At 35.7% G+C, this 72,089-nt stretch overlaps 2 protein-coding genes across 2 annotated transcripts in view; both read right to left on the bottom strand.

Annotated features, from left to right (window-relative positions):
* Positions 1–1,791: 1,791 nt before the first annotated feature.
* On the bottom strand, positions 1,792–19,508 carry LOC121429590 (E3 ubiquitin-protein ligase RNF169-like). The gene is made up of 7 exons (XM_041626696.1): positions 19,035–19,508; positions 16,046–16,131; positions 12,234–12,413; positions 10,931–11,029; positions 8,992–9,184; positions 5,422–5,644; positions 1,792–4,770 (listed from the first exon to the last, which is right to left on the bottom strand). The coding sequence occupies exons 1-7, from the start codon at positions 19,321–19,323 to the stop codon at positions 3,120–3,122; spliced, it is 2,721 nt and encodes a 906-aa protein (XP_041482630.1). The 5' UTR covers positions 19,324–19,508; the 3' UTR covers positions 1,792–3,119.
* A 48,804-nt stretch (positions 19,509–68,312) lies between these two features.
* LOC121430169 overlaps positions 68,313–72,089 on the bottom strand; it is a 48,889-nt gene continuing 45,112 nt past the window's right edge. The window contains exon 7 of the mRNA XM_041627447.1: positions 68,313–68,375. Within this exon, the coding sequence (XP_041483381.1) occupies positions 68,313–68,375 (63 nt within the window). The remainder of the gene's footprint in view (positions 68,376–72,089) is intronic.

Consider the following 72,089-nt stretch of genomic DNA (forward strand, 5'->3'; position numbering starts at 1 on the left):
TAAAATATGTAGTAGTATATTCATTTGTTTCAATTTGGTGACTTACTTCATATAGTTCATAATGATCCCCAAATTGTTTTACAATATCTGCGAGTTTAAGCTAGTGAAATAAAGGTTTGATAATCAATTCAGAGAAAGTGAGACATATCCAAAAATAAAGAGAACTTCAATCTTGTTAAGATGTGGTACGACAAATCTTAGTCGCTTATTCGCATTTTCAATACTGTTCAGTTATGGCGAGATAAATCACCCAACTTATACTGATGAAACCTGCAGAATGAGCTGTAAGTCTAAAAATTTGACAAAAATTGTGCAAAATTGTATTGTAATGTAAGATTCACCTTATTTGTAACCCAGAGCCAAGGGGCTTACCGTGTATTTGGCCATAGACATGGGACTAGGGTAATTCATGGTCAAAATATTTATCAAACTGAATTGTGAAAACAGAAATTATGCACTTTCCACGATTATATGGATGAAGGTCTGACGTGTGGCAGTATCCTGACATTGAGGCACAGACTGGAACCTCAAAAAACCGAAAAGTTCTCTCCTACCCCAGTCTCAATCGGCCATTTCGTTACCAATTTTGAAAGAATTAGGAGAGATATCGCGACAGAACTTTTCGGGGTTTTTTTAGTTTCTAGTCTGTTTCTCTGGAAACTCAAACTTACCCTAGTCCCATGTCTATGGCCAAATACACAGTAAGCCCCTGGGCTCCCGCCTGAGAGCTCCCTGGGTTACCTTATATGATGCTAATATTACTTATGACATCACAAGTTATTAAAAGCTTTTTCAACCATGCAACTCCAGACATATTAATTTCCATTGTGCTAACTTTTCAAGGGAATATATATTGGTATGCAAATTCATGTTGCCTCTGCAATATATTTTTTTTCAAAGCCTCATATCCCATTCACATTGAACACAAAAATGTTGCGGAGCTTTCTGGCTGTGCCATTTCTCAATGAACATTACATTTTCATTAAAAACTTGTTTTACAATATTTACTTAAATACCATAATAACCAGAGATACAATCTACTGATACCTGATTCTCATAATTTCACAAAACTTCTTATGGAAATTTGCGGTACACACTGTATACATGTATATAGTCCTGAAAAGGACCGTCTATTTCTCTTGCCTGGCTGTTTGATGATAGCTCCTAAAAGGACTTTGAGAGTTCCCACAGAAATTTGAAAACAGAATTCCATGACTTTTTCATGACTTGTCCTTGACTAAATTGCTGCTTTTTATGACTTCCCGTGACATTCAGGGAGTTATGTAGAATTTGGGATGTCACAAAACTGGAAAAAATGGAAATCATGAACACCAATTATAATAGCAGAGTATGATTACATAGTATGAGAGTTGCGAGACATTACAAACTGGAAAGCTGCCATACCAAAGAGGTAAATGTAATTCCATGACTTTTCCATGACATTTCACACATTTTCCAAATTCCCTGACTTTCCATGACCACAAATTTTTCCAGGATTTTCCATAACTGTGGGAACCCTGACCTTTTTTTAAGAATCCTCAAACAGCCCAAGAAAGATAAACAATCCTTTTCAGGATTATGGCCTTTAGCTCAAACTTCCTTATTTCTTTCCACAGTGAAAACCTTCAAAGATCATCATCGTAAAACTTCAAGTCAACTATACTTGTATTTCTTTTGAACAGTATCCTGAGAGAGGAAGTTAACCATGGGGAGCGTTTCATGAAAGGACTTGTCAGACGTTTCATCCGACATGTCCCATTTTATCCGACAGTTACCATAGGAACAGTGCCTCTCAGCCAATCAAAATCATGGAAAGATGTCATATCTGACAACTTGTCGGATGAAAATATTGATGAAACGCTCCCCTGATGTCAAGATGGGTTCAATACAAGCAGACAAATGGGAAAAACATTAACAAAGGTTTGAACAAAAATTAAATCAGAGAACTTCTGTTTTGCAGATTTACTCAGTTTTAATTTTGTGATATCACATGCAAGCAGCACAGCTTCCCAATATGGTATATGTTATGAATTCCATAAGATGCCATTTTCTCGTAGAATAGAAAATGATTTTCCTGTGCATTCAATACATTCCTAGTTGATTCCAGGAGGAAAACACTTTCAGGCATCCTAAACGACTACAAAATTGTAATTCACATCAGTGGTGTAATGAGCCAAAAATTTTGAAGGAGCTCCATAGGGCATTCAAATCGCGTAAAAACTATAAAAAGTTGCGGGCGAGCAGAGTGAATGAGCCAAAATTTCAACGTTTTTATTTTAAAAATCCAAGTTTGTGATAGATTTTGAAACATTCAGAAAACTATACATGTATATTTCACCCTTATCCCTTTATATTATTTTCTTAGTCGTGAAAAATTTTGGGGGGCTCTTGCCCCCTGCCCCCATTTGTATGCAATTGATTCACATTATATGACAAATGGGACACTTGCTTGCATCTAATATCACAAAATCAAGGCTTTAAAACTTATTTAATCTATGATCTTTGTGTCAAACTTTCAATGGCATGTTTCTCTCATATTTCTGCTTATATCAAAACCAACTTGATGTCAAGGCAGATTTTCTACTTCAAACCAAAAAAAACTTCACTCTGCTTATCTTGAGATAGGTTCAGCAGCCAAAATCAGTGACCTGTACCTTGCAATGTCATCAAGCCCTTCATGAATATTCATTTAGCATCTTATTAAGTAAATAGTATGTGCTGAACCTTTTGATCCAGCACAATTATTTACTTCATATAGTTGCAATAGTTTGCCATGCAATACAAAAATTTGAATCAATTTGGAGTTCAGGAGAGCATTTTACCAACATTGGTTGTTTGACAAGTTGTTTGAACATTTAACCAAGAAGCACAATTCTTGTGGTAACTATCGGATTAAACCTTTGACAAGTCCTGTTTTATCCACAGATACCAAGGAACCCTGCTTCTCAGCCAATCAAAAATCAAGAACAGTCGTCCGATCTGATAATTTGTCAGACGGAAATGCTGATGAAACACTCCCATAATTATTCTTTCAAGTACAAGACGGGTAAAACAAAAACTGAGTAGGGAATAAGACAAACCCACAATCACAATGATACATTAATGAAATGGATATGAATTCATTCCATGTAGCGGTAAAGTGTCCTTTGTTGTTGCCTAAGCTCATAAGCATCATCAGTACCTTTAGACCTATCTACAGCCTCCCTCTGTCTCATCTCCTTGTCAAACTCTCTCTGGAGCCTCTCTGCCAGGAGACGATCCTCATCCTCCTGCGTAAGTCTCTTCTGCTCCTGGTCCAGGAGCTCCATGTATCGCAGGATTGTCTCCTCAGACTTCCTTGGAGATTTCCGAGAAGATCCTCTACCCTTGCTGGGTTTGACCTTTCCGCGATTTTTCTCCTTTCTATTGCCATTGCTTTTGTTTCTCAAATGTCCCGATTCGTCATCAACACTTGCCATGCTCACATCAGAATCTTGGCTTGCCATCTTCAAGACTGGATCATCTGAGGTGGTTAAGCTTTCATCACATATTGTCAATTGCGCTGTACTATTCTCAGCAATAATGCCTGAGTCAAGTTTGGAGACTGAATTAAAGTTCTGAGATATGTTACATGTGGATGAATCACTGACACTATCATTACCCGTACCCTTGGACTTTGCTTGCATAGAATCTGTTTCACACTCATTGCTCTTCAGCCATTCCTCGTAAGACACTTCAACCTTTGATGAACTGCTCCTTGACCCATCTCCTGAATTACATCTTTGGTTACTAGAGGCAGAGTCTCTGCCATTGGCACTCTTGGCTTTGTTCTGTCGACTAGATACTGTTTTTGTCTGCTGCAATGAGTCAGCTTTTGATCTACTACAGTCCGTATCTCCTGAATTTCCATTTGGCAAACTTTTTTCTAATCTTGTGTTCAAGCCATCTTCAGGTTTAGGCAATGAAGGAAGAAGAGGCTCTGAACCATTTTTGACACAATCTCCATTGGATGCCTTTGACTTTGAACGTCTTGCACTGAACAAGTCTTTGATACTGTTTGTAACCCTGGTCTGCAACTTTGTATGTTCCCTCATTGCATATTCTTTGATGGGAGTGTGCACTTTCTTTTTATAAGTCTTTGGACTCCCACCGACTTCATCCTCACCTTTCCCTGAAATTCCCTGGACCCTTACATTGGCATTAGCATTGTCACTACCATCCCAACTGGACAACCTGTCACCAGAATGGTCACATTTCCCATAAGGTGACGACTTAAGTTTTGTATCCAGTATCCTGCTATTGTTGCAGTTATGATTATAATCAGTTGCATCGCCGCTGTCATCAATGTCAGCTATCAAGTCTGTGTCTGTTTTCCCAGTTTCCTCAACTCTCATCTGAAGCAGGGTATGGCTACTGTTGCTGAGGTTGTTTGCTGAAGGATCTTTGGTTCTCAAGGATGCATCCCCTGCCCCTGACATCTCAACTTTGGCCTTCTTCTGAGGGGGCTCTCCCTGTCGATTCCCTTGATCCCCTTGTCTCGCTTGCTTGCTGCTCTGCTGCCTTGACATCTGTTTCTTCAGTTGCCTTGCCAGACTAGTCATCGTAGCCTTAGAAGTTTCATTCACCTGGTTTGTCCGTTCTGCTTCCATGTCCTTCCAGCGGGCTTTCAGCAAGGATGACATCTTGATTGAGGTCTCCTTTGCAGTGTCTGCACCATCTTCTATCCTTTGAAGATTCCTTGGGGTTGTGAAGACTATGGGTGGTGACTCCGCTCTGCCGTCTGGTAGTTTCCTGGGTAGAAAACACAGAAATTGGAGGCTTTGGGCAAAATATGACTAGCAAGTACCAGGCAACTGGGAATTGTGAATTTTGTTTCAAATGTTATGAGATAAAGAAAACAAAGTGACAGATTCGCATTATCACCTTTATTACGACAGATTTCTCATTTATGATGTTTTAATTTTTTTGGGGGGGATCAGCCTTTATCAGAGCTGCCAACCTGAACAAGAACATTTCAGTATTTTCAAGGCTGAAAATCAGTATTTTGGTGAGGAAATTAGTATTTTCACAGGAATACCATAGGACAACACATAAACTGAAACTTAAGAAATCAGTATTTTGCATGAAACCATCAGTATTCCTCTCTATTTTCAGTACTAAATACGGAAAATCAGTACTACTTGGCAGCTCTGCTTTATGCACATGAATAAGGGGTTTGAAGCAAAGAGATTCTAAGTCACCCATAACATCGGGATATTTAAAGCTTCCTAATTTTTGTATTGGTGAGGGAAAATAAACAATAGGCTAAAAAATTTGAACTCTGATTGTCAAAGTAGAGATTTCAAAATCATGTTTTTGTTTTTTTAGAAACAGAATGACTTCATGCAAACCTATGCAATATTGAAGATATCCCAAAATTGATTTCAGAGCGATCTTTCTTACCTGCGAGCCGTCCTTGGTGAGACATGAATAGGTTTGAAATGATTCATCTCCTCTGAGATACTATCATTGCTATCTGTACTGTGAGCCCTGAGGTGGATGTCATCAAGTTCCTTCAACCGCGGTGCCTTCAGGACAACAGGAGAGAAGGCCCCGCGTCGCTTGGTGGACGCTCCATTACCAGAAGGAGAAGGGGAGTTTTCTTCTTTCCTGGGACTTGCATTTACTGTAATAATTAATAACAAAAACAAAATAATCATAATGACAATGAATATGAAGCAAAGCATCTATCCTTAGAAACACTCGAGGTTTTGTATGCAAAAAAAAAATTATTCATCATGGATGTGACAGTTCACTGTCATCTTTCCTTCCAAAGCCACAAAGCAGCACATATTCCTGAGTATAAGGTCAAGTCCACCTCAAAAAAATGTTGATTTGAATTAATAAAGAAAAAAAAATCAGACAAGCACAATGCTGAAAATTTAATCAAAATCGGGTGTAAAATTAAGTTATGACATTTCAAAGTTTTGCTTATTTTCACAAAATAGTTATATGAACGAATTAGTTACATCCAAATGAGAGAGTCGATGATGTCACTCTCTCATCATTCTTTTGACTTTTATTGTTTGATTTATACAATATTTCAATTTTTGCGAATTTGACAATTAGGACCTCCTTGCCTGAACCACAAAATGTTAAAATAATGGAATTCTACATGTTCAGGGAGGAATGAAACTTCAATTCACATGACAATGACGAGAAATTCAAAATATTTCATATAATAAAATACAAAAGAAATAGTGATGTCATCAGTTCCCTCATTTGCATACTGACCAAGATGTGCATATAACTGTTTTGTGAAATGAAGCGAAATTTTAAAATGTCATAACTTTCTTATTTTACATCCGATTTTGATGAAATTTTCAGCATTATGATTGTTGGATTTTTCTCTTTTTATTGAAATCAAGTTTTTGTTGGGGTGGACTTGTCCTTTAGTATATAAATTTCATAAAACTACTCATAAATATACCAGGTTCATATCACCAAATATGGTACTTACATGTATGTGGGTTGTCGACAATTATTATGTTTCTACAAATTTTCTTTTTTATTTATTTCTTTATTCTTTTTATTTCTTTTTCTTTTTCCACCCTTTTTTTGTTCCACCAAAGTCATCAAAACTATTCAATCAATTTTTAATTTTTATCAAAATATTATCAAATATGGACAGTTATCATACAATGTGTACGAAACAAGTTCAACGTCTAATGGTCATCGTGACGTCATCTACGCGCCATTTTGTAAAATCACATTATCAATCATCAAAAGTTAACAATATTAACAAGAAATCAACTTCAGATCAAGGGTCAACTGTCCATGTCATCAGAGGTCATGTACAGGTCATGACGCGCATGTACGCGCGCGTAAAAATATTAAAATGCTCAAAATCACTTTTTGATCAAAGTAGAGTACGTTTCAGGTCATTTAAAGCATTTCAAGAATTTGCCCGCTCACACGTTTTCGCGCGCGTTCACGCGCGTAATGTCGTTATGCAATGTAGAATCACCGTTTCTTTTACGTCAATGCATTCATTATTAAATTTCTGATTAATTTGATACCTTAATCAACGTCCTACGACAAGTAGTAAAGGAATTAGCCTCCATCAAAGTTTGAATAATCCTGCAAGCGCGCGTTCACAATAGGCCAAATATGTGCAAAAACATGCCTTTACAAAATTCAGTATAACTCTTCAGATAGTCCGTTGACCCCTAAATTTCCTTTTGTATTCGGATAGGGTATGAATTGTAGATGTGATTTCATGTCACATTTGACCCTTAATTTTATCATGTCATTAAAGTGGCGTTGGAACTAAAATTTTCCATTTTTGTTATATGACGTTTTAATAATTTTGCAAATATGACTATAACTCTGTATTTGTTGGTCATTTTTCGCCCAGATTTCGACATATTGTAGCTGAGTTTGTACTCTTACTAAATATCTTCAAAAATTTTCATTTTTATTAATTTTTTATTCTCAAAATTGAGAATTTATCTAGGCATATCACAATCCCAATTTTCACACTGCCATAAGTCAACTTGAGATAGTAGTCATTCTTTGAATGATGAAAGTATGAGAAGCTTTGTGGTCTAATGGATAGCGTACCTGCCTTAAAACTCAAGGGTCCTTGGTTCGAAACTCGCTAGACAATTTTTTTTTGCTCATATATTTGTGTGTAGCCTCTATTAGTACTGGTTTTTCTCAAAACTTGATTCTACATTTATGGATTCCGGCAACATTATTTTCATTATTTCGTGTAGTTACTTGCGAAATTGCATTTGCCATTTTCTAATAAAACAAGATCTTTTACACAACCTCATTTTTTGTCTTTCAGCTGTATTTAACATGTCTTCTGTTAATAAAAGTCCGTTTATTATCATGATCATGTTGATCTGCGTTGACATGGTCATAATGATTGAAAATTAGATCGTGATCAGGAGATTCACAGACAGATCACCTAAATTGTCCGTAAGACGAATTAAAATTCTAGTTTAATTTTTATTTTCTATAAGTTTTGCGATATTTAGGTAGAATTGACAGAGTAACAAAAGATTATATACAGTCATGGACAGAGGTCTTGTTGAAGGTACTTCTGATGAAGTAAACCCTTTCTGACTTTACCAAAATTCATCCCTCCCAAGACGTATGGCAGACTGTTATCAAGGCCAAAGGAAGTCACAGCAGATACTAAAGTGTTAATTGTCAGTGTTGCAGTCTGTTTAATTTTTGAAATGATGTCAGAAACAAAGTTTGTTGATTCAGTCTGAATGATGTGTAAATTGCATCATGACTTTTGTCCAGCTGAAAAAGGCCTATTTGACATTATGTCACTGCTATCATCAGGTCAGATTAAATGTTATATCACTGCTACCTGATATATTTGAGTCATTAGAATTAATTTGAAACATATTTACCAAAGATAAGAGGATTTACAGTAAAGTTAGAAAGGGTTTATTCATCACAAGTACCTGCAACAAGACTTCTGTCAATGACTGTAGACCATTCACACAAGTTATTGTAAATTGATTTAAGGCTCTATACAAATTATCAAAAAACACACTTTTCTAAAAATTTTGCGTACAACCATGGACCTATTACAACTGGTTGTTCAACGAATCCCCTCCTTAGGGCCTAAGACCGTTAGCGCTAATCCTTTCATAAACAGAGCGCTGGCAGCTGTCGCCCATCCTGATCGCTGTGATCAAGTTTACATGACCGCATCTGGTCAGAAGAGGGCTAGAGATCGAGCTGTGACTGTCATGGCCCAAGAAGGGATTGAGTAAACATTTGCCCTGGGTGCTTGTCGTAAAAAAAAGAGAAAATTAACTGTGTGACAGCAATTTTGACAGCTGGGAACAGGTGGTGGCCATAAAATGCTCTCATTGAATGTCCATTTGTAATAGGTCCATGGTACAACAATTTGCATAAGTTGCCATATTAGAAGTGACATCAGGCCATTGTGTTAACATAGCCAAAGATTTTTAGCAAAACTCCTGTTTTCAAAGACCCACTCACCTGGGGAATGTGCTGAAGTAGATGGCTGATCCTCAATGGCTGCTCCCTCAGGAGATTTACTCTTCCTACTCATTGGGGACAGGAACTTCTCTATGCTAAGGCATTTGATGGTCGATGATGAAGCGCTGTTCTTGCGAGACGAGCCTCCGGATGAGGGCAGGATGATGATGTCAGGGGATTTAGGTGTAGGAGTCTGTGATTAATAATGATAATAATACTACTGATTTATATAGCGTCTTTTCCATTTTTATTAAATTCTCAAGGCGCTTATAAGAGAGCAAAACATAAAAGTAAGGAGAAGAGAAGTACAAGAAAGGGTAATTTACAATGAAGGAAAAATGTCTGTCTTCAAACTTAGTACCTGCTGGTGAATAAATGCAATTTTAGGTTGCCCTTACACATGTAAAGGATGTTGCAGAGTTTGAATTCTTCGGTCCGGCATGAGCAAAGGCTCGATTGCCCCAGGATTTTTTAGATAGTGGGATATGTAAGACACTAGATTGGGATGATCGTTGAGTCGTGCAGGTTGATAGTGGTGTATGAGAGACTTGTTGGAATCAAGTGCGGATCGAATGATGATATGATAAACCAAAAGTAGACATTTGAAAACTATGCGATCCTTTATGGGCAACCAATGGAAGTTTTCAAGAACAAGAGTGATGTGATCATGTTTATTTGACAGAGAAACAATGCGAGATGCTGAATTCTGAAGTTGGTTAATTTTAGAGTTAGGTATATTAAAGAGAAGACTATTACCTATTAAAATCAAGACGTGAGGAAATGAGTGAGTGCACAAGTTTCTCTGTTGCAGAACGAGTTAAATATTTTCAAATGAAACCAATGTTACGCAATTGATAGCGGATAGATTTACAAATACTTCTGACCTGATTCAGGCACGTGATGTTATCACAGTGATATGCGCAATATACGCAATTTTTGCAATATCATTTACTCATAGTGTACCTTATACAGGTTTTACACAATTCATTCCCTCAAACTATTACTTGAATGAGTGACAAAAAAGCCACTGCCCAAATTCTCATTTCAACTTCATATTTTCACAAGATGCATCCGACTCATTATATTGTTCAGGAAAGTTGAGCCATATCCATCCAGATCCATATGAGCTATAGTCCTTGGGATGCACTCTACAATCAGCATATGGGCAATTCTACAAAATATGTACGTCCGTAACGTCCGACCCTATATATGTGGGACCTTCACGAAATTTTCTGTCTCTGAGTTTTTGTTCTTTTGACAGTCTCTAATGCTCTCAAATGACCATGACTTGGACAGTTTACGAAGTGAAGTAAAAATGGTGGTCAGCAGACGTACAAAAAGGTGATTTTTTTATGGAATTGCCCATGTTTATTATCGCTGATAATAAACATGGGCAAGAACTATCGCTGATGTGGTTTATGGTACACCATGTGGAGTGTTATAGAAACAGTGGATAGAAGAAGAAAAGGAATGGATAGGCGAGAAAGTGGAGATTTGAGAGTAGAGTATTCTTTCTTGGAAGTAGTCCTTAAAAGGACTGTAAACCAGAAGAGATTGGTGAGTTGAAAAAACAGATTCAGTAGTAGGACAGATGAGGACTCCTGAAGATGGACAGTCAACCTGCACGAAACGTCGAGTCTCTCTACTGCTACTACTCATCATCTCTACTTGCTGACTCAAGCCAGCATCTCCTCATCTGTCCTACTACTCAAGCTGTTTTTTTCAACTCACCAATCTCTTCTGGTTAACAGTCCTTTTCAGGACTACTTCCAAGAAAGAATACTCTACTCTAAAATATCCGCTTTCTCGCCTTTCCATTCCTTTTCTTCTATCCACTGTTTCTATAACACTCCACATGGTGTACCATAAACCACATCAGCAATTGTACATGCCACCATGCAAACCTTCAAACAACATCAAAGAAGAGCTAGATACCTACATTAGACAAAGACTGTTCAGTCATCTGAATTCTCCTGGCAAGCTCCTCGTCTTTTAAGACTTGTTCTCTCATCACATGAACCCTCTCACCTCGATAAATCTAGAAAGAAAAAAAAACATAACAAACATAAGAACTAGCGTTGTGGCCCAGTGGATAAGTCTCCGGACTTTGAAACAGAGGGTCGTGGGTTCGAATCCCAACCATGGCGTAATTTCATTCAGCAAGAAATTGATCCACAATTTGCTGCACTCAACCCAGGTGAGGTAAATGGGTACCTGGCAGGAATTTATTTCTTGAAAGGCAGCATGTACATGTAACAGCTGCACTGCTAAAGCCAGGGTAATTATGCTGCATATACTGTTGAGCGCTTTATAGAGACTTCTTACAAAGTATTAAGCGCTATATAAGCAAGTATAATTAAAATGTGAGTAATGACAGGTGTTATGGTATATCATTAACATAAGTATTGGGCCAGGGAACATCGGGTGAGAGTTCAAACCCTGCTCATATCCTAATACAACATTTGCTTTAGTTTGATACATCACACAAACCAATGAACAAGAAATCATAAATAATCAAAACAATTTTGATTATTTAGTAGAGAGTCATGTTCTACTCAAAATCCCCTGAATTATCTTTTCCATTTCTTTCAAATGAACTTTCTACTTTAAGAAGATTCATTTTTATTTTGTATACTGACATGTAACGTGATATTTGTGTCATATTCAAGAATATCAGTCAATGCATACAATACATACAGTAAAATTCAGATTTACTTATTCCAATTTATTCCATAGCTTTGACCTGAAATCAATCCATCTTACATGTAGTATGGAGTTGTGACTTTATTGTACAAGTCACCTAAAGGCCACCGCACGGTGCACCTTACGACCCGACTGGCTTACGACTGAGTGAGGGGAGATGTGACGCCATAGCTCTTGGCAGCTTGAGCGCCGCAGACCGGTCAGAGACAAGTCGCAAGGAAAATTGGAAGGATTTGACCTGTCGAATCCTTATGACTGGATCGCAAGCTCAATCCAACTTCCAGCCAATCAGACAGCAGAGTTGCACGACGCATATATGATAAATGCGCATACGCAGGAGTAAGCGCACTTTCTCAGCTGCTATGCCAAAAAGCGCATGTGTGAGTCGCAGATTGGATCGCAAGGTGTGCGTTGTCGAGGCTTTTGACTACCTTGTGATTCATCTCCCCTCACTCAGTCGCAAGCCAGTCGCCAACCAGTCGGGTCGTAAGGTGTTTGGTGGCCTTAAGAAAGCAAATAATACATTTTTCTCTACTCACCATTTCATCAGGTTCCTCCTTGGCCAGTTGTCTAGCAAGCTCTGCATCCTGCTTCTCCTGACTAAGCAACTCTTCCTGTCTCTCTTCAAATCTCTTCACCTCCTCTTTCTGAAGTTCCTTGATGTATTCTTCACTACGCTTCACTGCATCTTCCAACTCTCGTCGATATTCCTCTCTTACCTAGGCGATGAATTATAAAAAGAAAACCTCGATCAACTTGGCTGATCTGATTTTGCTTATTCTTGCTGGAATCGTTACAAAATAATTATCAATTAAAGAAATCGGCAATGAATGTTTACTTTATATAAAGACTTAGTTTACATGTACATATCAATCTAAATGCATGATGTTTGATGTAAATAGGGCCAAGAAAAAAATATGTTTTCTCTATTTTCTCATCCAAAATTTTTTGATAAAACAAGTGGAATGCCTCTGGCCGTCTCACCTGCATCACGCGGTTCAATATAGCAGCAGTGCTCACTTTGAATACTACTCTAACTCGCACAAGATGTTCAGTGATACATGGTTACTCTTATGTCCACTTTTTATGAACTAGACCAATAAACTTACAGAGATATGATGGTTATTCAACAAAAAAACCCAACATGGCCAAAGTTCATTGACCTTACATGACCTTTTACCTTGATCATGTGACCTGAAACTCGAACAGGATGTTCAGTGATACTTGATTACTCTTATGTACAAGTTTCATGAATCAGATCCATAAACTTTCAAAGTTATGATGGTAATTCAACAGATACACCCAATTCGGCCAAAGTTCATTGACCTTTGACCTTGGTCATGTGACCTGAAACGTGCACAGGATGTTCAGTGATACTTGATTACTCTAATGTCCAAGTTTAATGAACTAGACAAATAAACTTTCAAAGTTATGATGGTAATTCAAGATACCCCCGATTCGGCCAAAGTTCATTGACCCTAAATGACCTTTGACCTTAATCATGAGACCTGAAACTTGCACAAAATGTTTAGTGATGCTTGATTACTATTATGTCCAAGTTTCATGAATCAGATCCATAAACATTCAAAGTTATGATGGGAATTCAACAGATATCCCCAATTCGGCCAAAGTTCATTGACCCTAAATGACCTTTGACCTTGGTCATGTGACGTGAAACTCATGCAGGATGTTCAGTGATACTTGATCAACCTTATGTCCAAGTTTCATGAACTAGGTCCATATATTTTCTAAGTTATGATGACATTTCAAAAACTTAACCTCAGGTTAAGATTTCGATGTTGATCCCTCCAACATGGTCTTAGTTCATTGACCCTAAATGACCTTTGACCTTGGTCATGTGACATGAAACTCTAATAGGATGTTCAGTAATACTTGATTAACCTTATGGCCAAGTTTTATTAACTAGGTCCATATACTTTCTAAGTTATGACGTCATTTCAAAAACTTAACCTCAGGTTAAGATTTGATGTTGACGCCGCCGCCGCCGCCGCCGCCGTCGGAAAAGCGGCGCCTATAGTCTCACTTTGCTTCGCAGGTGAGACAAAAAGGGGGGGGTATACTGTAGGCCTACTCAGCCATTCCATTGTGACTCACATGACATTCACCCAAAATTTTGAATTTTTTAAGGCTAATTACTTGAAAATTTTATATTACACACCTGTTTTCCCTATTTATTTCAATCACAGCAATGACAATACACGTTGCCAAACAAAAAATTTGAATTTTCAGTCATTTTTGTAAGAGGTATTCCAATTTGAAGATTCCTGACTTTTAGTATTTAACTGGAATTTCCTCAGATATTCTTCAGATTTAGATCAAATTTTCTGGACATAATTTTAAAACATCTTGGAAATACTCATAACTTTTTATTTTCAATTAGTTGCCATTTGAAAATGTGACTCCCAGGACACAAGAGTGTGACTCGCGAGAAATGTGTCATTTTGGACTAAAATTCAACCAATTATCATGATTGATACAGGGCCAAATTTTATTCAAACAGGATATTAATGCTCAGTTGCATCCCATACAACTGAAAAACAAAGGAATTTTAAAAGTTAAGATTTGATGGATGATACTGGAATATTTAATACAAAATAATGTTTTTCTCACTGACTTGTGTATTGTAGCAACACAATTTACAAAACCAGATAATTTGCAAACCTACAGTAAGAATCCGTAGAGGTTAAAGGTACGTGTACATGTATTTGCTAACATTGATTTGACTTTTAAAAATCTGAGCTGCGAGGTCCCACTTTTCACCTGCACCTGGGATATGTTACAAAAATGAAGCCCAGAAAAAAATTGCAACCGAAAATCATTATTAAGTGCTTCAAAAAAGTGAAATATAAAGTGACCGGAAATATTTCATCCATACACTTATGTGTTCTATTACTATCGGCACGATAGAAATTACACAAAACCATCAATTATAATGTATATCAAAAAGATTTCTTTTGCTTTTTTGGGGGGTTGTTTCAGAGTTTTTAGGTTGACAGAAAGGCATTCATGTACATATTTCATCTCTCCTTTGATATCTTTTAAATTACATGTCTACAACTTTAGCATATATGCCTTTATTATCTCAAAAAGTAGTAGAGATATGGTCGCATTTCATAAGTTGGGTATGCAAAAAGGGTGGCGTATGAACAATTTTCCACACGGTGCCATGGATAAATTGCTGCTACATCACAGCATCTTAACAAAATTTATTGAGTAATATCTCATTTTGAAGCTAGAACTATAGGCTAAATATATTACTATGAATTAGATCAATACAATATCAGGAACAAAAACTATAGCACATTAAGTTTGAAGTAACAGGGGTGGCGGAGCCGGTGGATATGGAGCCGGTGGATGCGGTAAATGATAAAATGTTAATTAAACCTAATTAACAACTTACTATAATATGTAATATGACTGATATCCTCATATTTCTGGGCGTTTTAAAGTGCTCAGGGAACAACTAAATGTCATAAAAATTTGACAATTTTGAAAATATGCAGCAATGGAATACATGTGTATGTCAGCTCTGATCTGCAACCTTATCAATTAGTAAACCGGAGAGATTTGGTTAATTATCTAATTTGTAATCTTAATTTTTAGTACAAATGTTGTGTATCATTGCAACAAACATTTCAACCCATGATGTTGTCATTTTGCCAAGCATACAAATACAATGACAGGTATTTTGGGGGCAGAAATGTGAAATTATTAGTATAATTAACATGCATAAAATAAAATATTATTTTATTTTTGGTACAGATTTAATCATTGATGTTTCAAGATTATAACTGCAAAATACTAGGGTGATCCAATGTTGCATTAACTTTTGACACCATTTTATGTGCAGCAGGTCCAATTTGAGAAAAACGCATTTCAAAATTCACATTTACATTGACATCTATGTAATAATTAGCTGTTAATTAGTCATTTTAAGGAAAAATAACGGTATTCAAAACTTAAAACTTTTTCATTATGTAGAGAATGGTATAGCTACATGTATAACATATCAAATAATAAAATTTTTGACCATTTTTACCCTGTTCACGAAATTGGACCACCTTATGACATGCGACCATATATGTGTAGGTAAAATATGCAGTTCTTAAATGCACATAATCTCAATACAAGCAAAAATGTGACAAAATTTATGACAGGGTAGCAGTCATAAATTTGATCATATCTTTAAATATCAAATACCCCAATACCCTGCAAACTAAATGTCAAGCATACATGTACAAAAATATTACTTAGATTGAATTGTGGTGTTAGTTTCGCGAATCATGAACATTTTGAATCTTACAAAAACAAGCTATGTTTTTAAACTTACCTTTTCTGATTCCTTCTTGAATTCTTCACCAATCTCACCTGGTTGAGCGACGTGTATGACAGGGGGAGGGGGCTGTGTCATTAAATCTGAAATTCAAAAGAAAAGTATAGCTAGCAGTCATCTGATGAAGCAATCATGTATTCAATGTCATTGCATCTACCTCATGAAATAAAAACCATGCACCAAATCCAACAAGTAAAAACATTTTCAGTACAAAAACTTATAAATCAAATAGTGTTTTTTTTTATTTATATCAGTACATTTATATTCATTGATAATATTCAACACCTATTTACCATAAATTTCAATAAAGGTATGCGTGCGATGATTCTTACAATGTTTACCGGTATCTATTTTGTGTTGTCAATTTGGCCTTGCATTTCATCAGAGAAGGATATTCTCATAAATTAAGATAAATCACATTGAGATAGACCTTGTTCTTCAAACCCCAAATAACCTTGAAGGCTTTGATATAAAAAACAGCAATACATGCATGAATAATTCTTGATCAAAATGCATTGAAGGACGGACTTTAGTAGAGCAGAAGCTGTGGTTATTCGAAATTTAACCATGTTTTAACAAGACATTTTTCAATGTTTTGATAAATTCAAACCCACTTTCTTTTAGTTTACGGGCAGGTCAAAGCTGTTGTCCCCTCTGAAGCCAAAATTAAATCTTTTCCTAAATTTAACATATTGTATGTCATTATAAAACTTTTTTCCCTCTATATTTTTCCTTCTGAATGCCAAGGTCATGATTCAAAGAAATCATTAATTGGCGCGACGTACAGGACAACATATTTTTTTATCTGCAGATAATGCACAATATATATTTTTGTGGGGACATGTAGTGTTAAGTATGCAAACATTCAAGAAAAAAAAATTATTTTGAAAATTACTCATGTTAATTTAATACCTGGTGTACAAAACCTACAGTAGTCCCGTATGTCACAATTTAGCCTATGTTTCTATAGATTCTAATTTAAAGGAAAGTTGAACAGTTTTCTACACACTTTAGAGAGATATAATTTATATTTTAACACATATCCAAAAATGGAAGTGAATTTACTTACCGGGTGATTAATTTCATGTTTATTTACACCAGCTAATTAAAGGACAAGTCCACCCCAACAAAACGTTGATTTGAGTAAAAGAGAAAAATCCAACAAGCATAACACTGACAGTTTCATCAAAATCGGTTGTAAAATAAGAAAGATATGACATTTTACAGTTTCGCTTAAAAAGTTAAATTCACAAAACAATTATGCACTGCTAGGTCAGTATGCAAATGAGGCAAATGATGTACGTCATCCACCCACTATTTCTTCTGTATTTTATTATAGAAAATATTCTAAGTTTCTTCTCATTGTTAAGTTAAACAATGATTAATTCCTCCCTGAACATGTGGAATAAAATGTTGTTTAATACTACATGGTTCAGTCATATATGTAAAAAAATGAAATTTTGTTACAAAGAACAAAAGAAATAGTGAGTGATGGATATCATCAACTGACTCATTTGTATGTCATTTGTATGAGTTGTGCATATCACCGTTTTGTGAAAATTCAAAATGCCAAGTTATGGCATTTTTAATTTTCACAAAACAGTGATATGCACAAGGCATAACTTTATTTTACATGTATTTTGAAGAAATTTTCATCATTACGCTAGTTTGATTTTTCTCTATTCAAATCAACATTTTTCTGGGGTGGACTTGACCCTTATGTATGCTTTGTGACTAACAGGAATGTGTGACATACAGGACACACCACACTTATACATAGGATTTCTATGTAATTCTAGGGTAATTCTTCAATTAGAAGCTAAGATACATGTACATTAAATTTACGGTAGATATTATAATATCATATCGGTGGTTGAATATTGATCAAAAGCTGACAATAAAGTTATGATTCGTATTTTGGAATTAATAACAAGGGACCTGGGGGCCGTTTCATAAAGCTGTTCGTAAGTTAAGAGTGACTTTAAGAATGATTGGTGATCCTTTCTTACGCGCTAAACCATCGCCTATAGTGTATACCATTTACCAAAAGAAAGGATCACCAGTCGTTCTGAAAGTGGTTCTTATCTTACGAACAGCTTTATGAAACACCCACCAGGGTGCATACATGTACATGTATATCAGAATACTTTTTATTTTATGTTATCAATTAAATATTTTATACATGTACATAATCATTAGTCATAAAGTGTTTGTTGTTTTGTTTCATCATATACCGGTACTATAATTTAATTATCAATCATAATAATGCATGTCAAACTTACTGACAGCATACTTTTGCTTCCATCCAGTTAATTATAAATTTTGACCAAATTTCACGTTCCACATTCGTTTTACACATGGACATATGTCCTGTACATCACAATATGGACGTTTACAATTTGTTCAGCTATTGCATTACACAACGAGTTCTATCATTTCATTTAAATGGCTAATAAAACTTGACAAGATGAAAGCATAATATAATAATGAGAGTCCAGCGTATTCCAATTCACAGAGATTCAATGACAGACTTTACAAACAAAAATCAGTTTTTGTCTGGTTTCATACATCACAGAGCATCAGAAGCACACCCGGTACATGGATAAATGAAAATATAACATTATTAATGGAATTGTAGTGGGCGGGAGTTCCCTGGGTTACCTGATGATAGCGAGCAGTCAGTCTGTGTACGACTACGTCTACGAGTCGAGTACGAGAATTTTTTTAATAAATGTTTAAAAACTCCTCGAAACAGACGGCTGCCAGCTGTCTACTTAGAAAGACCGGCATTATCGTGATATAGGGAACCACCGTTCACTTCATACAGCAACGCTTTATTCAGTCACACGCACGGTTCCCTATTTCCACCTCCATTCAAGTGCGCGTACACAAATCTACGAGTGGTTCCCAAAACCACGATTTGGCCGAAAGACCCTTTCGTGCAATCGGCCCCAGGGATTTAACTGAAAACTGATTGGACACTAACCTAAAACATCATCATCGCCTTCATCTCCAGTCTCCATTCGTCTCTGGCAGAGCACGGGGAAGGCTTCCTGGATACTCCTCCACCGCTCCTCGTTGATCAATCGCCCCGAATGTTTGCGGGCCCAGTTGCTGATACGCAGGCGGCACATCGGGCAAGTCAAGTTGGCCTGTTCCACATTCTTCCGAAAACATGGCATACAAAGCTCATGGTTACACGGCATCGTGACTGGCTCGATCAAAATGCACAAGCAGATGGGGCAAACGCATTCTGACAACTTCAAAGACGCCATTTTGATCCGATTTCCTAGAAAATCCCCATGAAACTCGATTGATCACGGTCTTTCGCAACAAGTCGCCATTTCTACGAAGCGCGCGTACAAATTACAGGCACTAACATGTTAATTTGCAAGCACTTGTGGTAAAATCGAAGACTATAATTACGTATGCATCAACTTTGTAAACATGGATCAGCGAATTCTTTCCAGGGTCTGCCAAAAAGTAGTCTAGATTATCCAGTCTTCATGGAATTCACTTCTCTTGTCCTTTTTTTTTTGGGGGGGGGCCGGGTAGGGGGCATTGGTTTTGAAGATCGAAAGAACTGATAATCGGAAACTCCAATTTCTCGTCAAAATGGGATGACTTTTTTTTTTTGGGGGGGGGGGTTATTGGAAGGAATTTTTTCCTGTAGAATATTGAAGAAGATCATAGGAAAAGCATATATTATGATCTGTTGTATTTCAACGACATATATTATATGTTGTCGAAATACAACAGATCATTGCCAAAGTAAGTAGGCCTATATGCCCCTATATACCAATAGTTTTTGTCAAGCCATGGACCTAATGTTTGGGTCCATGGTCAAAATGTCACGAATCCCCCCCCCCCCACTCTCTATACCTGGCTTCTTTGACCCCCCCACATTCTCTATCTTTTTTAATTCTTTATTTCTATATTAATCCCAGCCATGGCGTAATTATTCCTATTTAGCAAGAAATTTATCCACATTGTGCTGCACTCAGCCCAGGTGATGTGAATGGGTACCCGGCAGGAGCGCTGAAAGGCAGCTCGAGCTAAAGCTGAGGTGGTAATGGTAGGAACAACGCGCCTCAATAGAATATTTCTAGACAGATGGCGTTATATAATTTCCTATTATTATCATCTCTTTATCTCTCTACCCCTGTCTCTCTCATTCTTATATTGATAAAGTCCATTACCCTGGCACCGAGTGGATATGAATAAAAAGAGAAAACTTGAATGAGCATAATGCTGAAAATTTCATTTGGGTGTAAAATGAAAAGCAATGTCATTTTACAGTTATATGCACAAGGGTACGGTATGCACATGAAAGAACTGATCAACATCCATCAATGCCGACTTACTTTTTCTTTGAAGTCTATTTTCTTTAAAGGTCAAGTTCATCCCCAAAAAATGTTTGAAAAAATAGAGAAAAACCAAACAAGCATAATGCTGAAAATTTGTTCAAAATTAAATGTAAAATAAGAAAGTTATGGCGTTGTAAATTTCCGCTTATTTTTCACAAAACAGTTATATGCACAAATGAGAGAGTTAATGTCCACCGTGACCACTATTTCCTTTGTTTTTTATATCACAATATTTCATTTTTGTCAATTTGACATTAAGGACCAACTTAACTGAACCATAAAATGTCAGTTATAACAGTGGTAAAGCCATGTTTAATAAGGAGGAATGAAAATTTGTTTCACAGGACAATTAGAAAATTGGAATATTTCATATTCTCATATAAATAAAATACAAAAGAAATAGTGACATTTGCATACCAACCAGAAGGTGCCTATATAACTAAGTGAAACTGAAAAATGTCATAACTTTCTTAATTCACATTCAATTTTGATGAAATTTTCAGTTATGCTAGTTGGATTTTTCTCTTTTTATTCAAATCAACTTTTTGTTGGGTGGGTGTTGCACTTGTCCTTTAAATATACATTTCTTCTGGGAATATGTAGTATATGTAAAATTCTTTTGAAACAACTAATTGTGATTTAATAAAGACCTACCTTACTGTCCAATTTACAAAACTGAAAGTATGCTATCCATTTTAATAAGATATTGCAAAAATAAATCAGTCCTTGCATTTCCATATAACTCACACATATCTGTTATTTGTGAAAATAGGCCAAATTCTATGTCAAATCATTACTTCAAATCAGATATCTATTTCAAGTTCAGTGAAATTTTGATTAATTTTTCAGGCTTGTTTTCTTTATTCATTCAAACCAACTCGTTGCTATTGGGACCGACCTTTAACTTTATCACGGCCACTTAAAATAAAGCTTGCCAATTGATCCTCAGGGGTTGGTGACAGATTCTGCATCCAGCTTATCTGCTACATCATCCTACTCCTCTACCTCACTGTCCATAGCATCTCCATCTAAATCTCTGGGGGAACAAGAGGCAACCCCCCCCCTCATTGTATTTGGGGCGCACCCATTCCCCCAGCATCTGGTACTCTTGGGCCCATCGATGATGTACCCCATCCCTCTTTACTAGGGGCCTTAACAATTCACCCATAACCATCCCCCTTAAATATGTCACTGATATTGCCATTTTTGTTTTTGAAATAGAATATTTAAGGCAATAGATTCCTCTTGTACATTTTACTCTACCTTTCACGCACTCTCTCTCTTGATTCCATTTTTCATCAAGAAATTAAGAAAACAATGCAACTATACTCTACTCTGCAGGGTGGAGACTTTCCACAAGGCTCTACATCAAAATCATTTCCTGCTTTTAAGCCTTATCTTAAAACCTTGCTTTCATTCACAAAACGTACCGAGATTGTACTGTAAAGTGATATTTTCTATAGTAATATATTTCAGTTTATATTGAGTGGAAAATCTTTTGATGTAGGCAAACCCCGGGGGGCCAGTTCCATTCATGAGTGGATACCATGCGCGACCATTGGGTCTCGAAAAGCACCCTAAACACGTAATTTCCATATTCTGAAAATGCACCCCTTAATAAGTACTGACGTGTGAAACCCTACTCTTAACACGTATTGGAAACAAAACGATACTCTTGGCAAATATTCCCCGAAATGAACCCCTAAACAAGTATAGGAATGTTTTATTGTTACGGGTCCTTCGGTCGTCGGCTTTACCTTATTTGATTAAGTTCGACCCCACCTTCTACACTTCGCGCAAATCGGACTCTAAACACGTCGTGTTGGGGCAAAAAGGACATCCTTTATAAAACATTTTATTTTTGTTTCATCATCCCCGCAAAATCGACCCTAAACACGTAATTTTCCTAGTGAGATACCCTTTTTTCATTATTTTTGTGTTTTTGACACCCTTATCACGTTACGTACGTAACGTGCCCTATCGTGAAAAAGACATCCTTTTTACGTGTTTTTTTGGTCGCGCATGGTATCCACTCGTCAATGTAAGTGGCCCCCCCGGGAGGCAAACATTAGTAACACTCTGCCTTGTGAGCCCTCCCACTGCAAATTGCAAAGTATTACATTGTTTTCATCCTGGCTACAATCCTGACAATTTCCAAGAACAAATGTTCCTGCCATTCTTTCTCTGTATTTGTAAGTTATTACTATCACTACGCAAATGCTCTCTGGAACGTTGAGAATCTATTGAGCCTAAAGGCCATTGTTGAAAAGGTTACACTTCGTAATTCGGAAGGTTCTTTATTCCGAAGGTTCGTAATTCCGAAACACGTAAATAGCCTATACTTAGATGTTCGCTAATCCGAAAACGTAAAAGGGTTCATTAATCCGAACATTTGTGGCGTTATTCCGAAGGTTCGATAATACGAAAACGAAATAAGGTTCGTTATTCCGATAACGAAATATGGTTCGTTTTTCCTAAGGTTCGTTAGTCCGAAAACGAAATAATTAACGAGCCTTATTTCGTTTTCGAAATTACGAACTTCACTTCGTTTTTGGATTAACGAACCTTTGGAATTACGACCCTCATTTCGTTTTCGGATTAACGAACCTTTGGAATTAACGAACTTCATTTCATTTCGGACTAACGAACCTTCGGAATTACAAACCTCCGGAAATACGAACCTTCGGAATAACGAACCTTCGGAATATCTGAACCTTCGGAATAACGAAGCTTCGGAATTACGAATGTGTGCGTGTTGAAAATGGGTGAACGGGGACAGCAAATCTTCCTCTGATTCAGAGTTGACAACAAAATTATGTCTTTAGTCAAGAGTCTAGGACCACAATGCTGTTTTGATTCACATGATTTTTTTTACAAAGGCTGCTTTGTCATTAGGACTTCTGACAATCCAGTCTTAATGTTCATGAAAGCATCTGTGTAGCGGTTGCAAAAACTTCCCTTTGTCTCAAAAGGTATATTTTAAGATTGGCCAACTTGACATCTTTCGGTAATTTTTCTTCATAAGCCTAAAAAGTATAACCATCTTGTTCATTGGCTTACAAATGGGGTGGGGTGCCTCTTTTCCCAAAAAATTTTTTTCCTTGCTTGCTTCGATCGCTTCTTGCAATTTTTTTCAATATAAATTTTATGTGATATGCCATATTAAGCCCCCTTAAAAAAATAGGCTAATTGCACCACTCATCTTATGGCACATGTAGTCAGTTCCTAAAGCCTGGAAAGATAAATCATACAATTTTCCTAAGGATTTCGATTACAATTCATTCATGAACTAGTAAAAACTGAACTCTATTTTAAGGATTTATAATTTTGTGAAATTATTTTATGCAAGCATCAATACCATAATTATGTAAAATACCCATTTTTTTTCCTTGAACAACAATAGAAGTTTACTGGCAGCTGTGTGAAGGGCGAGGTATGTGCTAGGTAATGCCAGTGGTGCCATATCTGATCAAAATGAGTAATATGTAAGATTCCACTATCATTGTTTTAAGCATGCCTACTGACCTCAATTATTTAATATGAAGTTTTACTTCAGTCCATATCAATTCACACAAATGCAGCAAAAAGAGATATTTCAAAATTGATTTTTGAACTGGTTGATTTCCCTTTCGCCCATGCAGATATAATTCTAAAAACTCATGATCTTTCATGATCCTCTTGTGATTTGAAAATCCTTTATTTCTATTCCATGATGCAAAGCCCATAATCATAAATAATATATACCAAGGCTCCACATTAACTTTTTTTGTGGTGGCCCGTTCGGGCCACCAAAACCTTCAAATAATTTTTTTTGGTGGCCCACTAATAAAGTTTGGTGGCCCGAAAAATATAAAGAAAAACATTAATTAAAAATGAATAAAACAAACTGAAATATTCTGCAATCACTAACACGTACCACTATTCTTTGTACATCTTGTATATAAATTGTGCTTGCTGTTATTTTACTTTGCATAAAACAAAAGAAAAAAATGAAGAAAAAAACAAAGAACAGGTCATAAAAAAAATTTGAGAAAAACAAAAGAAAATTTAAGAAAAATAAATAAAACAAATTATCAAAAAATGGGGAAAATTATTATTATTCAGTAGAAACATGTTCTTTAATCAGGTATTTTCAATGGGAAGGGGTATAAATGGTTTAATCACTGAAAAAAATGAAAGAAAAAAATAAAATGGCAAAAGTTATCTGGAAAAAACAGTGAGATAATTCCTTCCCTATATTTGACAAAATGATGGAAAAAAAAATCACATGTCATATCAATGAAATGCCTTCCCAAAGTATTTACTTCCTTAAGAGTGGTTTAAGAAGTCATTTGTAAACAAGAAAGAAAGAGCGGCCTATTTATTTTTGGCTCAAAGAGACACAGCTTCGAAATAAACCAAACATCAACATACATACAAATGCACATATGGGACTGTGATGTACTCACCTATGTGTATTAATGCATTTGGAAATCGGTCTTTTTGAGTCAAAAGAGAGGTCATAATTCCTCCTTTTAATGCTTGCAATTAATCAGGTTTCAGTAATATGGACTGTAGAAGGGTATTTCATTGGTGTAAAATGTGACTTTGACGTAGATTTCCAAAGTTCTGGGGAAGATTTCTTAGCAGTAACATTTCGTATCGCAGCTCCCTGGGTCTGAATAGTCTGCTCGTGCACAGCTAGCTAGCTGCATTGGTTTCATGCATGCAAAGCTCAGCCAGACAGCCGGCGCGGCCGGCTGAATAATAGGTACTGTATGCTAGCGGTAGGCCTACATACTGTCATGACTATGCACTCTTCGTGTGTGTGTATTTGTGTGTAGATTAACAAAAAAGGCGCATGACGAATTGGCTTGCAATTTTAACTGTAGAAGGTTGATAAATGCATGCAAAATCGGGAGAAAAATTGCGCTACTTTGAAAATTATTGGTTGCCCGATTCGGGCCACCAAAACTTAACATTTTTTCAATAATGGTTGCCCGAGATGAATTTTTGGTGGCCCCGGGCCACCGGGCCACCGCTAATGTCGAGCCTTGTATATACCATCAATGTAAAATATTGTCATGTAAGTAGGATTCAAGCATCTCGCAACTCATATCACATCTTGCTAATAAAATCAAACCCCAATGACCAAACTTCCAAACTCCTCACGCAAACTTAATTCTCACTTACCATTTTTTGTTCAGATGCCTTTCACAAGTTTGTCACTTTCATCTCCCAAGTCTCTTTTTTTATTTTCATCAGCTTCATTACACATCTTTTGAAAATAAAGACACGAGACAAAGTTTTTGAGAGGCATAATAAATTTTTTTTATATATGTCAATAATCCTTTCATTGCCCCTATATAAGAAATAAACAAAAAAATAACATAATATAATAAGAATGAATAATAAAGTAATGTCAAATAATAAATAAGAAATAATACAATAATATTAACAATATTGAAATAATAGCAATAATAGCAATAAGAAAACAAAGTAATAATAGTGGATAAACAATAATCATGGTAATGTAAAAAAACGTTCATAATAACAACAATAATGTGTAATAAAGAGTCAATTCATTTTATTGTTACCACTCCTACCTAATTGCTTGTGTATAGACAAGTCATGGTGTGATTATATCTCCAAGCAAAAGATGACGCAGGAACGCCTGGTCCGAGTCGCTATCAACCCCTGTCACTTGCCAGTAAACTGACCAATGACAGGGGCTGAAAGTTTCCCAAACCAGGCGCCTCCCATGTACCCTGCGTCATCGATTGCTTAGGGATAAATCGCACCATTACTGCTCTACACACAGGCAATCAGACAGGAGTGGTAACAATACCACAAAATGACAGGGGCTTTTAATAATAATAAAGTAATAATAAGGAATTAATTGTTTTATTGTTACCACTCCTACCTGATTGCTTGTGTATAGACAAGTCATTGCGTGATTATATCCCCAAGCAAAAGATGACGCAAGAACGCCCGGTCTGAGTTGCAATCAACCCCTGTCACTTGTCAGTAAACTGACCAATGACAGGGGCTGAAAGTTTCCCAAACCAGGCGCCTCCCATGTACCCTGCGTCATCGATTGCTTAGGGATAAATCGCACTATGACTGCTCTACACACAGGCAATCAGATAGGAGTAGTGACAATGCCACAAAAAATGCCAATAATAAACCATAATAATATTGCAACAAAACTAATAAACAGTAATAAAGATCATAATATAAAAATAATATCAATAAATGCCTCCATAACGTAACAAAGCACTGATACAGTGTATAAAATATATATCATGTCAGTAACAAAAGTTACTTACAGACTTAAACCTACATACCCAGACTTAAACCTACATACCCAGACTTATACCTACATACCCAGACTTACTTACATACCCAGACTTACTACTATACTCGGACTAAGTGGTAAAAATGCCACAAAATCATCCAATTTATGCAGAAATAATGAAAATAATATCTCAATAACATTGCAAAAAATGATAAGGCCATAATATAAAAATAATTGAAATAACAATAATAAAACTAAAAGGATTTAATTGTTTTATTGTTACCACTCCTACCTGATTGCTTGTGTGTAGACAAGTCATGGAGTGATTTTATCCCCAAGCAAAAGATGACGCAAGAACGCCCGGTCTGAGTTGCAATTAGCCCCTGTCACTCGCCAGTAAACTGAAAAATGACAGGGGCTGAAAAGCTTCCCAAACCGGGCGCCTCCCACGTTCCCTGCATCATCGATTGCTTAGGGATAAATCACACCATGACTGCTCTACACACAGGCAATCAGACAGGAGTGGCAACAATATCACAAAATCATCCTCTTACTGCAAAAATAATACAAATAATATCTGAATAATATTGCAAAAAATGATAAGGCCATAACATGAAAATAATTGAAATAACAATAACAAAGTAATAATAAGGAATTAATTGTTTTATTGTTACCACTCCTACCTGACTGCTTGTGTATAGACAAGTCATGGAGTGATTATATCCCCAAGCAAAAGATGACGCAAGAACGCCCGGTCTGAGTTGCAATCAACCCCTGTCACTTGTCAGTAAACTGACCAATGACAGGGGCTGAAAGTTTCCCAAACCAGGCGCCTCCCATGTACCCTGCGTCATCGATTGCTTAGGGATAAATCACTCTATGACTGCTCTACACACAGGCAATCAGATAGGAGTGGTGACAATGCTACAAAAAATGCCAATAATATTAATAAACCATAATAATATTGCAACAAAACTAATAAACAGTAATAAAGATCATAATATAAAAATAATATCAATAAATAATCATAATGAAACAAAGCACTGATACAGTGTACAAAATATATATCATATCAGTAACAAAACTGACTTACAGACTTACGTACATACCCAGACTTATACCTACATACCCAGACTTACTTACATACAGAGACCTACTTACATACCTAGACTTACTAACATATTAAGACTTAAACTACAATGAAATATAAATAAATAATAATAACAATACAATAATATAATACCCATGTGAGCAACTGTTTCTGGAGTAAAAATACATTAGAGATAAAAGATTACTTCATCACATAATTACCACTCCTACCTGATTGCTTGTGTATAGACAAGTCATGGCGTGATTATATCTCCAAGCAAACGATGACGCAAGAACGCCCGGTCTGAGTTGCAATCAGCCCCTGTCACTTGCCAGTAAACTGACAAATGACAGGGTCTGAAAGTTTCCCAAACCGGGCGCCTCCCATGTACCCTGCGTCATCGATTGCTTAGGGATAAATCGCACCATGACTGTTCTACACACAGGCAATCAAACAGGAGTGGTAACAATGTAACGAGATCATCTTTTACTCATCAGAAAAAAAATGTAATAACAGTGGCAATATTAATAATAATGAAAATAGTTACAATAGTGAAAAAAATAATAATACCAAATAAAAACCCAAACAATAATAATAAAACCAAATAAAAACCCAAACAATAATAATAAAACCAAATAAAAAAACCCAACAATAATAATAATAGCAAATAAAAACCCAAACAATAATAATAAAACCAAATAAAAACCCAAACAATAATAATAATAAAACCAAATAAAAACCCAAACAATAATAATAAAACCAAATAAAAACCCCAACAATAATAATAAAACACAATAAAGTAATAACAGTAGATAAACAATAATAATGAAACCAATAATACCAAATAGCTGCAGCGCTGCAGTGTAAGGAAGGAAATAATCCTGCTATGCAGATACTCATTCACCTAACCTGGGTGAAGTGCAGCACAGTGTGCTTGCTAAAAGAAAACATGCCATGGCTAGGATTCTAACCCACGACCCTCTGGTTGAAAGACGAGAGTCAGAAACACCACACCACGGCGCACCCATCATGGGAAAATCAAAAATCCTCCTTTTCAGATACTCATTCACCTAACCTGGGTGAAGTGCAGCACAGTGTGCTTGCTAAAAGGAAACATTCCTTGGATAGGATTCTAACCCACGACCCTCTGGTTGAAAGATGAGAGTCAGAAACCTTACACCACAACGCACCCATCATGGGAAATTTGAAAATATTGATAATAATAGTACCATGAAAATAAAATTCCCGACAATAATAAGAAACCATAATAAAGTAATAAAGTAATAACCACTACATCAGGCAATCTGACATGCCAACAATACCCTCCAAAAAATAATCCACTTTTTGCAAAAATAACACTAATAATATATGAGTAATAATGCCACAAATAAATGTAAAAATAACAATGCCACTATAAAAAAATAATAATGCCACTATTGCAAATATAATGCAAATAATATCAGTCAGAGTAATAATGCAAAATATAAAATGTGAAAATAACAATGCCACTATAACAAAAAAATGCCACTATTGCAAAAATAATGTAAATAATATCTGAGTAATAATTTCACATATAAAAAGTGAAAATAACAATGCCACTATAACAAAATAATAATGCCACAATAAACAATATCTGGAATAACAAAATCATCCTCCATTCTCAATAATAATGTAATAATAGCAACGTTCAGCAAAATTTAAGTCAGTATTTAAATAACACAATAAAAAAGCCACAAAAAATTGAAAATAAATTTTGATGGACAACATACACACAATAAATAAATAAGAGACAATAATTATAATAGATTCAATAATAATAACATATTGGAAATAACAATTCAAACAAATAACATAATATGTGACTAATAATAAGTCACATAATAATGTCAAAAAAATGACAGAAGCAATATAATAATAATAACAGCAATAAGAACAATAAAAGGAAAACCCAAATGATAAAAGTTTCATCCAACTAGGTTAAAGGTAATGCACAGTGTCGATCTCCACCACTTTGGTGGGAAAAATAATTAAAGAATTTACCTGTTTGGTAATACATAGAGACCTGATACAGTGATATATGATCACCAGAAACTGCTTTAACAAAAGCATTAAAAAACACATGCATGCACTTTACATGTATATATAATGTGCTAATATCACATTTTTCTCAATATTTGCTATTTGCTGTATTACGATAACATAATAAGCCTGCAAATATTAACATATCCACTGTGTGAAAGATGGACTAAACACGCCATACTGTCTTGGGGGAAAAAGACTATTACAAATGGATTTTTGGTATAGTTCTCATAGCATAATAGTGCATGTTGACATGATTGCTGGCTAACATAAATTTTAGCCGGAAAATACACGTATCAGGTCTTTGTTGTCTGAGATGGATAATATCCATCTTTTTAAAAAAAATGACAGTATATGGATTTGGGGCATAACCCTTATATAAATGCTTATCTTATCTTAAATATGCATAATTGCATATTGTTGACAAACTTGTAGGCTATTCAACATTATAAGCCTAGAATATCAAGGTCTACATTGTGTGAGGGATGGACTAAATATACATTATATCCATCATGTAAAAAGACATTACTCCATATGGATTCTGGGTATAACCATGGAGATGTCACTCTTCATAACAATAACATATTATCTTATCTTATGCATAATAACAATTGCATATTGTTGACAAGATTGTAGGCTACCGAAATAAGCCTAACTGTATGAACATTTCCATTATGTGAGAGATGGACTAAACATTCCTTATATCCATCATATGAAAGGGCTTTTAACATCAAGGATGGATTCACAGATAACCATCAAGCCCAGATTTTAAATCCTTTATGATCAAGGATTACTATGTACTCTGTCTGATCACTGTGTGATCCAAATGACACTGTGCATTACCTCATCTCGATTAAGAATGGTCAGTCAGAATTATATATGAGGGTTGCTTTTGAGATTTAGGTTTATATACAAACTCTGCCATTATGTCTCACAAAATGCCTGCTCTGCACCCTGGGGTGGTAATGGTGTTAGAGTCAATATTCAAAAACTCAAACCTTAGCATTTTGAGCTTAGCTGTACACCGGGGGGGGGGGGGGGGGGCAACTCAGTATATAATGCATAGTGGGTATGTGCCGCGGAGTGGGTATTTTTACACTCAAAATTTCCGTTCCAAGGCATAGCATTTTTGTCTTATTGAGGAAAGAACAAAGAAAGCCGCTCCAAAGCATAGCATTTTCTTTGCACATATTCCGGTACGCCGTTCCGGCCGTATTGATCTGCTACAATGAGCAGCAATTTTGGTGGAAAAACGGCTGCAGAGCAACGTCCGACCTCTGCGGTAGTGCTCCCGGTGCCCGTGCCACCGAGCTAGCTGCATGCACGTTTCATAGGGATGCACACGCACTCACCCGCAGGCGACCTGTTCCAAGGACCCTCCTTTTTACTATAAGCCTGCTCCAAGGCCCCGTTTTTTGGCTCGCCCGTGGCACATACCTACTACTTTTTTGGTCGAGTGCCCCCCCCCCGGGCTGTACATTGCCTAAATCCCGGGAGGGGGGGACTTCCATTGAAGAGTGGAATACAATGCTTGACCAAAAACATGTAAAAAGATCAAACAATACACGAAGGTTATGTAATAAGGGTGTCAAAAACACTACAATAATGAAAACAGGGTATAATTTTCACTTGAAAAACTATGCGTTTAGTCTATAGTCCAATTTGTGAGAGCAGAATAAGACTAAAGAATCTGTTTGCCCCAACACTACATGTTTAGGGTGCTTTCCGAAAACCTTTGGTCACGCATGTGTGTCCACTTGTCAATGGAAGTGCCCCCCCTCCCCGGTTTAGACCAAGACAATTTTCATGTCTTACCAATGAGCTTATTTTCGCCTAAATATTTCCTTGGTAGAACCTGTTTTTTTCAGAACATGAATATGATAAAAAGGTGAAGTGAATCTAAGAAAATAAAAATAGGTAAAATTTTCAAAAATATATGAAAATAAAAAAGGATAAAAGACATTAAAAATTATCTAAAACATTAACAAGTGGATCTTATAATATTCATTAACCCTAAATGACATTTGACCTCGATCGAGTGACCCAAGTCTTGTCCAAGACAAGCAATGATATTTGAATACCCCTATGTCCACATTTCATTAACTTTATCCATAACCTTTCAAAGTTTAGATGGCGATTCTACAATTACCTCTCATTAGACCAAACTTTATTGACTTTAAATGACCTTTGACCTTGGTCATGTGATGTGACACTTGCATGGAATGTTCGGTGATACTTGATTACTCTTATGTCCAAGTTTTAGGAACTTGATCCAAAGATATTTGATTACCCCTATGTCCACATTTCATTAACTTTATCCATTAATAACTTTCAAAGTTAAGATGGCAATTCAACAATTACCTCTCAATACACCAAAGTTTATTGACTTTAAATGACCTTTGACCTTAGTCATGTGATGTGATACTTGCATGGAATGTTCGGTGATACTTGATTACTCTTATGTCCCAGTTTTATGAATTTGATCCAAAGATATCTGATTACCCCTATGTCCACATTTCATTAATTTTATCCATATATATTCAAAGTTAAGATGGCAATTCAACAATAACCCCCAAATAGGCAAAAGTAAAATACTTTTTAAGTTATGATGACATTCGGAAAACTTGAACTTAGGTTAAGATTTCAATGTTGATTCCCCCCCCCCTGACATATTTTGTTTGTTATTTGTACATCTTACTTTAGTAATCCTACATATTCATCTTGTTTTTTTTCATTTAATCCAAATATTCAAGTCAACTTTTGTTAGGGTAGACTTTACCTTTAGGTGAATTGTATAAAGAGCATTGATTTTTTATATTATACATGATAACTTAGGAGTCAGAAAATATAACCTGATTTTATGTGACTTGAAACTTGCATCGAATGATCAGTGATGCTTGATTACTCTTATGTCCAAGTTTTATGGACTTCCTCCATATACTTTCAAAGTTGTAATGACATTTCAAAAACTTGAGCTGAGGTTACGACTTTAATGTTGACTCCCCCAACATGCCATATTTTGTTTGTCCATATTTTGTATTGTATATCTTATTTTTGTAATCCTATACATTCACCTTATTTTTGTTTTCATTCAATCCATTCATTCAAATCAACTTTTGTTTGGGTAGACTTTGCCTTTAAATGAATTGTAGAGTGAGCATCTCTATATCATATTACATAGGATAACTAAAGAGTCAGAAAAATACAACTTGATTTTATGTGACTTGAAACTTGCATGGAACATTCAATGATACTTGATTACTATTTTGTCCAAGTTTTGTGAACTAGCTCTGTATATTTTCTCAGTTATGAAGACATTTCAAAAACTTAACTTTATGTTAAGATTTTGATGTTGAATCCCTCAACATGACATGATGTTTTCTATCTTGTTTTTGTAATCTTATATAATTACCTTACTTATGTTTTCATTCAATCCAATTATTCAAATCAACTTGAGTTTGGGTCGACTTTACCTTTACATGAATTGTATGAAGATCGTCTCATTTTTATACTATATAGGATAACTAAAGAGTCTGAAAAAATATAACCTGATTTTATGTGACCTGAAACTTGCATCAAATGATCAGTGATGCTTGATTACTCTTCTGTCCAAGTTTTATGGACTTCCTCCATATACTTACAAAGTTGTAATGACATTTCAAAAACTTGAGCTGAGGTTACGACTTTAATGTTGACTCCCCCAACATGCCATATTTTGTTTGTCCATATTTTGTATTGTATATCTTATTTTTGTAATCCTATACATTCACCTTATTTTTGTTTTTATTCAATCCATTTATTCAAATCAACTTTTGTTTGGGTAGACTTTGCCTTTAAATGAATTGTAGAGTGAGCATCTCTATATCATATTATATAGGATAACTAAAGAGTCTGAAAAAATATAACCTGATTTTATGTGACCTGAAACTTGCATCAAATGTTCAGTGATAGTTGATTACTCTTCTGTCCAATTACTCTTATGGACTTTCTCCACATTCTTTCTAAGTTATGACATTTCAAAAGCTTGAGCTTAGGTTAAGATTTTGATGTTGATCCCCAACATGACATATTACGTTTGTCCATATTTGTACATCTTATTTTTGTAATCCTATTCAAAACTTATTCAAATCAACTTAAGTTTGGGTTGACTTTACCTTTACGTGAATTTTATTAAGAGGATCTCTTTTTAATAACATTACATAGGGTAACTGAAGAGTCAGAAAAATGTTACCTGAATTTATTATTTATGAGATAATTCAATGTATCTACCCATTACGATAGTTCATTCATGAACTAAGCTGAAAGAAACGCTGAAAGAAACGCTTATACACAAATTATTTGAGCACAGCGACCACATGCGCCCACTGTCTTTCATGCGTCCTACGCCATAGTAATATTCTGAAAAAGCTAACAACACAAGCGAGGTAGGTATGCCAAACCAATGGGAAAAGCTCCCAGCCAGGACTTGGGCAACATCATCCTGGCCTCCTCAGTGGAGGATGGACTACTAATGAAGGAGCTCTCTAACCAGCCAGGACAGGGCCGATGAAAATCACCAGGGCTCTGGCAAAGGGTCCATGCCTTATCCTCCTAGATTTTTAACCAAGGTCAAAAGGAGGAAGGGAGCCCTGCGGAAAACAAAAATTAGCAGGCCCAGCCAGACTAGAGATGGAGAGAAAAAAACAACTCTAACAGAGCTAGCCTCCATCACACTGGGTACAGGAAAAGCTCCAGACTTCCCAGGACATGGTCGACGAAATCCTCGCCTCATCAGTGGAGGATGGACTACTAATGAAGGAGCTCTCTAACCAGCCAGGACAGGGCCAATGAAAACACCAGGGCTCTGGCAAAGGGTCCATGCCTTATCCTCCTAGATTTTTAACCAAGGTCAAAAGGAGGAAGGGAGCCCTGCGGAAAACAAAAATTAGCAGGCCCAGCCAGACTAGAGATGGAGAGAAAAAAAACCAACTCCAACAGAGCTAGCCTCCATCACACTGGGTACAGGAAAAGCTCCAGACTTTCCAGGACATGGTCGACGAAATCCTGGCCTCATCAGATGAGGATGGACTACTAATGAAGGAGCTCTCTGACCAGCCAGGACAAGGCCAATGAAAAACACCAAGGCCCTGGCAAAGATTCCTTATCCCCCTAGATTTTAACTAGGTCCAAAGGAGCAAGGGAGCCCTGTGGAAAACAAACTATCAAACACTGGCAGGCCCAGATTAACATAGCCTCTGCCGCACTGGGTAGAGGGGTTCCCTTCAAGCCAAGCCTACAAAGGTGTGGGGGGGCAGTAGGCTGGTGATGGCCGGTTCGGGAGCACCAGGTGAGGGGGGGGAGGGCCAGGTTTTGTTTGAAGCAACTGTATGCGAGTCGCAAGATCTCGCTCATAATAGCACAAGGCACTTGACAGACACATGAAGATACCTAGTGTCACAGCAAGGAAGAGTGGGTCCGTGGGTACCTAACACCTAAATAATGAAAAAGTAGAAAGGTAGAAAGTAGAAAGTGCAAAATATAAAACAAAAATGCAATATTCAAACGCAAGTGCTGGGAGTGTATTGATAATCACAAACACGCCCAATTAACGACAGCTCCAATGAATTGAGAGTAATATTACTATGGCAAGGGACACATGGTCGTCAATGGACATACGTGGGCACTGAGAATTAATTTTAGGTTTATGCAATCAGCTTACTCAATGATGAACAAGCATAAAAAAACAGATACATCTAATTATCAAAGTAATGTACTTTTTTCTTTTTTTATAAGTGTTATCTTTTATCTTAAATTTATTTTTTTCTTACAGGTTAAATGTTTTCTTTTATAAATTGTACTTTTTTATATTTTTTTCCATTTTTTCAAACTAGATATATCTAATTAATGAAGTATTGGATAAAGGATACTTTTTTTAATTGTACTTTTCCTTTCTTTCATTAGAAATATCTAATTATTGAAGTATGTACTTCTTTTCTTTTCATTTAAGTCTTATCTTTTAAAAATCCTAATATTTTTTTCATTAAGGTAAAATATTTTCTTTGATTAATTGCAATTTTTCTTTTTATGTTAAATTGTTTTTTTTTCCTTATTTTTTAAAAATTAGATATATCAATTTTTTGTTGAATTGTACTTTCTCTGTAATAGAAATATATAATTGATGAAGTACTGTACTTCTTTTCTTTTAAGTGTTATTTTTTATTATATCTCAAAGTTTATTTTTTCTTAAAGGTTAATTTTTTAATTGTACTTTTTCTTTCTCTGTGTTATTTTTTCTTAAAGGTTAATTTTTTTAATTGTACTTTTTTCTTTCTCTGTGTTATTTTTTCTTTGTATATTAAAATTTACTTTTTCTTTAAGGTTAAGCATTTTTTGATAAATTAAGTATTTTTTAATAAATGGTACTTTTTCTTTTATGCTAGATTTTTTTTCTTTTGCTAACTGATATTTTTTTTTAATTTTTTGGGGGGTGAGAAGATATATCTAATTATTGAAGAATTGTTCTTCTTTTTCAGATTTTTTTTTCGTTTTACCTTAAATTTTTTCTTTCTTTTAGGATAAATGTTTTTAGTTTTTTCTATAAATTGTACTCTTCCTTTCATGTTAACTTGTTTGTTTTTTAATTGTTTTGTTTTCAAAGTAGACATATCAATTTTTTTTAATTGTGTTTTTTTTATAATTAGATATATCTAATTATTGAAGTATTGTATCTCCTTTCTTTTCATTTAAGTGTTATCTTTTACTTTAAATATGATTTTTTTCTCTTTAAGGCTAAATGTTTCTTTTTTTAATTATACTTTTTCTTTTATGTTGTCAAATTGTATTTTTCTATTGTGTTTAATTGTATTTTTTTCATTTTGTTTTTGTCAATCTGGATTTTTTTAAAAGCTAAATTGTACTTTTTTTCTTGAATGTTGAAATCCTTTTTTAATAGTTAAACTGTACTTTTGTTCTTTCAAGTTAAACCATATTTCTTTCTTTTGTGTTAAATTATATATCTCCAAAAATATTGCCAAAATATAGTCAATTTTTTATGTATTTCTTTGTTTTGTAGAACTTTTGTATTTTTTTCATTGAGCTTTGACAGGGATCAGTTTTCAAACATTAATAGAATAAAATGAATCAACCGGCAAAAGGAAGAATAATCTCACATAACACAATTTGCTTTGACTTTGTACAAGAAATCACTTTTGAGCCATTTGGGGTTAAACATGCACTAACAAAAATGTTAAGTACTTTTGGTACCCCAAATTTGGTAAAAACTCACACACAAAATTGCAGAAGATGGTCAATTTGATGACACTCCTGTTAACTGTCTTAATTTAATAAGTGTACTTTGTCACCAGTGACTTTGGTAAACTCAATGGACATAAGGCATCTCCATTTTCATGGGCATTCCTATTTCAGTATTGTGATATTTTCAATATAAATCATGTATCTGTTATGTTAAACCTTGAACTAATTCAACCAATATAGGTGATTCCTATAGGTGATTACCACCGGTATGATTCCTGTAGGTGATTCCTGTAGGTGATTCCTGTAGGTGATTCCTATAGGTGATTCCTATAGGTGATTCATATAGGTGATTCCTACAGGTGATTACCACCTGCTACCCCATGTCATTACTATGGCAATGAACTTTCCGACATAATTGGGAAATCAATCTTGCATGTCCCAAAGACTAATAATTTGGCCAAATTTCATGAGCAGTTGTCACAAACTGAGGGAGTACTTCAATCGTCAATGTGTTTTCATTAGTATAGTGTCATAATAATCTGCTAACAAAGAAATACAATTTCTGACACATACAAAAAACTGTGTCTTGCACATTAAGACCAATGAGTGTGTTAATTTAATGAAAATAGGTTATAAACTGAAAAAAGTAGTGTGATATGAAAGTTTTGTACAATTTATTGTAGTAATATGCCAATTTCAACTTTAACTCACATTAAAAACACTAATATATGCTGCAGACATGGAGCTAACAGGCTGCAGATCATTGTTGATTTTTTTTGCCATTTCGAACAAATATCTGAAAATAAAATGCCAAAAGAGTATCAACTTCCTATGCATTTTATTGCTTGCTGAATTTTGCATGTATTTGTTTGTTTCTTATTAAAAATCTTTGTTCTACAATCAACTTTTTCAGTGACCCTTGGCAGCACAAAATAATCTCATTTAAACAATCAAACATATAAATAATCATACACTTATAATTTTTGGTTGAAAAACAATTGTTTTTTCATAATTTTAGAGTTGAAATGCATTTATAAGAATTTGTAGATGTGTGTTCGATTTTCTAAATAAAATAGGTCTCAAAAGATGCACAAGACTTGAAAGTAAAATGCTGTTGAGCAGTGCAGTATAAAACTTTGTGTGACAGCATTATTGCAAAATTAACTACAGGTTTAAGACTGAGGAAGTTATCAAATTCTCAAGTTTTTATCTAATTTTTGCTGTATCATATTGCCAAGGCAACACAGGCAGCAAATGTGTAATTCTCATCTTTTTCTTTAGATCAATGTGTGTGCTAAATTTTGTGAGAATTGGTTAAAAGATGAGGGAGCAGTTTAGTGAGTAATATTTGTAAAGGGTCAACCAACCTATCCCCTGATTCCTGTATACCCCTTTAAAATTTTGTTTCGTCTCCATAGTATAAAGACTTGTAATAAGAACATAAGTTTGATAAATTTGAAGAAAAATTTGAAACAAAATAATTCCCCACTATGGGTAACATCCCTCTTGATACGACCCCCCCCCCCCCATTCCCCTCCTTCTCAAATCAGTTCCTCTGACATTACCCATTCACCATTTACACTTCCCCAGCCAACATTACATGATCTCATAACAACCTGATTGTGGAAGAATACATAAAGGGCTTTGGAATGACCTTCCCATAGAATCGAGGGATGCCCGTCACTCGAATCACTCAAAGCTTCCCTCAAACTAACCTTTAAATTGTTTCCTTTTAAATTTTAAGTATAATCTTGTCAATATCGAATGAATATTCCTTTATTTCTTCAATTTGGCAACTGGGTAATTAAATTTTGACGAGGGGACAACTTTCCCACAGGCCAGTACTTAATTATCAGGGATTGGTAGTTTTCTCTCAAGTATTAAACCATTCACCTGGGGCAATAAGAAAAAAGAAATAGTTTGAAATAAAAGTTTTGAAAAAATGAAATTTTAGCCATTTTATGTATTGGAGTACATGGAAGAGTAGTCTTTGCCTTACATCACTATGTCATCACATATGCGGCCAATTTGAAGTCTCCGAGGGTATAGTGGTTACCAATATTTACAACTTTTAAAAATTCATAACTTCCCTATGATTTATCTGAAACTGTTCAAACTTTCAAATTTTGTGATTTTTCTTTTTCCTCTAAAAACAAGATTTTATATGGGTTGGATTCTCCCTTTAATATCTTCTATCAAATCTTCCTCAAAAATCCTTGGTGAGGAAGATTAGCCTGTTCATACTTTGGTATTTCTCCCAAAATCAAGTTGTGATGAGATCATGCAATTTTTGCTGGGGCTCTCACCCTCACACACACCTTTCAGGTTACTGGAACCATATCCTCCTCCTGTACTTCTACTCCATAAGGACAGTCTCTGACAATCCATGATCCAATGACACAGAAGGTCGTCTGCATTTGAAACCAACAAATGCTCTCCTGTATCTTGCTTATGGCCTAGAACTGATAAGACCAAAACAAAAGGTTAGACACTGGATGGATGACGCAAACTTCAATGAACCAAGGTAGTAAAATAGTCATGTGAAAACGCATTTGCCCCCTTTTGGCCCTAATTTCAGTACCGTAAAATCAATCCCTACACTAAAAAAAGGCAGAAAAAAATGAAAATCTACAAAGTATACTTACCCACTTCCGCTCTGCTCCTCCTTCACAAACGTCATCCCTCTTCCCATGCCATTCTACCCTCAGTCAACCTCTGAACAAAGTCTCCCAACTACTACATTATCTCTAATTCCTTGCCCTATACTCAACGTCTCCAATCCTTCCCAAAATGATTAACCTCTACATTAAACATGTTTGCTATTTCCTCTACATTATAAGATCATACTAATGACCATCGTGAATCAACACATCTCACTCAAAATGAGTTATTATTTTAAAAATGCACACAAATCATCATCTAATGTCGGCTAACATCAGTTTTAATTGCTTTTCTATACACTGGTTAATGTAGAAAGATACCCAATCACACATACTATTCCTGATTTACAAAACATGAGTGTCCCGATTTTAGGTATGAAATCTCAATTTCTGTTTCCATGGTTATCACACATGGAGTTCAATTCAAGATATTCCCCCCCCCCTCCTTTCAAATCAAATTCTTAAGATAGATAATGTCCCTGCACATATATTTCATCTGTGGATAAATATGAATTGTCCTTGCATATAAAGTTCATCTCCAGATGGATGTTCCCCATCCTTTTCATGCAGACTACTTCTCCAGATAGATATGCATTGTCCTTGCATATTTTTTTGGTGAAATGGAGATGTGGAACAACATCTGGAATTCCGCAGGCTTTGAATTCTATGTGGATTTAGGTTTGATTACATTTGTTATGTAGTTTGGAGCCTGACCGATTGAACTAACATCTTAAAATTAAATTCTTTGACTTTCTAGAAGCAGTTGAGCTCCAAGAAGAGGTATGGTAGTCAACTGAACTTTGTTAAATGGTAGACAAGTATTTGCATGTTAACTTTATTTTATTTGGTCTTTTTATAAGTGATTCTACTCTTGTAAAGGGACTGCCAATGCAACAAAAAAATTGTGATGCCATTTATTACCTATAACGGTTATTTTGCCATGATTTTAGGTTTTTTTTCCAAAAATTAAACAGTTTTCCCTTCAGATGTTTTTACAGGTCTGTTAATTGCATACTTTCCAAACTTAACTAAACTATGTATGCAAATGTTTGTGCATCAAACATGCCCTCATCAGTTACTTTCCCACCAGTGTGAGACACATAGCTACCATCGGAAATCTAGGACATATTGCTACACAAAGAGAAAAGAAGGGGAAGGGCACTGGTAGATATATCCAATTATCATTTAAATAATTTTTTTACTTTTATCAATATTTAGATATGCCAGACCAGCATGGAGTACCAGAATTCATTTTCCGGCCTGTCCTCAAAAGGAAGGAGCTTATAAAAACTGGCGGCAGAGACTACTGACTCAAAGGCATAAAAGGCAATCTGCCTTGAGCAGAAGCATATTCCTCTAGTAAACTACAAGGAGGAAGTGACATAGCGTCCAAGAAATTCAACAAGGGAGATGCCCTAGATGAGTTCCCAGCACTGACAATTTAGTCAGTGCTGACATCTTTAATGAAATACCCCCAAGATACCAAGTTGAGACCGTGTGGTGTCACGCCATGGAAGAGATGGGGCTAGAAACCACTGATGTCAGTAACTAAGGGGAACTATTACAGGGGGAGGGGGGGCAGGGCTACGTCCTTTGCATAGGTTGTGACTAGTCAGGGGGGGGCAGACTGTCCCCGTACCCTAGTGACGAGAAACATGTCTAACTAGGCATGACCACTGCTTTCAAGCAAGGGTGTGACCGAGAAGGCAGGGCCAGCGAGAGAGTGGGTAAGAATAGAGCAGGGTTCAAATGAAATAGAATTGAGCATTTGCAAGATGAGAGAAACCTGATCAGAAAATTGTGATAAGAGAAGTAGGGTCACGGCCAGTTAACAGCCAATAATGATCAGTACATGAGAAAGAATAATGGGCAAAACAATGCTATAAACTGAGACAAATTTCAGGTAATAGAGTTGTATTTCTGATAGCTTAAGACAAGGAAACATTCTCTCCCTCTTTCAATTACAATTACATGTGCTTCAACTAGATAAATTACACCCAGTCATAAACTGCCTGTCTCAAATGGGGCAGAAATTACAGAGACAAAGGCTAGGTATGGGCATTCTGTCCTAGTTCTTGTACGTAGCAGCTCAAGCTTACCTGCTGAAGTCAGTTGTCTGGATATTCTTAGAGCCATAGCTGCAAAGAGCCAATTTGTTTACTTGCATCCAGTAATCTTATCGTATTGACTAGACACTGCCCAACCAGGAGGGGGCGGGTCTCTCTGTGAGGAGAAATAAGCCACATTTCTTCGATGTAATAATGGTCTGAGCTGGGTAGTAAGAAGAGGTAGCCAGAGTGGGTCAGTTTGGGAGAGAAAGGCTTCACTCAAAAACTAAGAATGCCTAAGAATCAATGAACCTAGTCAAAACGCATAAGGAGAGTGGTGGTGCCAGGCTCCAATATACATGTACACACAGCTCAGAAATTCATCTGCAGGGTAAACCTTGCCCACAGAAGAGCTCTCCTTCCTAAATCTAACCTTGTCCAAACGGATGAAAATAAGTCTGTCTTCCCAGTGGAAAAATAGTCATGCCCAAAGATACTGTTGTGTATTGTTGTGGGAGGGGGAGGGGGTGAGTAAAAACCACTGCCTTGGAAATGGAATGCTCAGTTTAGACCATTGACTTCTAAGTTCTATGATTCACAAAGGTAATGTACAGGGACCACCCCGTTCCAGTATGCAATGGGCTATTGGAAAATCATTTTTGGTTCCTAACTAATTATTGAATTATCCTCTTCATCAATGAGGGGAAGGTCTACCAGCAATGACATCTGAGAAACATGTCTAACTAGGCATGACCACTGCCTTCAAGCAAGGGTGTGATCGAGAAGGCAGGGCCAGCGAGAGACTGAGTAAGAATGGAGCAGGGTCCAACTAAAATAGAATTGAGCATTTGCAAGATGAGAGCACTTGACCAGAAAATTGTGATAAGAGTAGAAGGGTCAAATCATTTTGGTTCCTAACTAATTATTGAATTATCCTCTTTATCAATGAGGGGAAGGTCTACCAGCAATGACATCTGAGATGGAATTGTCATCAGATGGACCATCTAGCTGCCCCTCATCTTTACAGTGTGGCAGAGGGCTCAAGGCACCTGTCTTCTTCATGGCAGGAAATCTAAGGGTGGCCAGATTTGGAAAGGCATGCTAAGGGTCTACGCAACTCAGATAGGACCAAGATAACAGACAAGGCCTACAAGAGGAGATGTGACCAAAACAAACAGCAGTTCAGGAGCGATGGACTCATGACCTTAAAGGATTTTGCTTAGCTGTGGCATGGGGTCAAAGAAGGGCTTTTAAGACAACAGGATCTGGAGACACATGAATTGACCCATAATGTAATAAACAAGTTTGAGAACTCAAAGAGCTCACTCATCTTTTCATTCACCTGTGAAAAAAAGAGCTCACCTATATATAGGGGAAAGGATGCCTTGTCCTCTTTCATTTCAGTTCTCACAATTTCTAACATCTGCAGAAACAAAATCTTGAGCATCTTTACCACAAGGCCAAACTTTTTGCCAAATATCGGAAGTACTGGAGCATTGTGGCCCAGTGGATTAGTCTTCTGACTTTGAAACAGAATGTCGTGGGTTCGAATCCCAGCCATGACGTAATTTCCTTCAGCAAGAAACTAATCCACATTGCTGCACTCAACCCAGGTGAGGTGAATGGGTACCCGGTAGGAAGAAATTCCTTGAATGCACGAGCGCCAAGGCAGCCCAGCTAAAGCCAGGGTAATAATAGCAGGACCCGCTGGTAGAACAGTATTCGAATATTCACACTGAAATATTTTTTTTTTGCTGATATACCGTAACCATTTAGCCATATGTAACCATGCAAAACAATTTTTGACATACCTTTATTCCAAAAATGTGTCTAATTACCTAATGACCATTGTTTGGGTCAAATTTCCTGGGCATTGTTTAAAACCTGAGGGAGTATTTTGATCTGCAAGATTTGAAATGGACCAACCACCAAACCTACCGCCTGATCAAACACTAGTGGCAATTGCTATATACTCCTTCAAACTAACTTTGGCAATAATCGGCAGAAATTGACTTCTCTCGGCTTGAAATTCCTCTCCTCCAGGGCATAGCCAGCTTGGAGCAACCAGGGCCAAGGCAGAATCTGCCTGGGTCATATCCCAGCAATCGAAATTGGCTGGTCGAGCTGGAGCTGGAGCTCTCACACTCAAAGCCGGATGCAATTTTCTCTGATAGGGACCAATGCTGCTTTTCCACAGTTCAACTCCTTATTCAGACAAAATGGTAAGTGGACAACTGACAAAAAATGCCCCATAATCAAAAGATATATGCAAATTAGAATACTATGCAAATCAATTTACATACAAATTTTCCTTCAGAATGAATTAAAAAAGGTTCAACAAGTATGTCAGTTCTTTTTGTTAATCATGCAGAACATACAAACTAATTCATTAATATGCAAGAGGTCAAGGGCAAATAATATGCAAAAATGCAAACTAAACAATTTAGATGAAAGAAGCTGAAGCCTAATTAATAAAATAAGACAAAATAAAAGGCAATAGCATCAAGAAGATAGAAACAAAGCCAATGCCAAAACCCGGCATCAAGGAGGTCTAAAAACATACCAGATAAAGTAAAGGAAATAATGGCTTAACCCTATCTAGGCCGGGGTATTTTGGGAGTTCATATGGGCTTGAGATCTCGGCCGTCGACTGCGTGATCGCGTTAAAAATTGGCAAGCATGTTGCCTGGGACATAATCTACAAAATCGTATAGTAATTTATTTCATGCAAATCGCTATTAAGTGATTATACAAATTTATGCATAATTAGTATGCAAAATCATATTTTCCTCTTACTACCTAAATAAAGCTCCAAATGTACTAATTTTTGGTATAGAAACTTTTTGTGGTGTTCATAGCAAGTGTACATGAAAAAAATTGCGATATCAAATCACTTTCTTATGTGTTATATTGTTTTTTGCAATTTCTTATGTATTTCTTTGGGTTTTTTACCTTTTGTTTTTCATTGTTTTTTCAATGAAATTTGTTGGGGACTCTTCTGAGATAATAAAAAGCATGAAATAAATACATTTCGACAAGCCAAAATAAAAATAATCATACATTTATGAATTTTGGTTGAAAACACAATTTGCATTGACTCTGTACACAAACCCATGTTTTTGAGCAATTTTTGGTCTGACATGCACTTACATAATGTTGCGTAATTTCGGAACATTCAAAAGTTGCGCAAGACCTCAAAGTAAAAAGTCAGTGAGCGGCGCAGTCAAAAAAAATTTCGCATGGCAAAAATATCACGCGATTCATTGAGGGAAGCCTCCGAGGTCCCCCCCAGCCTAGATAGGGTTAAAATTTCTCTGAACAATAGAATGGGAAAAATAAGGAACCTAAATACTATAAAGCCTCAAAAGGAAAGGGTAAACAACAAAACCATTAAATATCAAAACAGAATTACATTACAACCAATTTAAAAGAAAACCTGGCTGCCTGTCTGTATCTGACAGTGGATGGAGAATGGAAAGGAATAAATGGTGTCTCATTCTTCTGACGGGAAGATAACTGATAGGGCGCCAGGGACGCCTCAAAGATTGTGTTCATTCTTCAGAAAGGCGTGTAAGTTAAGAACCTAACCTAGCAGGTACTAAAGTAATTTAAATGCAGACCACTAATCAAAATGATAAGTCATATACACCTCTGTATATAGTCCATTCCTACAAAGAACATCCCAAAACTTGGTTATTCACCAACTTTCTCATAAATCATAACTACATAAATCATAACGACATAAACTATCCCGACCATGAAGGTGTGTAGAACAATCGTATGATCCCTGCACATTTCAATAATTTTGTCAAACATGCAATTTATTTAAGAATCCTAAAGCAAGCTTTAAAAAAATTTGTAAAAAGAAGTGCATACTCACGGTAAGCCCTGAAGTCCACACAGCCCCAATAACCTACTCTAAGTATGTAGAATACCATTTGGATAATTTTTTTGAAGTACAGCTTTGCCAAATATTGCCATGTTACAGAAGTCATGACATAAAAAAGGTGTATTCTACATTTTTTGGCCAACCCTAAAAATCCCACAAAAAATAAATGGCAAATGCTTTTAAACATGACTTTCTTACCACCCTAATCCAATGAAATTTGCTTCTCATCCATCCAGTGTCGAAACCTGATGCCTGGGTCCTCACAGTCTAGGTGACAAGCAGGGTCCAGGAGAGTAATTGATGACCTCAAAAACAGAATACCTTCTGCACCATCTTCACATGAAATGCCAGAGATTGCCCTGATGGAGTAGAAGAAAGGAGAAAAATATTAAACCTGGTAACCCATAGGGGCGTGAGGGTGATATGTAAAATGAATATGGACCAGAGGTCTACGTCAACAGAACTGAAGGATTTTTGTTCCGGGGGGGGGGGCAAAGTCAAGGTAATCGGGACAAACATGATCTTACACTGGTGGATTCATATGGGGGTGGGGATGCACACCCCTTTTTGATTGAAAGATCAATTTACGGATAGCTTCAGTGAAGAAAAAGACTATTTGGGTGACAAAGCAATATTTAAGTGGTTGTTTTCCATTCTAAAATTATGTTTCAAAATTGCTTTAATAGATCTTTAAGCATTTTCAATCTATGAAACTTGTTTTTAATGTCCTGAATTAGAATTATGATTTTTGGCTAGATTTAGTTATAAAATACAAGTATAACTGAAAGTGATCAACACCCAATGCCATTACTATGGTTTCCCACATGTTTAGAAAATCAATTTTGCAAGACTACCCCAAGATGAACGTATATGGCAACTTTCATGTGCACTAGCAAAAAAATACAAAAGGGATCCTAAATAAGGTTTTCCGGTTTTGGACAATATGTGGTTACCATATATGGTGAAACAATTTTTTTTTCTTTGGACAAATGCAAAAATGTGTACTGCACGTCTTAACTCACAACAAATGAGTAAGCCAAATTTCATTAGAAATTATTTAAAAACTAATGAAGTAGTTTAAACTTCAAGATTTTTCCTTAATTTTCTCTCTGTATGCTGCTACCATTGCAATACAATATCCAACACACATAAAGAAGTCTTGCACATCTTTACATAAAGACCAGTGGGCATGTTAATTTTATCAGTATTGGTTGAAAACTGAGATTTTTACCTAATTTTAACAATATATTTTGAGCATGGCAACATACTTTCTGTCACATGCGGAAAATATGTCTTGCAAATATAAAATCATTCTGATGACATAGCAAAATCTAATGTTTTTTTTGTATTTAGATACTTTTTCAAACATGAATCGTTTAATCGATGAAAAAAATGAATGTCCTGAACTATAGTTGTCAGATTGGTTTGTCACCAAAATGGCCATTAATGAAAAAGACCATTTTTGTGACAAAAAAAAATTGGTTTTGTTTTCAAACATTTTTTCTTCTTTATGAAACAAAATCTATGAAGTTAATTTTTGAAAGTCATGATTTATTATTATTATTATGTTTGGATAGCCTTAGTTCTGAAAGACACTAGTGACAAAGCAAAATATATATAAGACCATTTTGGGCCCCATTTTACAAATGGTTACAATTGATCCGAACAATTATAACTCTATGGAAGTCCATCAGTGTCATAATCAATGTCCTTTGTCTGCAAAGAAAAGTGCTAAGAATTTTAAAGAAAACAATGAATTCATGAATATACATCATAGCTAGAAAATATTTTGAACAATCATGCATAACAGATGTTGACATTGCTGGCCATCCATAGCTACGAATGATCAGATCAATTAACTCTTTGCAAGATGGGGACCTGATGACAAAGCTTAAGTTTGTGAAAGTGGGTTTGTACATTTGGTTGTGTTTTCAAAAAAATTGTGCTTTATTAAATATGAAGCTTTAATCTTTGAAGTTAATAAATGACCCCTGCGACTTCATCTGCGGGGGCATGAAAAATATTGTTGTATTGTTTTCATTTTTTAATAGTTACATTTTTTAAACATTATGCTTTTTAATATAAAACTTGAATTTTTTACTCTATGATGCTAACTTTTTAACGTGTTGAACTATAATTATTTTACATGCTACTATTCTTGTTTGTCTATCAATGGGTGGTCCACAAGGGTATGGTGATCATGACTTTTGTGCATTACTGCTACAATTCATCAGGCATCTATTAAACACCCAATATTATATGAGCAGGAATAATAGCTAGTATCATTATCTGCAAAGAATAATTTCTCTAGCCTTGTTATAATTCACACATTTGCTCTATAGCCAGAGTTCTAAAAATACCATTTTGGTGACTAAGCAGGTTTGTAAAAAAAAATTGTTTTCAAACTTTGCATTTTAACAAGACTTTAGGTATCTAATCTAGATGAAAAAAAAATGTCCTGAACGAAAATTATAATTTACAAATAGGCTCATTTAACAAGAAAAAAACATTCTGGTGACAAAGCTAAAGTTTGTGAGATTGTTCTTCATTTTTGTTCATGTTTTCAAACATTGAGTTTTTAAGAAAACTGGAAGAACCTGATCAAAAAATCTAATTTTTGAATATCCTGTAATGTAATTATGATTTAAGATAGCTTCAGTTACGAAAACAAAAATAGTGACAAAGCAATATCTTGTGGATTTGTTTTTTAGTTTTATTAATGTTTTCAAACTTTTTTTTAAATGGAAGCATTTAATCTATGAAGATATTTTTTAATGCTCTGAACTGAAATTATCTTTTTGACAGCCTTAACCCTTTGAACAATGAATTATTTGAGACGGCCGTGACCCATAATTATTTGCAGATATCCAGCTAATCAGCAAATTTAATAAATACATGACATTTGAAAAAGCGATTCTCATGATTTAAGCCCAAGCCATGCCAGTGGCACCATCTGCTACCCCACCTGGCCAAGTTAACAAGCTTTAAAATCACTGCTTTGACAGAAGTAAAATTCATTAATTTGTGTGTTATTGCACAAGCCTCAACATATATTTTGTCCATCTTTTATGAAATTATAAACTAATGATACCGGATGAATATCTCCAAGATGAGTTCATGTTTAAAAGGTCACGTGACATATAAAACCTTTGCTTTTCAAATAACATGACTTGATGCTGTTATTTTGGCTTTCGGTTCAAGGTGTTAATACTTCTGGGCCCCGTCTTACAAAGAGTTGTGATTGATACGATTGATCGCAACTTTGGACAGCCAGCAACGTCAAAATATAAACTGTTTGTTCAAAAAAATTTCTAGATATAAATGTATATCCATGAATTACAAATTTCTTGACAATTTGGTGTGTTCTCCTTTGTATACAAAAGACATTATGCAAATTTTTGGTAGAAAAATTATGACACTGATGGGTTTCCATCAAGTTCAGATTCAATTCAATCGTAGCTCTTTGTAAGACGGAGACCAGTTAGTTCACCTAGAAATATTGATGAAATCAACGTCGCGGAGATAAAATGGCCCCTACCCTCTTTTAAGTTTATTTTTTTCTTCAAAGCAACTTGGGTGAAAGCACATCATCCGCATTGCAATGTCCAGATAAGCGATGGGTATGTCTACCTAGCCTCTGCTCTGCTCTGTATCATCACAGATACGCAAGATAAAGATAAAATTTTAAATTTCATCTGAGAGATAAAATATCATCTCAGAATACCAATTTCATTTTGAGAGAAAAAATTAAATATTTTACAGATAAAATTAACTCAGAATACTGCCCCTGATTTTTAAAGCTAATTTTGAATGTCTTCATCTGAAATTATGATTTTCAGATAACTTCAGTTATAAAAAAAAACATTTCAGTGGCGAATATAAATTTTGTGGAGTTGTTATCATTTATATTTTCAAACTTCTAACATGTTTTATAAATCTTAAGGCTTCCAATCTATAAAGATATTTCTAATGTCCCGAACTATAATTATGTTTTTGGATAGCTTTAGTTCTAAAAAAGACAATTTTTGTAACAAAGCCAGCTAGAGTGTCTTTTTTTCATTTGTGGTTTTGAAACATTGTGCTTTATCAAAACTTGAAGCTTTTTATCTTTGAAAAAAGAATGTCTTGAAATTTTATGATTTACAAATAAGCTTATTTATGAAAAAAGACCCTTTTGGTGATAAACCAAAACTTTGTGCTGCTCTTTTTTTTTATTTATTTTTTTCATTTATTCCAATATGGGGAACTTTCTCATATAGAAGCTTTTAACTAAAAGAAAGGATAGTCTATATACGACTTGCCATGTATTATTGCACAAGCCTCCATGTATATTTTGGCCGTCGTTTGTGCTAAAACCTTACAAATGAAAGTAATTCATCAACAAATTATAAACTGACGTTATCGAATGATTATCTCAAAAAAATTAATAGGTCATTTGACATTTATAAGCCTTGCTTTTCGAGAAAAATGACTTGATGGAGGTATTCTAGCTTGCGGGTTCAAAGAGTCAATAAACTTAAAAGACCATTTTTGTAATAAAGCAAACTTTTCTCTTTGTAGTAGGGGGTCATACATGGTGCTGTAATAAAAACTGAAGCATTTAATCGATGAGAAAAAATAAATGTCTTGAACTATATTTTTACAGATAGGATTATTTTTTTAAAAAGTATTGGTGACAAAGCTCTATTTTGTGCGACTGTTCTTCATTTTTTGTTATGTTTTCAAAGTTGAAGTTATTTGGTGAAAAACAAGAATTTTGACGTGTTCTTTTTCTTATTTGTATATTTCATTTCAAGATTGAGGATTTTTTTAAATGTGACCAACTCTTTTAATTAAAGATGACTTTTGTTTTCTCATTTGCATTTTTCAAGATAAATAACATGTGCTCTTTGTTTTCCCATTTAAATTTTTGGATAAAAAGACTCTGGATAAGGAAAAGACATTTTAAAGAGCAATTCCACCCAACTCAAGTTGATTTGAATAAAAACAGAATGATCAAACGAGAAAAATGCTGTATTTTATAAGAATTCTGAGCCATTCTTCACTCTCACTATATGAAGAAAAAAAATAGGAATTGCATGTCATTTCTGCAACCTATTGGGATTCAATATAGATGCTTCCTTGTGGTCAAAACTGCAGAAATAATTATTGTATAAATGTATTTCATAATAAAATATTAGATTTCTGGAGTTCAGCTTGGTGACATTTACACTGTATAGGCCTATGCCTTTAGGTGATATTTCTCACCTGAAAACGCTGAACCTCATTTAATTGCCAGGCAGAGTTTAAATAACATAATATAGTCATAATTTTTACTGGTCTGGTATTCTTCCCAATAATTAATTAGGGTCTTTGGGGGAAGGAAATTATTTTCTAGTAAGAAAATATTCTGAAAATTGCTTAAATTACTGTCTTTCCTCTCTGCCCATGCTTGTCAACCATTTCACAGAATGGAAATTGTCCATTTTAAATTACTCATTTCAATACTTTTACTATATTCAAAATTCAATTGTCATTATTGTTATTTCCATGTTGCATTACCTCATATGAAATCACTAACTAATCAAAACACATGTCATTATTGTCTATTTCAAATTATATCTTTATTTTCATTTATATGTTTGTTATTTGATTTTTTCATTTTTTTTTCATTTCTTATGTAATAAAAAAAAGGAGTGATGGTATAAAATCTTTAAAAGTATTTAAAAGAGATAAAAGGTGAATTGGGTATCCCATAGATAAAACAAATAACAAGTGATTAAAAAGAAGAGCTAAAAGCAGCTAAGTAATAACAAAAAAGAGTTAGTTTTTTTCTACCCATTACTTTATCAATGATTTTGTTGAATTGTTGCCTCTTGGTTGTTAATTGTTCCCTTCTGCCATTCTGGTAATGAATGACATTGTCTCATATAGAACTAGTTTAAATTTTTGTACAGGCTTCCTGGGATCCATGCTAATATCATACACACAAAATTATATGAGCCAAGGTACAATGACTGCAGAAGGGTAAGATGAAAATATGTCACTGTGACCTTGGCCTTCGACCTTTTGACCTCAAAATATAGGCTTCCTGGGATCCATGCTAGTATCATACACACCAATTTATATTAGCTTAGGTACAATGACTGCAGAAGGGCAAAATGAAAATATGTCACTGTGACCTTGGCCTTCGACCTTTGACCTCAAAAATAAATAGGCTTCCTGGGATCCATGCAAGTATCATACACACCAACTTTTATGAGCCTAGGTTAAGTTCATCTGAAGTAATCACGTTTACAAGGACTGCAGAAGGATATAATGAAAATATATCACCATGACCTTTGAACTTTTGACCTCAAAATCATTAGACTTCCTGGGATCTATGCTAGTATCATACATACAAAATTATATGAGCCTAGGTTGAGCTGAAGTTATCAAGGAAAAATTAATGGAAGAATGAATGCGCGTAAAAAAGAAAACATGTAATTTGACATTTTTTTGGCCCAGATTACAATTCCAGGCATTGACAGTGAACATACATATAAGGCAGATTTTGTGTTGTTTTAGTAAGCAACCCTCAAAAACCAATTTATATGGTTGTTATCTGACTGAAAGAATAATTACCAATACCTTAAAAGAGATTTTAGGGATAGGGGTTACTACTGGATACCAATATGCAAATAACATTCCAAAGATAAATACCTTTTGTCCAAGCTTCATGAACTAGCTCAATACACTTCAAAGTAATAATAACATTTCAAAAACTTAACCTGAGGTTAAGCGTTTGATGTTGATTCCCCCAACATAGTCTAAGTTCATTGACCCTAAATAACATTTGAACTTGGTCATGTGACCTGAACCAAGGCAGGATGTTAATCCTTATTTCCAAGTTCCATGAACTAGGTCCATAATATACTTTATATATATATATACTTTTGATATCAACCACAACATGGTCAAAGTTCATTGACCTTGGCCATGTGACCTGAAAATCATGCACACTGATTTAATTACCTTATGTTAAGTTTCATGAAATAGGCATATAACATGATGATATTTCACAAACTTAACCTTGGATATGATTTCAATGTCTTGCAGTCTTGCTCTATGTCCAGGCAAGGCAAAATTTATTACCTGACTTTACAATAAAAAGGAAATAGAATTACTAAAATCAGCTAAAATAATAAGTGATAATTAAAAACCAGTTAAAATAGTAAAATTTATGAAAATTATAAAAAAATGAATGTTAAAATTATTCAAAAGCAGGTAGAGGTAATAAGTGAGCATTTTATTCATTAAAAAAATCAAGCCACAGAGCCAGGTTCCACTGACTGATGGACGCAAAACATATTCACAACGGATATAGCGGAAAAGCAAAATTTTGCAAGTGGCTTCATCTGTTTTCATCCTCTCCACACAACTGGATGAAATGGGCAAACAATGAAACCACAGTGGATGGATGCTTGATGGATATAGAGCATATGAAATATGTGTGCAAATAGTACACAATGACAGATATTAACATTTTCCAATGGATGGCAATATTGTTTTCCAAGTGTTTTTAAAAGGAGATATACAACCCAACTTCTCAATTAAGTTCAAATGATGTATAATCAAGTTTTTTTTTATTAATTATCATTGATATATATACTTTTTTGTGTGTTATAATTTGTATTTCCCACTTTTATGTTCAATGTTTATAATATCATATATATTCAGTTTCCAGTTTGGTAATTGGGACTGGGACAGAAATGCTGTTCGAAATATAATATTTTAATTGTGAATATATCTTGTAAACATATTGATCAGCATAACAATGCTGAATATCTGAAAATATGACTTGATTAAAAAATAAATTTAATATCTTTACATATTCAGACAAAGATGCAAAAAATTTCATCACAAAAGGCAGAAAACAGAGATTGAATACATCTGATCTTTTTACAAAAGTAAAAAAAAACCTGTAAAGTGCACCTATGTGCAGCTGATATAGCGTTAGATTTGTCTTTATCAAAAAACAAAGATGTTTTGGAAAAAATATTAATTTTGAATAACATAAAATTCATAGCTGTTTATATGGTTATAAACTAAGTCTTTATGTTGACAGATCAGTTTGTTATATGGGACTGAGACAGCAATGCTGTTTGAAATATAATATTCTAATTGTATATATATCTTGTAAACATATTAATCAACATAACGATGCTGAATATCTGGAAATATGATTTGATTAAAAAATAAATTTGATATCTATACATATTCAAAGATGCAAAAAAAATCATCACAAAAGGCAGAATACAGTGATTGAATATATCTGATCTTACAAAAGTAAAAAAAAAAAAAAACCCTGTAAAGTGCACCTATGTGCAGCTGATATAGCATTAGATTTGTCTTTATCATAAAAAAAATATATTGGAAAATTTTTTGGAATAACATAAAATTCATAGCTGTTTATATGGTTAAAAACTAAGTCTCAATGTTGACAGACCAATTTGTTATTTGGGACTGCTACAGCAATGCTGTTCAAAATATATTTTAATTGTAAATATATCTTGTAAATATATCGATCAATAAAACTATGCTGAATTTATAGAAATATGACTTGATTAAAAAATGAGTTGAATATCTTTTCATATTTAGACAAAATATGCAAAAAATTAAAGGCAAAAAGCTTTTTAGTTACCCACCTTACACATTTTTATGAGAATCCAATTTGAAGTTAGTTTACAAATCTAGTATTTTCCCACGTTTCAATTTGTTTATGATCCAGGAACCCCAAAATGAACTGTTTGCTCAAAAATACAAGACAGGACAGGGCCACTCATCTTGAATATTAATCCATGTTATCATTTTAAACAATTATTTCAACATCAAATTAGAAGTCAGTAGTCTGTCAAATCAAAGCGTAAAATAAATTCAAATATGGGACAAAAATCCCTTCAGACTAATTCCTATCTCGTCTAGAGAAGCCTTTCCAATATTGCTATTATTGCAAAAAAGTTTTTTCAAAAATCTGAAACGAAGTGCATCTATGAATAGTTCAAACAGAGAGTGACTCAGTTTAGTTGCAAAAGGGGTAAGTCAACTTTGGACCATTCTGAGAAAAAACATTTTTTTTATTCTTACTTACTGCTATATTCTTATGAGAAACTTGATTGTCATGATGTATTACCCTATCATGTGAACATAAAATTGGGTATAAAAGAAATCTACCTGTCTTCAATTTTTTTCTATATATTTAAAAAAAAATTATCAATGTGGACTTTACCCCTTTTGCAACTAAACTGAAGTGGACCTAACTCCTTTTTAAAAAAATGTGATTTTTCTTTGCCATTTTAGTTCACTTTTTAATAGGAATTTCACCTTTTCTTTGGTATCATCTTATAGAGCTACTAAAAATCTATACATTAAGACATAAAAATCTCTTGACTAACCCCTTTGCCAGTGAGCTCTTCAAATATAGAATTAGGACCAAACCAGAGATACTAAGATATTGAGATTTGGGGAAAAAAATAATTGTAAACCTGTATAATTCAGTAAAATAAAAAATACAACTCTGGTTTTCAGTATCATTTAAAATCCTCAATAATGAATCAGTACCAATATGACAAATACTTTGTAAAACTAAATTTCAAATAATGCAGATTTAATGAGATAAAATAAAATCTCTTTGTTTAATTGTCGCATGCAAAATTATTTTTGAAAAAGTGTTAGTTCATTGTGTTTACTGATTGTATTATCAATAATTACTTGATTATCTGTTCCTTTTGATTGCAAATGAAATGCCTGGGGAAAAGGTAAAAAAAAGAAAAATATTGCAATTACTCATAATCTTTCCAATCACAAGGAAAATTATCATACCTAAGAGCAAATGCTGCCGAAGAACGGTTTGTATAAAGTCCTTATCAATGAAAAAGTCACCCTAATTGAAAAAATAAAAATGGGCACAATTTTTTTCACATTCTTAGGCTTTGGTCTCATCTGCCAGATGAAAGTATAATTTTTGAGACTCTTATGCTTCAGTGAGCACTGTCCATTTGTGTAAAGCTCACAGAAACTGGTTTGCCCAGAAATTATGAGTTTTACATTGAGTCAATAAGAAAGGCAAAAATACAAAGTGACCGTGCTGTATATTTAACACCCTGAGGGCATTTTCGTTCAATCAAAATGAAATTTCATGCCTGGGTAAACAAAATTTTAGATTGTTAATAACATTTGGATATGATGACATAAAATGAAACAAAATCAGTGTAAACAAAAAGTTCATTTCAGACATCTCAACCATTTAAAGGGGTGTTTAAATTTCATACTTTATGTCATACTTGTTTCTCGATTCCCCAGGCATGAGAAGAAATACCAAAAGAACACTCAAGCATTTTACTTTATGCAAATCACTGCTCCAAGTAAAGCAGATATCATTGCAATGGTCCAATTATATGCAGGTGTGCATGGGGGGGGCTTGAAGGAGTGTTTGTGACCCTCATGAAGCTCTAGCAGATGGATGAAAAAAAAATTGGTCAACATATCAAGTAGAAGAGGCTTTTTCTGTGATTTATGAATAAATTTTGAATTAGAATAATTTTCTACTTAAGATGTCAAGATTCTGTGTAGGAGTTGGTGAACCTCATGAAGCTCACTAGATGGAAGAAAAAAATCAAAATCTGTCAACAAATAAAGAAAAAGCTTTATATGTGATTTTAAAAAAATACGCATAAATAAGCAAACAAATTTTTCTAGTCAAAATTTAAAAATTCTGAGTAGAAGTTTGGTGAACCTCATGAATCTTTACCAGAAGGAAGCAAAAAATTCAAATCGGTCTACCGATAAAGAAGGCGAAGCATTTTTTGTGAATTTTGAAAATGCTCATTAGCATAATAAATAAGTTTCGAAATTCTCTGAAAAAGTTTTGAATTCCTCACCTAATGCTATCATGTAGAGCAAAGAGAATTGGAATCTGACTTGAAATACGAAGAAGAAGCATTTTGATATTGTGGACGGACAATAGATGACGGATGCCACGCCATGACATAAGATCATGATATTTATAAAGAAATTAATTGAATGGAAAGAGACCTATATCATAAACTAGATCAAAGTCAAAGTCGAAATTCAAGGGAGCAAAATTATGTATGACCATAGCCATGTAACCTGAAAAGAATACAAAACAATTACTGATACTTGACTACTTTTATATCCAAGTTTCATGAACTAAATTGGTGAAAGTTATATCATTTAAAAAAACTTTACCTAGTTTAACCCTAATTAGGCCGGGCATTTTTGGCTGTTCTGTGGCCGGGGGGCTCCTAGGGGAACTCCTAGAATGCTAACCTTTGGTAAAAATATTCTTTGTAGCATTCTTAACAATCACAATTGAAACAAGTGGAATGCCTCTGGCCGTCTCACCTGTATCATGCGGTTCAATAACAGCAGTGCTGACTTTGAAAACTACTCTAACTTGCACAAGATGTTCAGTGATACATGGTTACTCTTATGTCCACTTTTTATGAACTAGACCAATAAACTTACAGAGATATGGTTATTCAACCAAAAAAAAACCAACATGGCCAAAGTTCATTGACCTTACATGACCTTTGACCTTGATCATGTGACTTTAAACTCGCACAGGATGTTCAGTGATACTTGATTACTCTTATGTACAAGTTTCATGAATCAGATCCATAAACTTTCAAAATTTTGATGGTAATTCAACAGATACACCCAATTCGGCCAAAGTTCATTGATCTTTGACCTTGGTCATGTGACCTGAAATACGCACAGGAAGTTCAGTGATACTTGATTACTCTATTGTCCAAGTTTAAAGAACTAGACCAATAAACTTTCAAAGTTATGATGGTAATTCAACAGATATCCCCAATTTGGCCAAAGTTCATTGACCCTAAATGACCTTTGACCTTAATCATGTGACCTGAAACTTGCACAAAATGTCCAGTTATGCTTGATTACTATTATGTCCATGTTTCATGAATCAGATCCATAAACTTTTAAAGTTATGATGGGCATTCAACAGATACCCCCAATTCGGCCAAAGTCCATTGACCCTAAATGACCTTTGACCTTGGTCATGTGACATAAAACTCACGCAGGATGTTCAGTGATAATTGATTAACCTTATGTCCAAGTTTCATGAACTAGGTCCTTATACTTTCTAAGTTATGATGTCATTTCAAAAACTTAACCTCAGGTTAAGATTTGATGTTGACGCCACCGCCGTCGGAAAAGCCGCGCCTATAGTCTCACTCTGTATGCAGGTGAGACAAAAAACTTTGTTTTGGAAATCAATTTCTTATGTATTTTATTGGTTTATGAATTTCTTTTTTTTCAACCTTCTGTTTTTTTTTTCACCAGATTTATTGCACAAGCATTTGAGGCATAATTATGCTAAAATCAATTGATTTCAGCTGTTTAAAGTAAAAATAATCATATCGTTATGAATAAGATGAGAAAACTTAATTTGCATTGACCTAGTACACAAAATCATGTTTTGGAACAATTTTTGGTCTGACATGCACTTACAAAATGTTGCGTAATTTCGGAACCACATACCCGGGTGTCGTAAATTTGGTCTTAAAAAATGCGCAAGACTTGAAAAGTATAATCTCTGTGAGTGGCACGGTCAAAAAATTTCGCACAGCGGAACGATCGTAGAAAATATTGAGGGAGGGTTGATTCAATCCCCCTGCCATTTTAGGGTTAAGATTTCAATGTTGATACCACAAAAATGGTCAAAGTTCATTGACTGTAACTGACCTTTTTCATGTGGCCTGAAAATCAAGCAAAATGATGAGTGATACATGATTATTTCAATGTCCAAGTTTCAGGGAAAAAGTCCATATACATTTTAAGTTATGAAATTGCAACAAGCACATCAATGACGTGGAGCTCATCCGGAATCTCGCAACACAATCTCACACAATTTTAATTTCAGCCCAGTTGACACTGTAGTGAATTATATTGGTGACATAAATTGAGGATATAGAAATGACATAGAAGCATTTCTGATCTATGAACAAATTTCATATAAATTAAGTATTAATTATTATCTAGTCAAAGTTTCTTAACTCTGTGTAGAACCTTGGTGAAGCTCTCAGATGGAACAAAAATAACCAAAATCAATCAAGAAATAAGTAAGCAATTTTTGTTAGTTTTGAAAATATATGAATAAATAGCAGATTCAATTTGTTTCAAAATTCTATGTTTAAATTTTGTATCACCACCTCGAGCTATGAATTAGACTAAATAATTTTCCCAAAAAAATTTCAAAATTTTGTGTACAAGTTTGGTGAACCTCATGCAGCTCTACCAGATGGAAGAAAAAAAGAGGAATTTTCTGTGATTTATGAATACATTTCGCATAAATTAGCATAAATAATTTTCTACTGAAAATTTTCAAAATTCTGTGTAGAAGTTTGGTGGGCCTCATGAAGTTCTACCGAATGGTAGAAAAAATTGAAAAAATCTGTCAACAAATAAAGAAGAAGAGGCATTTTCTGTGATTTCTGAATAAATCTTGCATAAATTAGCATAAGTAATTTTCTACTGAAAATTTCAAAAATCTGTGTAGAAGTTTGGTGAACCTCATAAAGTTCTACAAGATGGAAGAAAAAAAGTAAAAATTGGTCAACAATTAAAGAATAAAAAAGCATTTTATGTGAAATTTTAAAAATATGAATAAACTAATTTCGAGAAATTAGCATAAAAATTGTTCTGGTCAAAATTTCAAAAATTCTGTAGGAGATTGGTGAACCTCATGAAGCTCTACCAGATGGAAGCAAAAAATTCAGAATCGTTCAACAAATAAAGAAGAAGCATTTTATGTGAATTTTTAAAAATATGCATAAATTTAGCATAAATTAGCATAAAAATTGTTCTAGTCAAAATTTCAAAGTTCTGTGTACAAGATTGGTGAACCTCATGAAGCTCTACCAGATGGAAGAAAAAAAATCAAGTTCGGTCAACAAATAAAGAAGAATTTTATGTAAATTTTTAAAAATATGCATAAATTAGCATAAAAATTGTTTTTTTCAAAATTTCAAAATTCTGTGTAGAAGTATGGTGAACCTCATAAAGCTCTACCAGATGAAGCAAATAAAATAAAAATCGGTCAACAAATAAAGAAGTAGTATTTTTTGTGAATTTTGAAAATTCACAAAAAATTTGCCGAATCAGCAAAAGGCAGCTTCTTTAATGAATTTTGTTGCCAGTTTTGGCTCCTTGATATGGAGGTAGTCTTTGGACCTTCAAACAGCCTCATATCACTTTCCCATGATAAAAATGACAAGAACTGTTATCTTTCCCAAAGAATGAACCTATTTGGCCTTCAGTCACTTTTGACTGTTATTGAAAAAAGAATCTGTAAAACTAAGACTGCTAAATATGAGCACTGTAAACAGTGCTCATACGTAACATACATTTCACAAATTCACTTTCAACATCATACACTCACAAACATTACCATCAGCAGCTGGTACTTTGAATCTTTCTCTGTTTGCTCTCTGCCTTCAGGGGTGTCTCCAGATAAAGTCCATGTTCTGATTGTACAGAAGGAAACCTATAGTTCAAGTAACCAACAGTTTCCCAAAAGCCTCCTCGTCACTTAAACCTGATGAGACTAAAACAAAAGGTTAAACACTGCAGGGATGGTACAAATTTCTATGAATCAAACAGCTAAGAACGCCATGTGCAGAAAACAATAATCCTGTGTCCCAAATTTACTGCTGTTAAAAAAGTCCCTAAAAGGATAAAGGAATACGACTTACCTCTATGTCATTCATCTTCAAAGAGTCCATTATCCGTAACCAAAGAAACATTACTCCATTGCTAACTCTTTTCATTCCCATCTCTTATCCTTCATTTACAAAACCATCATAAAAATTATTCTCTCTCCATCATTCTAAACCTACTAGTATCATCCCCTGCTAGCCCTATACTTCAACATCAATAGGGCACAGTAAATCTCTTATCTACAATACAATTTTGTAAAACAAAATGAATGGAAAAATAGAAGCCAGACTACAGTGTATAGTACTTATGTCAATCTAAATTGTGGATGAAGCAAGATCTCCATATGACTCTGTCAGCTTGAATTAAAGCGAATGTACTTTTCATGACTAAAAAGCAAATTGGAATCAAATCTAAAAGGTATCAATCACCCTTTTAATCAAATATATATATATATACTGATAATAAAACAAATTCATGGAGGAGGCTTGTAGCACATGGAATACTCACAAAGAAAATTAAAAAATAATGAAAAAATATGCATTTAGCTCTATTTCACCTAGGCTACTTCACACCAGAATTTAAAGAAGGACTGATCCCCCCCCCCCCTTCTGGCAACCAATCAGATGATCAGGTTGGGTTAATCTATCACGAGTTGTAGATGAATGGCATATGTAGTCAAAGATGGACAAATACTGATAATGTACATGATAACTTCCCAGCCCCCCCCCCAAACAAAAAAAAATCTTCACTAACAGTGAAAAGCTTTGTGTTTGTACAATATATACATTTTTTTTTCTAATCTGGGTTTACTTTGAATAAAATTATATACTGAAAATAACACCAGCTTCCATGCAGACAATAACACAAATATAATCTTTCATCATTCACTGGAATTCCTGGCTTAATACTCATGGGATCTTATGCCCTCATACTTGCTGCTCCGTTCACCGACAATTTAAGGGACAAGCCCAGTCAGCCCATTACTCACAGGAGCTCTAACAAATAGGGCACCAGCCCCCAAATAAGAAGCCAATCAGACAAGTGAGTGATGACAAAATAAGATTTATAAATCTGGCTTAGCATGCTGTTTGCCTTCATTCCTGACCCAGGTCCATCACAGGTCATGATCTCCCAAACAGAAATTTAAAAAAAAAATTCTCCTCCCCCATAAAAACAGAACTAGGCATGGTGTTTTCCTACAGTTTACTAATTTACAGGTTACCATCGTCCAGTTAGGAATAAAGAAAATATTGTTGTATAAAATGGATAAAAATAATCTAATCCACCTCCTGACCCCCACAAACCAACAAAACAACCTGAACCCCCCCCCCCCCCCTTTGCAAGCATCCCAACAGAGTTGACTGGGCATGCCGTTCATCTACAGTTTAAGGGACTTTGCCCTGTAGGCATCATTCACAGGTCACCATCTCCCAGTCAGGCATAAAAAAACACTTCCCCACCCCCCCCCCCCCCCCTCCAAAAATCAAACACAAGTCACTAGGCATGCTGTTCAGAAAAGGATCAGTATTTACTGGTTATCTTGCAGTTAATAATAAATTATTATTGATACTTAATAATTAATGACTTAATACTCATATAATTCCATGCCTCCTGCCCCCCTACCCCACAGAGATCCCAAGAAATCAACTGACTGGGCATGTCATTTACCTACAGTTGGCTGGGAAGGCTCATTATTCACAGGTCACCTTCTTCCAGTGAGGAATAAAAAAAAACTATCCCCCCCAAGAAAGCACAAGTCAATTGGCCCTTTTTTCACCTAAAAAACATATTCACTGGTTAGCATCTCCCAGTTAGGAATAAAGAAAATATTAATATTAACTTAAATAAAATAACTCATCCGTCTAAGCAAAGCTGACTGGGCTATGTTCACTTACATTATAGAGAAAAGGAACTATGAAAAGTAGGCTTAGCATTCACAGGTCACCATCTGCCAGTCAGAAAAAAATACTCACCCACACCCATCCCCCCCCCAAAAAAAAAATATATCACTGGGCATGGGTCATGCTCTTCAATGAACAATCATTATTTGAAGTTTAAAATCTCCCAGTTACGAATAAAGAAAACATTGCTGAATAAAGTAAATTAAATATTCAAATAATCTAACCCCCCACCCTTTGCAACCATCTCAATAAAGCCGACTGGGTGTGAGGATCACCTAGATAGTTTAAGGAACTTTGCCCAGTAGGCACATCATTCACAAGTCACCATCTCCCAGCTCGGACTAAAAAAAATCACTACCCCAACCTGATCCCCCCAAAAAATATATATTAAACACAAGTCACTGGGCATGCTGTTCACCGAAGGATCATTATTTAATGGTTATTATCTAGCAGCAGTTAGGAATAAAGATATTATTGATACTCAATATTGAATAACTTAGGACTCTAAAAATTTGATCATTCTTGCCCCCCCCCCTTCCCAAAAATCAACTGACTGGGCATGCCGTTCTCCTACAGTTTAAGGGACTTTGCCCAGTAGGCTCATCATTCACAGGTCACCATCTCCCAGCCAGGAATAAAAAAAATCACTCCCCCAACCCCTCCCCCCAAAAAAAAATTTAAACACAAGTCACTGGGCATGCTGTTCACCGAAGGATCATTATTAACTGGTTATTATCTAGCAGCAGTTAGGAATAAAGATATTATTGATACTTAATATTGAATAACTTAATACTCTAAAAATTTGATCATTCTTGCCCCTCCCCCTTCCCAAAAATCAACTGACTGGGCATGCCGTTCTCCTACAGTTTAAGGGACTTGGCCCAGTAGGCTCATCATTCACAGGTCACCATCTCCCAGCCAGGAATAAAAAAAATCACTCCCCCAACCGCTCCCCCCCAAAAAAAATATATTAAACACAAGTCACTGGGCATACTGTTCACCGAAGGATCATTATTTAATGGTTATTATCTAGCAGCAGTTAGGAATAAAGATATTATTGATACTCAATATTGAATAACTTAGGACTCTAAAAATTTGATCATTCTTGCCCCCCCCCCCCTTCCCAAAAATCAACTGACTGGGCATGCCGTTCTCCTACAGTTTAAGGGACTTTGCCCAGTAGGCTCATCATTCACAGGTCACCATCTCCCAGCCAGGAATAAAAAAAATCACTCCCCCAACCCCTCCCCCCCCCAAAAAAAAAAAATATTAAACACAAGTCACTGGGCATGCTGTTCACCGAAGGATCATTATTAACTGGTTATTATCTAGCAGCAGTTAGGAATAAAAATATTATTGATACTTAATATTGAATAACTTAATACTCTAAAAATTTGATCATTCCTGCCCCCCCAATCCCCCCTTCCAAAATATCAACTGACTGGGCATGCCGTTCTCCTACAGTTTAAGGGACTTGGCCCAGTAGGCTCATCATTCACAGGTCACCATCTCCCAGCCAGGAATAAAAAAAATCACTCCCCCATCCCCTCCCCCCCAAAAAAAAAATATTAAACACAAGTCACTGGGCATGCTGTTCACCGAAGGATCATTATCAACTGGTTATTATCTAGCAGCAGTTAGGAATAAAAATATTATTGATACTTAATATTGAATAACTTAATACTCTAAAAATTTGATCATTCTTGCCCCCCAATCCCCCCCCCCTTCCAAAAAATCAACTGACTGGGCATGCCGTTCTCCTACAGTTTAAGGGACTTTGCCCAGTAGGCTCATCATTCACAGGTCACCATCTCCCAGCCAGGAATAAAAAAAATCACTCACCCAACCCCTTCCCCCCAAAAAAGTATATTAAACACAAGTCACTGCGCATGATGTTCACCGAAGGATCATTACTAACTGGTTATTATCTAGCAGCAGTTAGGAATAAAAATATTATTGATACTTAATATTGAATAACTTAATACTCTAAAATTTGATCATTCCTGCCCCCAATCCCCCCCCATTCCAAAAAATAAACTGACTGGGCACGCCGTTCTCCTACAGTTTAAGGGACTTGGCCCAGTAGGCTCATCATTCACAGGTCATCATCTCCCAGTCAGGAATAACAATACTACCTCCACCCTCCCCCTCCCAAGAAAGCACAAGTCACTTGTCATTTTCTTCACCTAAAACATATTCACTGGTTACCATCTCCCAGTTAGGAATAAAGAAAATATTGTCAATATTAACTTAAATAAAATAACTCAATCCCTCCACCTCCCCCTATCCGTCAAATCAAAGCTAGCTGGGCTGCATTCACTAACATTATAGAGTAAAGGAACTATGAGTAGGCTTATCATTCACAGGTCACCATCTGCCAGTCAGAAAAAAACACTCACCCACACCCCACCCCCACCCCCCCCCCCCAAAAAAAAAGGACTTGGCTTGCTGTTCAATGAATAATCATTATTTGCAGATTACCATCTCCCAATTACGAATAAAGAAAACATTGTTAAAGTAAATTAAATACTCAAATAATCTAATCCTCACCGAATCATTCCCCCCCCCCTCCCCGGATCCCCCAGATTTAACTGACTGGGCATGCCGTTCTCCTACAATTTAAGGGACTTTGCCCGGTAGGCTCATCATTCACAGGTCACCATCTCCCAGTCAGGAATAAAAACACTACAATAATACAAAGAAGACAATATTTTTTACAGAAACACGAGAACAACTCGATCCCTCCACCCCCCCCCCCCCCTCCCTAGTAAAGCTGCCTGTGCTGTGTTCACCTACATTATGAAAGATTTAAGGAACTGTGAAAAGTAGGCATACTATTTACAGGTCACCATCAGCCAGTCAGAAAAAAAATCACCACCCCCCCCCCAAAAAAAAAAATGTCACTGGACATGCTGTTCATTGAACGATCATTATTCGCATGTTATCATCTCCCACAAAAAAGCACAAGTCACTGGGCATTTGTTCACCTAAGATACATATTCACTGATTCCAACTTCCAGTTAGGAATAGAGAAAACATCATCAATAAAAACTACTAAAGTAACTCAATCCCTCCATCTCCCACCCCCCACACGCATCCAAGCGAAGCTGACTGGGTTGCATTCAGCTACATTAGGAAGAAGTAAAAGCAATTATGAAAAGCTTTTCACAGGTCACCATCTACCAGTCAGGAAAATAAACACTCCCTGCCAACCCCTCCCCCCATCCTCAGAAAAATTGTCACTGGGAATGCTGTTCATTGAAGAATCATCATTCACAGGTCACCATCTCCCAGCCAGGAATAAAAAAAATCACTCCCCCAACCTCCCCCCCCAAGAAAAAAAAAATTATCAAACACAAGTCACTGGGCATGCTGTTCACCGAAGGATCATTACTAACTGTAACTGTTATTATCTAGCAGCAGTTAGGAATAAAAATATTATTCATACTTAATATTCAATAACTTAATACTTTAAAAATTTGATCATTCCTGCCCCCAACCCCCCTCCCCCCCCCCCCTTCCCAAAAATCAACTGACTGGGCATGCCGTTCTCCTACAGTTTAAGGGACTTGGCCCAGTAGGCTCATCATTCACAGGTCACCATCTCCCAGTCAGGAATAAAAACACTACCCCCACCCTCCCCCCTCCCAAGAAAGCACAAGTCACTTGTCATTTTCTTCACCTAAAAACATATTCACTGGTTACCATCTCCCAGTTAGGAATAAAGAAAATATTGTCAATATTAACTTAAATAAAATAACTCAATCCCTCCACCTCCCCCCATCCGTCCAATCAAAGCTAGCTGGGCTGCATTCACTAACATTATAGAGTAAAGAAACTATGAGTAGGCTTATCATTCACAGGTCACTATCTGCCAGTCAGAAAAAAAACACTCACCCCCACCCCACCCCCCCAAAAAAAAAGCAGTGCTGTTCAATGATTCATTACTTGCCGATTACCATCTCCTAGTTACTAATAAAGAAAACATTGTTAAATAAAGTTAAATACTCAAATAATCTAATCCCCCGCCCAATCATTCCCCCCCCCCCAGGATCCCCCAGATTCAACTGACTGGGCATGCCGTTCTCCTACAATTTAAGGGACTTTGCCCGGTAGGCTCATCATTCACAGGTCACCATCTCCCAGTCAGGAATAAAAACACTACAATAATACAAAGAAGACAATATTTTTTACAGAAACACAAGAACAAGTCAATCCCTCCATCCCCCCCCCCCCCTAGTAAAACTGCCTGTGCTGTGTTCACCTACATTATGAAAGATTAAAGGAACTATGAAAAGTAGGCATACTATTCACAGGTCACCATCAGCCAGTCAGAAAAAAAATCACCACCCCCCCCCCAAAAAAAAAATGTCACTGGACATGCTGTTCATTGAACGATCATTATTCGCATGTTATCATCTCCCACAAAAAAGCACAAGTCACTGGGCATTTGTTCACCTAAGATACATATTCACTGATTCCAACTTCCAGTTAGGAATAGAGAAAACATCATCAATAAAAACTACTAAAGTAACTCAATCCCTCCATCTCCCACCCCCCACACGCATCCAAGCGAAGCTGACTGGGTTGCATTCAGCTACATTAGGAAGAAGTAAAAGCAATTATGAAAAGCTTTTCACAGGTCACCATCTACCAGTCAGGAAAATAAACACTCCCTGCCAACCCCTCCCCCCATCCTCAGAAAAATTGTCACTGGGAATGCTGTTCATTGAAGAATCATCATTCACAGGTCACCATCTCCCAGCCAGGAATAATAAAAAAAATCACTCCCCCAACCTCCCCCCCAAGAAAAAAAAAATTATCAAACACAAGTCACTGGGCATGCTGTTCACCGAAGGATCATTACTAACTGTAACTGTTATTATCTAGCAGCAGTTAGGAATAAAAATATTATTCATACTTAATATTCAATAACTTAATACTTTAAAAATTTGATCATTCCTGCCCCCAACCCCCCTTCCCCCCCCCCCCTTCCCAAAAATCAACTGACTGGGCATGCCGTTCTCCTACAGTTTAAGGGACTTGGCCCAGTAGGCTCATCATTCACAGGTCACCATCTCCCAGTCAGGAATAAAAACACTACCCCCACCCTCCCCCCTCCCAAGAAAGCACAAGTCACTTGTCATTTTCTTCACCTAAAAACATATTCACTGGTTACCATCTCCCAGTTAGGAATAAAGAAAATATTGTCAATATTAACTTAAATAAAATAACTCAATCCCTCCACCTCCCCCCATCCGTCCAATCAAAGCTAGCTGGGCTGCATTCACTAACATTATAGAGTAAAGAAACTATGAGTAGGCTTATCATTCACAGGTCACTATCTGCCAGTCAGAAAAAAAACACTCACCCCCACCCCACCCCCCCAAAAAAAAAAGCAGTGCTGTTCAATGATTCATTACTTGCCGATTACCATCTCCTAGTTACTAATAAAGAAAACATTGTTAAATAAAGTTAAATACTAAAATAATCTAATCCCCCGCCCAATCATTCCCCCCCCCCCCCCAGATTCAACTGACTGGGCATGCCGTTCTCCTACAATTTAAGGGATTTTGCCCGGTAGGCTCATCATTCACAGGTCACCATCTCCCAGTCAGGAATAAAAACACTACAATAATACAAAGAAGACAATATTTTTTACAGAAACACAAGAACAAGTCAATCCCTCCATCCCCCCCCCCCCCTAGTAAAACTGCCTGTGCTGTGTTCACCTACATTATGAAAGATTAAAGGAACTATGAAAAGTAGGCATACTATTCACAGGTCACCATCAGCCAGTCAGAAAAAAAATCACCACCCCCCCCCCCCCCAAAAAAAAAATGTCACTGGACATGCTGTTCATTGAACGATCATTATTCGCATGTTATCATCTCCCACAAAAAAGCACACAAGTCACTGGGCATTTGTTCATTTAAGATACATATTCACTGGTTCCATCTTCCAGTTAGGAATAGAGAAACCATCATCAATAAAAAGTACTAAAATAACTCAATCCCTCCACCTCCAATGCATCCAAGTGTAGCTGACTGGGTTGCATTCAGCTACATTAGGAAGAAGTAAAAGCAATTATGAAAAGTAAGCTTATCATTAACAGGTCACCATCTGCCAGTCAGGAAAATAAACACTCCCCTGCAACCCCTCCCCCATCCTCAGAAAAATTGTCACTGGGAATGCTGTTCATTGAAGAATCATCATTCGCAAGTTACCATCTCATCAGGAAAAAAAAATTATTGATGAATAAAGTTAAATAAATACTCTAATAATCTAATCCCATCCTCCCGCCAACCAACCCAAACCACCTGCCCCCCCCCCCACAACCATCCCCAAAAAGCTGACTGGCGTGCCATTCGCCTACAGTTTAAAGAACTTTGCCCAGTAGGCACATCATTCACAGGTCACCATCTCCCAGTCAGGAATAAAAGAATCACTCCCTAACCCCCCTCCAAAAAAAGTCACTAGGCATGCCGTTCACCTAAGAATCACACTTAATACCATCCCATCTCCCAGTTATGGATACTTAATTTTAATACTGTCAAAATAATTTGATAAATACCCTTCCCCCTGGCATTGAAACTAACAAACTGTCCCCCCCCCAACAATCATCCCATCAAATCTAATTGGCCGTACTATTCACCCACATTTAAAAAAAATTATGCCCGGTAGGATCATCATTTACATTTAAGCATTTCCCTGTCAGGATTGAAAAAAAAACACTCCCAAATTTCCCCATCCCCCCCCCCTAAAAAAGTCACTGGTTAAACTCTATAACATGCAAAACAAATCAGTAGATGAAAGAGAATATACAGTATAAACAGGGTCCAAGTAATAAATGCATACTTACCATCTGTTCCCTTCTGAAAAGGCCTTTAAGAAGAATGAAACGCTAAATTTTGGCAGATAATCTGATAATATATGAACTTGTTCTAGGAAATCTCAAACCAATGCCAACGATCACTCATCTTTGGGAGCTATCTCTCAAAAGGAGAGAAGAGAGATTGATCAACCTAGTAAATAATCAAATAGTAACAGCTGAAAGATTTTAGAAAAAACCCACATTTTGATATCAGATTAAATGTCAATGTTTGGCAGTTTCATGCTTCTTAGAGAAATGCAATCCATCTACACAGAATCCACACAGCCCTTTTGTTTTATTTTTCCCTGCAACATAATTTAAAAAAACACCCATGGTTTGCACGAGGGTGACTCAGCCAGAAAAAAGCCCAAGTAAAATGTTTCAAGGTTTAGGCAAGAAACAACCAGAAAATTGTGGATTCTGTAATTTGGCCCAAACCCCAAAAGACCATAACAATTGATGCACATGACTTTCTTACCAGTCTGATCCAATGAAATCTGCTTCTCATCCATCCAGTGTCGGAACCTGATGCTTGAGTCCTCACATTCTGGGTGACAAGCAGGATCCAGAGAAACTGTTGATGACTCTAAATACAGATTTCATTCTGAACAATCTTCACATGAGATCACAGGAGATACCCCTGAAAGTAGAACACAAGAAAAGAAAGATTAAATCAACTGACCAATGGCATGTAGGTGAGGGGATACAATCTGAAGGAAGAAAGCCTATAGGAGCACACCCTGGGCAGAATGCCCCCGGGGGCCACTGTCATTGACAAGTGGATACCATGCATGACCAAAAAAAAAAACTTTTTAAAGATGGGGCACTTTATGTACATGTAAGTAAGGTAAGGGTGTCAAAAACACTAAAATAATTTTAAAAGGTTATATAATTTGCTAAGAAACCTGCATGTTTAGTTGCTTACAGTGCAAAAGACTAAAATACCTTATAAAGGATGTACTTTTTGCCCCAACACTACACGTTTCAAGTCAAATTTGATGGGTGTGTCGTGTGGTATTTAACCCATTGAAAGTAAAGTTAAGGCCAACATCTGTGATCATGTCCGCGAGTCCGCGCCATAACAATTAAGATATTATTGTACTTCACGTTGTTTAGGGGGTCCAATCAGGGAAATCCTGTCAGGGTACCATTTTGTTTCCGATACTTGTTCAGGGGTGCATTTTCTGAACATGGAAATTATTTTTAGGGTGCTTTTCGAAAGCCCATGGTCATGCATGGTATCCACTGGTCAATGGAAGTGCCCATCCTCCATCCCCTGGTGCAGAAGGTTAACACTGCCTAGGCATGATATACTGGGGAAGAATTTGCATGTACAGCAGAGGTCAATATCCCAATTGCCTTCCAATGACATATTAAGGAAACAGTTTTTTTTTCAATTGGCATATTTTTGTCATTTAGTAAGATATAATTTCACAGGGTTGTGTCCTTTTGTTAGTTCATGGTATTATACACTGCTATTGAGTACAACCATCCATTAGAAAATCAGGTTACGTTATTCGATTTTTCTTCAAAGAACTTTTACCAGTTTTCGATAATCTGTTTTCTTTGCATATTTAAGTTAATACAACACAAATGAACACAAGTTCATTGATAAAATACAGAATAATAAAAGTGGAGCGCCTATTACATAGTGAATACACATCGCATTCAATAAAGCAGCAAGTGCCGACATTGAAAATGACTATAGTATAATCATTTACAAATAACACCATCCACATGATGATAAATACTATGTTCATTGACCCTATATGACATTTGACCTTGATCGTGTGACCGAAAACTTGTACGAGACAGTCAGTGTACTTGATTTCCCCTGTCTACATTTCATGAACTAGATCCATAAACATTCAAATTTGTCATGGCAATTCAACAAATACCCCTTACACTGCCAAAGTTAATTGACCTTTGTCATGTGACCAGAAACTCATGCACTGATGCTTAATTACTTGTAAGTCCAAGTTTTATGAAGTAGAGTCATAAACTTAAATTTATGATGGAAATCAACATATACCCCCAGGATGGCCAAAGTTCATTGACCCCAAATGACCTTTGACCTAAGTCATGTGACCTGAAATTCAAGCAGGATGCTCACTTATACTTGATTACCCTTGTGTCAAAGTTTTATGAGCTAGGTCTGTATACTTTTTAATGGTGACATTTCAAAAAATTACATGTAATCTTCGGTTAAGATTTTGAAATTGACTACCCCAACATGGTAGAAGTTAATTGACTCTAAATGACCTTTGACCTGAATTACGTGACCTCAACCTCTCAAAAGATTTTCCATAATACATGGTTACTATGTCCAAGTTTTGTGAACAAGACCCATGTACTTTCTAAGTTATGACATTTCAAAAACTAAACCTTTGGTTAAGATATGTTGACGACGCCACCGCCGTTGTAAGCGCAGCACCTAATGTCTCACTCTACATACTATGCAGGCGAAACAAAAACCATGTCCTACACTTATCATCATGTTTTTTTTAAATTATATTTATACAGTCTAAATCCAGCTCTATTGGCCTGAAAATTTTCAAGGTGATAACATGATCAGCAGCCAGGATCTTAAGGAGGGTTACATTTATCCCCCCCCCAAAAAAAAAAAAACGTATTTGAATAACTACACCATAATAATAACTATAAAAAACATACATTTTCAATAATGAAAAATCATAGTATTCAGTTTTGTGCATGTGCATATTACAAAATCAGAGTGGCTGAGATCTGAACTGGGGGTCAAATTGACCCCTTTTCCTCAAAACAAAGCCGGTCTGAAATAACCTAGTTTACATAGGGTTACTATGAACAGTAATGGGGGATGCATATTTTGTCAGTGCACCATTAGCTGAATTTTTTCAAATTTTTTGAGACACAATTTGCA

This window comes from Lytechinus variegatus, chromosome 16 (assembly GCF_018143015.1).
Source record: "Lytechinus variegatus isolate NC3 chromosome 16, Lvar_3.0, whole genome shotgun sequence".
In the NCBI taxonomy this organism is placed as follows: Eukaryota; Metazoa; Echinodermata; class Echinoidea; order Temnopleuroida; family Toxopneustidae; genus Lytechinus; species Lytechinus variegatus.

Excerpts from the sequence above, each read along its gene's own strand:
- LOC121429590 (XM_041626696.1), bottom strand. The coding sequence starts at position 19,323 with ATGGCGTCTTTGAAGTTGTCAGAATGCGTTTGCCCCATCTGCTTGTGC. Across the intron at positions 16,132-19,034 it reads AGGCGATGATGATGTTTTAG|ATTTAATGACACAGCCCCCT; the intron begins GTTAGTGTCCAA and ends TTTGAATTTCAG. Across the intron at positions 9,185-10,930 it reads CTGAACAGTCTTTGTCTAAT|ACTCCTACACCTAAATCCCC; the intron begins GTAGGTATCTAG and ends TATTAATCACAG.